The sequence below is a fragment of the Sorex araneus genome, chromosome X (genome assembly GCF_027595985.1).
Source record: "Sorex araneus isolate mSorAra2 chromosome X, mSorAra2.pri, whole genome shotgun sequence".
NCBI classification, from domain to species: domain Eukaryota; kingdom Metazoa; phylum Chordata; class Mammalia; order Eulipotyphla; family Soricidae; genus Sorex; species Sorex araneus.
This window is the reverse complement of record NC_073313.1, coordinates 35,135,903-35,207,991: the sequence shown is the minus strand read 5'-3', so window position 1 is coordinate 35,207,991 and position 72,089 is coordinate 35,135,903. Positions and strand designations below refer to the sequence as shown.

Genomic DNA, 72,089 nt, shown 5'->3' with positions numbered 1-72,089 from the left:
GAAAATTGTGTTCTAAAATAATGTATTTGTTTTTAATTTAATTTATTTTTGTTTGGGGATCCACATGTGGCAGTGCTCAGGGATCACTCCTGGCAGGGCTCAGGGGATCACATGGAATGCCATTTATTGAGCCTGTGTTGGCTATCTGTAAGGCAAACTCCTTGCTCATTGCATTTACTATCTCTCTGTGTCTGTTTCTGTTTCTTTCTCTGTATCTCTATCTGGCTCTCTTGCTCTTTCGCTCTCTCGCTCCTGAATTTTAGTTTTTAAATGTAAGCTTGTGAGTGTTTTCTGTTACTTAAGTTAGAAGCTGCAATAGGAAAGTGATATGGTCAGACCTCATAAGTTGTAAAAATAACTTGCAATAAAATTCTATACAATATTACTTGCTATTGCCCACTCAGTAAACACAACATGGTCATATAGTTAGTTTGTTTTTCCTTGGGTTTTATCTCAGAAAATATAAAAGAAGAATTTGTTCTGTTAACCCTTTGTTTATTTATAAGTATTAGGCACTGAAGTAGTATTACTTAGATAAAAAAACAAATAATCATTTTATTTGATTGTGAATTAAATGCTTTTGGCATATAATATTAATTATGTTAAATTAACTTCCTACTTCTCTGTACTATAGTATCTTTCAAAGTTTCCCTATTTTGTATCTGCTTCATAACTTATACAATGTATTCTTATACCATGATTAAATGCTCCTCAATTAATTCTCAGAGAAAATATCCTAAGGTACAACTGAATATTTGATTTCTATTAAAAGACACAATGGTTCTAGTGGGAATTTAAGTATATTTATTAATATCTTAATAAAGAGGGAGACAATGTTATATGACCAATTAGCTCCCAATTGGGACTTTCAGGATGCCTAAGTTTAGTAAAAGTTAATTAGTACAAGTAGGTATATGCTTTTGTGCATGCATGGTATATTGAAAAAGTTTATATATGTTTGATTAGATTAATAGCTAACAACTTAAGTGCAGTTTCTGGATATTAGTATTAGATATATTTTATTTAAATTTTGAAATTTCCTCTATGAGAATATACTTCATCTCATTAATTGAGTTTCTACAACCTTAGTAGTACTAGACATTACTACTTTAAAGTCTTATTTTTAATATCAGTTACCAAGCATCACAATTAATTTTCCCAAGCATTATTCCTATTTAATGTATTTGGAAGCATTATACTGATGCAATTAAAATATTGAGCTAATAATTTATACCCAGGTTGAAGCAAATTCATTAAAAGTTGTGAGATAGTGGATATGTGCAACTTTTAATTTTAGCTTGCTAAATTAAAATTTTTACACTGAATAACTGAAGATTAGCACTGAGTTGCCGTAATAATTTGTAAGATGTTTAAGATGGATAATCTCAGTGTCATTTTGTTTCACAAATTTATGAACATATAATCACAACATATTTTAATTTTATAACATTTTAAACCAGGAAAATATTTTAATTAAATTTCAGAAAGGGGTTGTAGAATATATTACCAATAAGCCAAAAGATAGAGCATGTTACTAGTAATTACGAAGTTACAAATCATTTTCTTAACGTCTGTTATATTTTAGTTTTTAAATGAAGATGATCAGATTTACCACTTTGAGGGTGAGAAGAAAAAAGGTGTATTTTTCATCTGCTGCATGTGCTCAGTGTACGGTTTGCAATATGTAAAGGAGGCCTGAGTAACTGTAAGTGTAACCGTCAGACTTTTATTTTTTATTTTTATTTTTTGCTTTTTGGGTCACACCTAGCGATGCTCAGGGGTTACTCCTGGCTCTGCACTCAGGAATTACTCCTGGCAGTGCTTGGGGTACCATATGGGATGCCGGGGATCGAACCCGGGTCGGCCGAGTGCAAGGCAAACGCCCTACCCACTGCGCTATTGCTCCGGCCCCTAATCGTCAGACTTTTAAAACAAATCAATTTGTTTTAAATAAATAGCTATTTATTTCAATGTTTGAAAGAAATAGCTATTTATTTCAATGCGGCACATTAGCCTCACATAAGAAAAATTTAGGCAAAAACATGAAATTACCAAGCGGTGTTTATACTTCCAAACACAATCCTAACAGCGTAACATTAGTCAACTGCCCTACAACTCTATCACATGACAAAAGATGCGTCAAGTAATAAGGGCTGGAGCTGTAGTATAGCCTGTAGGGTGCTTGCCTTGCACGTGGCCACCCCCAGCACTGCTAGGAATGATCTCTGAGCGCAGTGCCATCTCTCTCCTTGGAAAGTTCCTGGGGTTAGATACCAAGTGGTGATCTATAATGTGTGTCCCCGCACGCGGAACGTGCACTCAGCCACTTGAGCTGTCTCTTGCCCAGTATCTAACACTTTGGTTTGGGACCCCCCAAGCTCAGACGGCCCGGGTCTCCGAGAACTGCGATTCTCTGCCCAACAGGCCAGTGGTTCATGTGAGGGTGGAGGATGCGATGCTTCTCAAGCCCTACACTACCAGGGCCACCAGGGTGGCCTCCAGGGCTGCAACTTACTAGGCTTGGGGGACCAGATAGTGCCCGGAATAGATACCGCCCCAAACGCTCTATCCCGGGACCTGGAAGCTTACCCTTTCTGGGGGCGGAGGGATAGCACAGTAGAGAGGGCCTTTGCATTGCATGCAGCCAACCTGGTTTCCATCCCCGGCATACCATATGGTCCCCTGGGCACCACCAGGAGTCATTCCTGAGTGCAGAGCCAGGTGTGAACCCTGAGCATCGCTGGTGTGACTCAAAATGCAAAAAAAAAAAAATCATAAAATCACGTGATATGAAAGGGGCAGGCGAGGAGGGGGGAGGGAGGGAAGAGACGGGAAACCCTAGTCATTTATACTTCAACCTTTCCTCATTTTCCTGATTAGTCGTATTAGCATCCTTTTAGATGTATAAAAGCGTTTCAAATAAATATCATCAAAAGCATCTTCCTGGTCATTACGTGTTTCGAGGCCCTTCCAAACCGTAGAGGGCGGCGCGAGGGTGCGTAACCAATCCTCATGAGCTGTCAGAATATTGTCCGGAGGGAGGGCGGCTTTCGACTCACGTTTGTTCTCTTCAGCTAGTCACTTCCATCCAAAAATTTCCCCTTAGGACCCGCCATCCTCACTGCGAGGCCCTGCCGTCGCCGTCGTTAATGGCGCTGCCCCAAGGAGCAGGCACCACAGAATAAACTGCCACCCAAGTTCAAGGCTGTGCCACGGTTGAGCCGCGGCCACGTCAATCACCGCCCCGCATGCCAGTAGAATAGCAGCTACGGGCGCTCGGCGGGCGCCGCTGCACGGCGTCTCCCACCCGCCCCACCGTGCGCCAAGTCCCGGGGACCAAAGAACCGTCTAAGGGGGGGACAAGCAGCTTCCAGCTGCCGTTTCGGAATAACTGCAAGTTCCTGGCCCCCGCTATAATATAGAATCATCGGTCTGTTCTCACGGGCGGGGGTTTGGGGAGAAATCTTTGGGAAGAGGCGGGGACACGCTTTGCTCCAGGACGTCGGATTCCTCCGACTTCCGGAGGGTGGCGGGGCCGGGGGCGGGACTTGGAGCGGGGGATCTAGCCAGTAACGACCGCCGCCCCGGGCGGAAAGTTCGTTTTCTAGGTTTAAAGGGCTGAAGAAAGCCCCACTGTCGGACACACGTGACCCAAACGATAACGCTTAACGTTTTCAAAAGGAATTTGCTAAGGAGTTGGGATGGGGAGGTGGGAGGGCACCTGGGCACCGTGCTGGAGGTACAGTGACATGCACGGTGGCTGTGCAGGTGGAACATTGGACGGGTTAGAACAATGGATGAGGTGGAACCCCGGATGGGAAGGAGCCGTTGGATGGAACGGAGTTGGATGGGTAAAACGCTGTTATAAGCAGCTTGGAAAATCACAATGCCGGAACTGGCGCGATGGCACCGTGCATAGGGTGGTTGCCTTGCACGCGGCCGACCCGGGTTCGATACCCAGCATCCCATATGGTCCCCCAGCACTGCCAGGAGTGATTCCTGAGTGCAGAGCCAGGAGTAACCCCTGTGCATCGCTGGATGCGACCCAAAAGGCAAAAATAAAAAAAATCATAATCATAATGCCTAAATGAAAGTATTTCATAAAGGCACAAGAAAAACTTCAAACTAAAATAAAATTAAGAACTAAAGTGAATAAAAAGCCAAAATAAAAACGGAAAATCTTGCCGAAGACTGTGGAACATGTCGCCATAAATCTTTTTCCTTTCCAAAGTTTCAATTCATTTCACTATATTCTTGAATTACTTTCAGAATCCACTTCTCCCATCAACATTAAGAATAACGTGTGTGGCGGGAGGCGGGGGATGGGGAGGACCGGAGCGATAGAACAGCGGGTAGGTCGTTTGCCTTGCAAGCCTCCGACCCGGGTTCGATTCCCAGCATCCCATATGGTCCCCTGAGCACAGCCAGGGGTAATTCCTGCCTGAGCGCAGAGCCAGGAGTAACCCCTGTGCATCTCCAGGTGTGACCCAAAAAAAAAGCAAAAAAAAGAAGAAAAAAAAGAAGAACATATGGGGCTGGCGTGATGGCACAGTGGGTAGGGCGGTTGCCTTGCACAGGGCCTACCCGGGTTCGATTCCCAGCATCCCATATGGTCTCTCAGCACTGCCAGGAGTGATTCCTGAGTGCAGATCCAGGAGTAAACCCTGTGCATCTCTGGATGCGACCCAAAAAGCAAAAAAAAAAAAAATCATAATCACAATCATAATGCCTAAATGAAAGTATTTCATAAAGGCACAAGAAAAACTTCAAACTAACATAAAATTAAAAACTAAAGTGAATAAAAAACTAAAATAAAAATGGAAAATCTTGCCAAAGACTGTGGAACATGTCGCCATAAATCTTTTTCCTCTCCAAAGTTTCAATTCATTTCACTATATTCTTGAATTACTTTTAGAATCCACTTCTCCCATCAGCATTAAGAATAACATGGAGCGATAGCACAGCAGGTAGGGCGTTTGCCTTGCCAGCCTCCAGCCCGGGTTTGATTCCCAGCATCCCATATGATCCCCTGAGCACCTCCAGGGGTAATTCCTGCCTGAGCGCAGAGCCAGGAGTGACCCCTGTGCATCGCCAGGTGTGACCCCAAAAAAGAAAAAAATAATAAGAATAACATATGGGGCTGGAGCTGTAATACAGCGGGTAGGGCGTTTGCCTTGTACACGGCCTACAGGGGTTTGGTCCCCAGCATTCCATATGGTCTGCTGAGCCTGGCAGGAGTAATTCCTGAGTGCAGAGCCAGGACTAACCCAAAAAGCAAAGCAAAGAAAAAAGAGTAACATACTAGATGGCATTGAAAGACTCATGAGTTTGATCATTATTCAACTCATGGTTTTTCATTTCTCAACTCCCCACTCTTTCCCTGCCTCATTTTTTACCAGAGATGAATGAAAAATTAAGTAGTGTTGGAGGATCTTGAAGTCTGCTTTTCCTAAGGAAATAAACCTAGAAGGAAAAGAATAGGGCCATTTTAATTTCTCACTAATTTATTATTTTTTATTCATTTGGGGGCCTGCTAAACAGTGCTCAGGGGGGCCACTTCCGGTCATACTTGGCCCAGCAAGCTGGTGCTTTAGCCTAGGACCTGAGAATGCAGTGCTGCCAAGGCACCCCAGGGCCTTCTCAACAATATTCAGGGGCTTCCAGGGCCACAGCGGGTGATGCTCAGGAGACTAGGTGATTCCAGAATTTGAACTAGGTTGAATGCATGTGCCCTAATTCCTGTACTATCTCCCCAACCTGTTTCATTCTCTATTTTAAAATTTTTATTGCCACACCCAATAGTGCTTGGGTGTTTGGTGCTAGGTAGCCACTCCAATTTATGCTCAGAGGTCCATAGAGTCGCAGGGATAAAACCTAGCGCTGCTGCATGCAAAGCATGTACTCCAGCCATTGAGCTATCTCTCTGACCCCCTGTTAATTTTTTATCTTGTAATTTAAATTTCAATATTTTTGTTTGGGGGGTCTATACAGAGGAGTGCTGGTAGCTTACTACTGGATCTGCACTCAGGAATCACTTCTGGCAGGGCTCAGGGAACCATATGGATTGCCAACAATATTATCCAGGTCAGCCATGTGCGAGGCAACCGTCCTACTCACTGTACTATTTCTCCACCCCTTCATTATTTTTTTAATTGTAAAATATATTTTGTATTTGAGCACAGATCATCAACTCTAAGGCTAAGTTCCTAGGAAGTAAGGATTCCTTTTTTTTTTCTTTTTGGGTCACACCCGGCGATGCACAGGGGTTACTCCTGGCTCATGCACTCATGAATTACTCCTGGCAGTGCTCAGGGAACCATATGGGATGCTGGGAATCGAACCCGGGTTGGCCGCCTGCAAGGCAAAAGCCCTACCTGCTGTGCTATCGCTCCAGTCCAAAGGATTCCTTTTTATAATAAGTTACGTACGTAATAGCTCACAGAGTGTTATATAAATAAGAGCTCCCTGGATTTTTATTATTATGAATAATTGAAATATGCTAGTTATATGTTTCCAGAAGTTTCCAAGTCTTAACTAAATTTTAAAATAAATATGAGTAATATAATATTTCTGCCATTTAAAATCTCATGTTTGGGGACTTAAATTGATGTTTGAACTAATAGGCTATTGTTTTGAATTGCTAACCTTAATAATAAGGCATATCAGTGAGTTCTGTTAGAGAAAGAAAATTTAGACCTTTGTAACAGAACATCTTTTTTTTAAGTCAATAAGCCTTTCTCTTTATTTTTATCTTTTTATTTTTTAAAAAAATTATTTATTTTTTAATTAGTGAGTCACAGTGAGGGTACAGTTACAGATTCACACATTTTCGTGCTTGTTTTTCCCTCATGCAATATTTGAGAGCCCATCCCTCCACCAGTGTGTATGTGTATGTATATGGTGTGCCAGGCATCAAACCCAGGACTCATACACATGCAAAACAAGTACTCCCACTGAGCTATATTCCCAGACTTTCAAACTTAAATGTGCTTAAGAATCATCCAAGGGACTTATTAAAATATAGATTCTTATTCAGTACATTTTGAGTAAAGCCAGATGCCCTGTATTTTTAATATGCTTCCAGGCTAGATTGGTATGGATGCACATATAAGCATTCACTGTATCACTCTCATCCTGTTGTTCATCGAGTTGCTCGAGTGGGTGCCAGTAACATCTCCATTAATCCTTGTCATGTGCTAGTATGGCCCAATGGTGTATTGGGGGGCTCTTTCAGGGTCAGGGGAATGAGGACCGTCATTGTTACTGTTTTGGGCATATCAAGTAAGCCACCGGTAGCTTGTCATTTTTGCCATGCGGCGGGATACTCTTGGTAGCTTGCCAGGCTCTCTGAGAGAGACAGAAGCTTTTGGGGGCAGCCTCTAATCTCCTTTACAAGAAAGTATCCATGATTTGGACAAATCCTGTGATATGCCATTTGCTATAAAGTGAGGTTCTTATAAGCATGAATAATTTATCCTTTTTAGATTGTTCATCGATTTGTTCAAGCGGGGACCAGTAATGTCTCCATTATGAGACTTGCTACTAGTTTTGGCATATCGAATATGCCATGGCGAGCTTGCCAGGCTCTGCTGTGCAGGCGAGATACTCTCGGTAGCTTGCCGGGCTCTCCGAGAGGGACGGGAGAATCGAACCCGGGTCGGCCACGTGCAAGGTGAACGCCCTACCGGCTGTGCTATCGCTCCAGTCCATCCTTTTTAGATAATTAAAGCATTTATCAAATTTTCATGTATGTTCCAAACATTAAAAATAAAATAAAGTAAAAATCTTAAGCATGGGGAGTTATGAAAAAAAAAAAAGACCCACCCCTATCTCTGCTTCTCAACACACCAAGTTCTGCAGTATGAGGAGTTATGAAAAAAAAGACCCACCCCTATCTCTGCTTCTCAAAACACCAAGTTCTGCAGGGACACAGTATGTTTGCTGACTTTAAACATCTTCAGGTAGGATAATCCTATAAACATTAAGTATCAAAAATTTGTTACTTAGAGTTTGGAGTCAGGTGGAACAGGATTTCAATCAATGCTTATCTTTTTATTATTATTTATTTGTATAATTTTAAGGTTATATGTTTCAGTTTCCTAATCTATTAGACTGAAAAGTAGCTCTCACATAAGGATTTGTGACTATAGAGACCAGAGCGATAGTACAGCCTTGCACATGGCTGACCTGGGTTTGATACCTGACACCTCATCTGGTCCTCCAAGTCCCACCAGGAGTGATTTCTGAGCTCTGACCCAGGACTAAGCGCTGAGACCCACTGGCTGTGGCCCCAAAACTAACATAAAATTGCAACTATTAAATCAAATACTATTAAATATTGTGGACACTGAATGAAATATTTTGCACATGTATGTATGTCATTATTAAGACATATATAGAAATTAGTTTTAGGTGAGCTGACTTTTGGTTAACAGCTTTCTGTATCTTAAGGTACTAAATAGTTCGAAGGGTTAATTTTATTCCCTCTCAGATTCCATGCCTTAAAATTTATCCATTTTCATTCTGTTATCTAAAGTCAGGGAGATAGAGGTATGAGAAAGAGACGGAAATTCCTCACAATATGGATGAGTGCCCTTGAAGCACTTGACTCAGCTCAGCTCTCAGAAAATGGTCTGCTTTCATCCAATCAAATGACATGAAGCTTGTCAGATCAAAACAAGTGCAGGGACATAACAAAGAAAGGGGAAATGCTGATGCCAAGAAGGTACAATTGGGTTTAAAGAGCAGACAAAGAAAAAAACAAAAATAACAACAACAATGGAAAAAAAAAAACAGAACAAAGCAAAAACCTCCAGGCGAGGTTTAATTGTCAAAGAAAGAATTCTCTATCACTAGATGGAAAATGAAAGTGTTGATTATTTCTTAAAGCAGTGTGCCTGGCAGCCAAAATGTCACTTCTTCCCTCCTCTGTTATATCTTCAAATCGCATAGCTCCCTCCTGTGTTTATAGGGGACTAGTGTTTTCTCATCATTCTGTGTTATATCTCACCATCAGGTGCACCAATTCTACACCTAGCAGAACTTTATTTTATGCATTTCTTCCTTAGTTGTCAAGTTGAAATTAAAATATTTTATACTCCCTGACAGTTGGTACAGTGGCAGGAGAGTGCTGTAGAAGAATTTTTAGAAGGGCTGGAATTCTGTAAAATATATCTATTCATGCCTTTCTCTATGTCTCTTTTCTGGTGTTTTCAATGATAAAGCTACTTGTATCTATTAATACTATTTTTATTAAACTCTTTAGAAATGACTGACACATGGTATGTAGCTTATGTCCTTAGCTATGCTTTATCATATATTTCCCAATTGATTACACATAATTATGGAAAACACTGCAGTGGAAATGGGACAAAGACACACTTCCCCTCGTTGAGGTTTTATAATCCTAGATAAGAGGTATAGCAAGGAAAGAGTTGTTCTGTTGGGGCTGTTTTTGACTTGGCCCCTAAACTATGATGTCTGGGCGTGGTGCTTATCTTAGAACTACATAATGAGCAGGATAGACTGAACTAATGTTTTATAAATTTGAGTGCTTATAACTTTACCTGAGATTTTTTTCCCCTTAATGTAATGGGATATTATTGTAGGAAAATAAGGAGCAGAAGCAGGAAACTGGAGGCTGGATCACTGAGTGAACCGTTCTAGAAGCTGGACAAAGATGAATAAGCCATAAATCATACAGTTGTGAGCAGAACAGAGCAGAAGAGCCAGACCAGGTTGCTTGAGGAGTAATGGAAGGGGGCCACAGAGCAATGCCAATGTGGAACTTAGAATAGATGCATCACTCATTGTACTAAGCAGTATTATGTTAGCAACTATTGTGTGTGTTAGATGAGAAAAACTGCTCCCAAAGGATTGGTATATCCTGTATCTAAACTTATAAAAGCTTTGGGTAATTTTGGCATTAGCCAGGTTGAGTCTGCATATGTAAATAAAACTTGGTTTTCACTCTAATCTCTCAAGTGCCCGCATTTGATTCTTGGTCGGATTTCTTTGTTCTCTGACCAGAAAACGGACCGAACTGACCCCCTTTGTCTGCTTGTACTTGTGAGACCTTTGGAGATGGATTGGATGACAGATGACCAGGCATCACTCCACTGTTGAGGAGAGTCCTCCAGATAAGAAGGTCAGTACCACCTGGGTTCTGTTATTTCAGCCCAGACTTATAGAGGGAATTAGATGGGCATGTCTAAAACCAGGACTTCTGGATAAGGTAGGATGTTTCGGGGTCTAGCCCAGAGTAGGATGCTTTCCTGTAAGATGGGAGAGAGGTCTGATAACCGTTTGGGTAGATTTTAGTTTACATGATCTTAAGGGAAGATCATCTGTCATAGGAATCTATTGCTTAGTTTAGACCCATAGTCAGAAATTTCCTGAGGGGATCAGAAAAGTGGGAAGGAAAGTTTAAATGTGAGACAGAGAAAGAGAGGGGGAAGAAGAGGAGGAGAGAAAGGGAGAGAAAGAGAAAGAGAGAGAGAGAGGGAGAGAGGAGAGAGAGCTGAACTGCCTGCAAGTCAGGATTGAATTTGTGATTCCACAGCTAGACACTATTAATGTCTCCTAAAGGCTACAGAATCTGATTCAGTGCTCTGGTGCCATGACCAGACATAAGGTCTATTGTGGTATGAACTTAGAATTCAGTCATAAGTCACAGCACTAAGTCACATTGGCTAAGTCTTGCCATCAGCCTGAGTTGCAACTGAAGGGCCTCTGAAAAGGGGCCCTTGTCTGTTTTGAGACACTTGGGAGGGATTATAAAGTGGGTGTAACCTCCTTGAAGCCCACTGTCCTGTATGTTTGTTAGAGAACTTTCACAAAGGTTTCAGTGAGGATTATGTCTTTGTTTTGGTTTGGGGGCCACACTCAATAGTGCTCAGGACTCTGTGCTCAGGGATCACTCCTGGTGGTATCAGGGGTCCATATGGAATGTCAGAGATTGAACCTAGATCAGCTGCATGCAAGGCAAGTGCGCTACCCACTGTACTAGAGCTCTGCCCCCTCAATGAAGATTATGGATCAATATGACACCAGACACGCTCTGAACCCAAAGTAAACTTGAGTGGCCAACATTTAATGTTGGGTTGATACTAGAGGGGAAAACTAACATCAGAGTCAGTAGGGCAGTCTGATGAATATTGTCAGGGAGTAGCAGCCCCTAATCAGTTCCCCTACATTGATTTCTGTCTGACTGTCCTCCTGACCATTCCATGCGGATCTAACTGGCTACTGTCATACATTTGCACACTTGAAGGCAGGATGGCCCTGTAGCTTCACTGCCAGGTAATTCTCTGGGGAAGGAGTGGGCCTCATGACTGCCAAGAGGAGCAGTGAGAAGAGGCATAGCTCAATGAACGTCTGGAGTTGTAGCCTCTCACTGCTTTTGCCAGACTTATAATTACTTGGTTCCCAAGAGTCCATGGTGTCGGCAGATGCTGGCGTGGCAAAGGAAAAACAAGTTTCTCTATGTACCTGACTATCTAGCATCTCTATTGTGGTGAAATCTCCTAAGGAAGTTAAGAGCTAAAATAAATTTCTACTATGACACTTTGTCCCTCCCCAACCCAATCATGGTGCCCAGGGAGGAAGAAAACACGGGGAAATTCCAGAACATATTCCTTAAAGCCTGGACAGAATGAACCCTCCAATCATTTTTTTTTTTTTTGCTTTTTGGGTCACACCCGGCAATGCACAGGGGTTACTCCTGGCTCATGCACTCAGGAGTAATTATTCCTGGTGGTGCTCAGGGGACCATATGGGATGCTGGAAATCGAACCCGGGTTGGCCACGTGCAAGGCAAACGTCCCACCTGCTGTGCTATCACTCCAGCCCCGAACCCTCTGATCTTTGACACAATTATGTTCCTCTAGTGATTGAACTAAGGCCAGGAGCTAGCCTGTGAGCTAGCAAGAATACCTAATATCTCATAATGTTCAGCTAGTAATCACGGAGCATCTAGAGAAGTTCTGGGAAGCTGGAATATTGGTGGGATGTGCCTCGTGTTGGAAGACCCTGTTGTTTTCTATAGTAGAGAGTTACCCACATGTTTGGGACCTTTGCCCAATCATGGCAGCTATGATGGCTATTCACCTTGTTGTATACTCTCCTTCTACACAGTTGGGTGTGTCTCTTCTGTGATTTACCTCCATGGACCTCAAGGACAAGTTGTTATTGTGCTTGCAAATTGCACCAGTAATCCAACCCCTGTTGACCTTTAAGTAGGAAGATCGAAAGACAGGTAGGAAAATTTAATCTGAATCTGGTTGACCCAAAGGTTCAAGATATCTCTCACCTTGTCTGAGGAACAGCTGGTTATGGATATAGAAAAATTCCCTGGGGAAGCCCTGATATGTAGCATCCTGCAGTTTGGAGATGATTTGTTCCTGGCAGCAGAATCCCAAAAGGACTGCAAAAGGGGAACAAGGGCACTCCAGCTCTTGGCTAATGCTGAGACTCTGGAAGCAAGCCTGGTGTGAATGGAAAATAAAAAAGGTACTGAGTTCAGCCCCAGAACTAGGAATCCCAGAAATAGAAATTCAGCCTCTCTTTGTGCACGAAAAAGGCCACCAGGCTTTAGGAGCCTTGACCCAGACAGTTGGGTCCTTGGCAGAGGCTGAGGGCCTATTTCTCCCTTTAGCCTGTGGATGGCCACCACACATCAGATCTCTGGCTGCTGCCATTCTGCTGATAAGAAAGGTAGAAAAACAACACATCATAAGGTTCCCCATTAATTAGTGACTGATGAGTAACAAAGGGCATACATGGCTATCTAAGACCCAGATGGCTCAGTACCAAGGGATGTTGTGTGAAAACACATGCCTGACTTTTTTTTTCTTTTTTGGGTCACACCTGGCCATGCACAGGGGTTACTCCTGGCTCTGCACTCAGGATTACTCCTGGCAGTGCTCAGGGGACCATATGGGATGCTGGGATTTGAACCTGGGTCAGCCGGGTGCAAGGCAAATCCCCTACCCACTGTGCTATCGCTTCAGCACCCCCATGCCTGACTTTTGAAGCTGTGCAAGCCCTTAGCCCCAGTCTCTTTTTTCCCAAAGAGTAAGAGCCCCTAACCTGTAACTGTCAGGAAGTGGTGAATGAAATATATTGTACAAATTCACCAAAATGTTTAACAAGAATCCTCAATGACCCTGAAGTCACAGGCATAAAATTTCCAATCAGAGGTTGCATCTGGGTAAGGACTGGGAGAAAGAAGTACTCTAGCCCACCTGAAAAGGACTGTACCCCTATGATTCTTGTCAACCCCCTGGGTCTTTTAATGCAAGACAAATGTCCTATGTTCACCACACATGTGTTAAGAAGGCAGAGGAGCTCCAATGGAAAGTATCAGCTGACTCTGGAGACCTGCTTTGCCCCTAGCTGAAATGAAAGCTCTGCTCTAGCCACATTCTGAGAGCTGGTCAGTCAACTCATGGCAGGAGCTTTAGAAGCACATGCTGAAATTTTGCTAGCTGCGGACTTATTCTCAACACAGGTGCACTGCAAAATTGACTTTGGTATGGATCTTCATACATGTGGTTAGGGGTACAATTAATGTATGATGTTGAACTCAAAATTACCAAATACTATATGTTTCCTTTGGACATTACATGTGGCCCAGTGAGGACATGGGGAATTTTAGGTTGTGAAATCATGGGGTAACAAGAATGTCATTAATTGGACCATATCTCTCGGTGAAATAATTTTTTCCTCTCTCCTTTATGCTCCTTGTATCTTGCTTGTTTCATGCAATGTCTTGTTTGCATGAACACAGGAAAACAGACTAGGTTTTGCCTTTGTAATGATGCTAGTGTTATAGTGGATCCTGATAAAAAAAATAACCCAGAAATTAATTATATTAACTTAAGCTTCAGTTGCCCCAAGATTGCCCTTAATTTCTAACACCCAAAAAGGTGGATCCCACTGAGGACCTTGGGTGGATCTAGGACAGGTATCTTACTGCCCAGGCTGCAACGTAGGAAGATCTAAGGACCCACAAAATATGTAATTGGTCAAGAGCGCGGTAATGGAACAGGTTCGACCCAAAGAAAAATAAGAAACTTACAAGGATTTTAGTATTGGGAAAAACTAAAACAGACTGACCTGAGACCTGTATTTCAGGGAGTATGATGTTCCCCAGAAATGTTTCCAGGAAATGTCACCCTGCTCTGAAACTATTCAAGCTCAATTTAAAGTTACAGACAAAAGGACTCTGTATTTTTTTTACTGTGCTTATGCAATATGACTGAAACATAACTCATTGGTGTAATATAAAGGAGGAGACAAAACAGAAATCTGTGTTTCAGTAATTGTATGTGTTTTCTATACCTATATTAGCACGGTCTACTTTCTGCATAATAATAATAATAGTTAATTATAAAAGAGGTAAGGTTCTGGGAGACCTCCAGAACCCTTCTCTATGGCCGCTGAGCCTGCATTACTGTGCAGTGGATTGCAAGAAGCTGCCAGATTCTGGATGTGCAGGTAGAAAGGCTCCAGCCAAGCACTGCAATGAAACAAAGCAGTGAATGAGGGAGTGTTGGAATTTGGCAAATCCTTATCAGCAAGTAAAGACCTGGTTAGTAGTTAAAGCTTGGTTTATATTAGATCCTTTACTCTAAAACGGGGTGAAATTGAGAACGCACCCTGTATAGTTGGACACAGATGAAGAAGTAATGTGACTGCTGGCTGTAGTCTAATCATTTCTGTGAGCAGTCTGGACCAATACATCACCCCACCCGAAGCTGTCCATCAGATTTACTGCTCTGGAATCTATGAGACCAATGCAGTTGCCAATTTGTCTTTTTGTTCATGCACTGCCCTGATCCCTGATCTTTTGACCTTGGCCAGGCATGATGATAGTGCTCTTATATACAAGCAGGTATGCAGAGCCCCTAAATTTATACCATTCTTAGCTACTCTGAGGATCACTGGGGCTGGTCTGGGGGCTGCTACAATGGGAACAGGCAGAGTATCACTGACTCTGCTGGCTACTCCAGTAGATGAAGATCTAATAGATGTTCTGAATTCTGTGGATGATATTGGCAAAAATTGACTCCTTGGCCACAATCTCAGTCCAAAACCACGGGCCCTGAACCTGCTGATTGCGCAGCAGTGAGGATACTGTGTGCTTTTAAATGAGGAATGCTGCTCTTAAACCAAAGTCACGCTGGTGAGGGACATTTTGAATCAGCTGAAAGAAATACTTAGAGCTATAGCTAGGAAGCTCTAGCCTAGTAAGGCCTGGATGTGGAACCAGATCCTGTCATGGTCCCCATTGCTAACCTCAGGGGATTAGTATAGGTCTAGTGCTCCTCATAGTAGGGCCATGCTTAATTAATGGTGCAGAGAAATTCATTGTTGCTTGACTGCAACAGACTAAGCTGCAGTTCCTTATTCATTAGTCCCACCTACTTCAGGACAGGTTAAGTCTGACTTGCTAATGATATGTATGCAATGCATCAAGAGGAGGGGATACGGTGCGAAATAAGGAGCAGCAGTGGGAAACTAAAGTAGCGGGACCTCTGAGTGATCCATTCTAGGTGCTGGGGGAAGATGAATAGGCCATAAATCATAAAGTTATGACCAGAACAGAGCAGAAGAGCCAAACAGAGCCAAACCAAGCAGGTTGCTTGAGCAGGAATGACATGGGGCCATGGAAGTAATGTCAATGTGAAACTTCAAACAGGATGGATTTGTGAGGGAGCCGCATGCCTGCCCCCGCGCCCCCAGCCCCCGCTGCTTGTGGGCTGCCAGCTGAGGGGAGCCATGTAGCCGTGGTCCAGATGCCTGCCTCCTGCGCCCTGATCCACTGCGCGGGGCTGCTCCAGGGGATGTCGTTGCCCGCCAAGGTGTGGGAGGGCTTGGCAGAGCTGGTGCTGGAGCTGTAGGAAGGGATCACTTCTGACAGTGCTCTGGGGATCACATGGAATGCTGCAGATCACACCCGGGTCAGCCATATGCAAGTGAGCTCCATACTATTCTCCATAGAAGCTGAACCAGAAGATTTTCCCCCAACAGTAGATGAGTTTCTTTCTTACAACAACCCACCAAAGCCAGGAGTTTCCAGACTTTATGATATGTGCTATTCTTACTGGTGTGAGGTAAGATTGTTGCTTTTATTTGCAAGGGAAATTAAGATGTAAACAATGACATACCATTACATATCCAGACTGGGGAGATTTGGAACTTGGGGTGGGGGCAGGGATGACCCAGTGATTAGGTTTGAGCACCATAAAATAACTGATCTGTCAAGCCATCAAAAGATGGGGACGAAACTTAAACACACATTTACTATGTGAAAAAGTCACTTTGATGAGTGTGTAGTGTCACCAATAGGTCATCCTGTACCTACGGGGCAAGTAGATGAGCATCCTGATGGTGCAATCAAACTTCCTGATACCCGAAGATTGCTACTGTGCTCTGGCTGGACCCTAATATCTCGGGATCAAGTTTTCTGAGAAATTAAATTGCCAAAAGTTAGGTATGTGGGCCCATGCCTACAAACCACCTCCATCTCAGCTATACAAACTCATTTATTGGCCTTGCTTCAGAGACCCATAAATAAATCACAAAAGCTGTAGTTAATCTTGGGCCTGCACAAGGCTGGTCATTGGAACTATGTAGTCATCCTGGTGCTCACCAATGCAGAGCCCCCCGTAGCCACTTACTTCCACAATCCAAAATTGCCTTCATGCTCCCAGCTGGACTCCACTGTCTCAGGACAGACCTCACCTAGATATAATCTGCTGAAAATTTGGATATGTGGGCTTTGTGACTGAAAACTTCAGGCTTTCTTGGGGTTGGAATGGGCTACCTTCACCCACTTCCCTGTACTTCTGGAAACCTTGGCAGTCATATCCACACCCCAAAGCTGCCACCCAGTTATAAAAGCTACTCCAGTCTTACCTTCCAGATAAAAATACTGAATGGCCTGAACAAACACAAGGAAGGACCTCTTAGTACCTGTATTGAAAATCATAATGCACCAAAGGAGAAAAGAAAGAAGAAAAGTGACTGCCATAGAGGCAAGCTTAATGTGTGTGTGTGTGTGTGTGTGTGTGCGTGTGTGTGTGTGGTGGTATTGGAGGATAGTGGGAGGAAAATGGGGGACACTGGTGGTTGAAAATGTACACTGATGGAGGGATGGGTATTGGATCATTGTATGACTGAAACCGAACTATGAGCAGCTTTGTAATAGTGTATTTAATGAATATTCAATAATTTTTTTAAAAAAACAGAATGGATTCATTACTGATGGTACTAAGCAATATTATGTTAGCAATCATTGTGTATGTTAGATGAGAAAATTGTTCCCATAGAATCGGGGTACCCTGTATCTCACCTACATAATATCTGTGAAACACTAAGCACTCTCAGGCTCCCTTCTAAATTCTTGACTATGTAGATATATAGATGGAACATCCCCCTACTCTCTGATTATTCTTGTGCTGGTTGAGTAACTGAATTAATATCAGTTGCATTAGTAGGGGAAAAGTCAAATTCAGTTATATACAGATAACAAATATACATGAATGTGGTTTCTAAAGCCAGTGAGGCAAAGTGAGGGTATTTATCCTCATTTGGACAGAAGTTCAAAGAGTGAGAATGGAGACTCACATGATGAGGGGGTGACTCTCCAGTTATATCTTTTCCCTGTCCTATGATAGGTTTATCTGACAGCAAAAATATTTTTGGTAAAAATTCTAATTCTGTGTAATACCCCTAATTTTTATTCCTAAATATAGTTAGGGAATGGGGCTCATCCAAACATGTGGAAAGGGGCCTTGAGCATTGCTGTGGCTAGGTTCCGGAGGTCTTCACATTCAGACGAGCCTCATGCATGAAGGTACCGGCGGAGGCGTCCAGGTATGTGGGACCCGGGGCTGAGACCTCCAAGGCTGCCCGGATTGGTACTGGGCCTGCTCTGCCTAGATTTTCCATTTCCCAATAGCTAGGCGGTCACACCTAGGGACAGCCCCCAGCAGTGCCGTGTAATCCTATCCACGGCCAGCATCCAGAGACTTAAAAGCAAGCTCCTGGAAGCATGCAGCTTCTTTGCGGCTGTGCAATATCTTATGGCCTACTTCTCCTCTGGGAGAGCCTGGCAAACTACCGGGAGTTTCCTGCCCACATGGGAGAGCCTCGCAACGTCCCCATGGTGTATTATTATGTCAAAACCAGTAACAAGCTGGGTCTCATTCTCCTGACCCCTGAAAGAGCATCCAATGCAGCATCGTTGGGAAGGACGAGTAAAGAGAGGCTTCTAATATCTCAGAGCCTGGACAAATGGAGATGTTACTGAGACCTCTCAAGAAATTCGACAATCAATGGGATGATGATGATGATGATGATGATGATGATGATGATGATGATGATGATGATGATGATGATAGGGAATAGTATAAACTTCTTATGAGCCTGAAGGGCCTTAGTTGACCTTAGCTAAAAATAATCCACATACCAAAATGACACTTTTTAGAAAGGCCTGTTTTAAGCATGTGGGCAAGTCTTTTTCTAAACATGCTGAAGAGAGATACCCTTACATTTTCTTCTCTGAAAATTCGCTGGAAGTTTTCCTTTTCCTTTTTTTTCCTGTGGAAGGTGGAGGGGGGGTGGTGGGGGAAGATCAGGCCACATCTTGTGGTCCTTTAGTGCTACTCCTGGCTCACAGTGGGGGATAGGGATGGGGGGTAGGATGCCATTGTAAGGTAAAGACAAAAATGTTGGGCTATGGGTATGGTGAACCAATTATGGGAAACAGGTTACTAGGATATTTGGGGGTGGTATTGAATCCCCCTTCAAGTAAATTGTACAAATAGGAGAAATTAATATAAAGCAGGATTCCACTAAAAGGGGGTTTGATAATTAAATTAAGAGATATGTCATCTACTTTTATACTAATCTAGAGAAAATTATTGTGGCCAAGTGTGAGAAAACTGTTTTGGGCGGAAGAATTTAGAGCTGAGAAAACTTTAATGTACTTAGAATATTCTTTTCCCTCTTAAAAGTCCAATTGGCAGTTTATTTTATAAAATTGTTTTTTTCAGGCTTCTGAAACTCTAATTTGGAAAGTTAGGCTTATATATTTAAGGGAATGAGAAAATGAATGATGGAGTTCAGTCATTCTTTAATCCTTTCATTTGATCTAATACAAATAACTATTAAAAATAAATAAATAAATAAAATTGTTGTTTGCATATATACTTCAAATATTAAAATATATTCATAAAATATCAATAATATTACTGTTATTCTCTCAGTTTGTTAATATTTATGATATTGTACGGTTATTTTAATATACTTCTATTAAGTTTTGAATGGACAAGTTTTGTTTAGAAGGCCTAATATCAAAAGACTGGGAAATGAGGCCAAGATTAATTATTTACTTCTTTCTGACTTAATCAACAAAACCAACAAATTAAGTTTAGTAAAAGTCTTTCACACATAGTTCTATTTTCACTTCTCCATCCTTGTTCCGACCAGGAATGTTCCCTCTGTGTTTGCCTCCTCCCTCATAATATTGTTCTGTTACATCTTTTAGTAGACTACAATCACTGACAGTCCTTCCTATAATGATTGGTTCTCATTTTAGTTCTGAACAGTCTCTGGCAGGCATGAATAGAACCATTTATGAACTGTCATTAAGTAGCACCAGGCATGAGTCACCTTGAGCCTTGCAATCCCAAAGCAACAGTAATGATAGAAGGGGAAATAATGAAAGGAAGTATAAAAGGAATTTGTGGTATAACCTTGGAAGACTTTTTTTAAATTAAGAGTAATATTTTCTCCCTTTGCTTGTAAGTTTTATGATTTTCTAAAATTTGTTGAATCTACTTTTTATTTTGCTACTGAGTTTTGAGAGGAATTATAAAGTAAAATAGCTCTTCGTATTAATTTTCTAGAACTAGTATAACAAATGGACTGGAGCGATAGCACAGTGGTTAGGGCATTTTTGCCTTGCACATGGCTGACCCGGGTTCGATTCCTCTTTCCTGCTCAGATAGCCCGGCAAGCTACCAAGAGTATTCCATCCGTATGGCAGAGCCTAGCAAGGTCAGCGTGGTATATTGGCTATGCCAAAAACAGTAACAAGTCTCATAGTGCAGACGTTACTGGTGCCCACTCAAGCAAATGGACCAACAACAGGACTGAAGTGCTACTCACAGTATTACAGTATAACAAATTATCACAAACTTGTCTTGAAACAATAGCAACGTAGTTTCTCATATTTTAGGTAACCAGAAGCCCAGAATCAACATATTAGTGAGACTAGTTCCTCCCGTAAGCGACAAGAAGCCTTCTGCGTGACTTTCAGAGCCTTTGGTTGTTGCCTGAAATCCTAGGCATTCCTTGGTTTCTTGGCAGCAAAGGTGAATTTCTTCTTTTGTCTCTGCATGGCCTTCTCTATATCTGTTTCTTCTGTCTCTGTGTCACAATTTACCTCTTCTTTGTCTCCCTTTGTCTTTGTCATATTTACCACACTTAGTTATTAATATTATAACCACCCTATTATAGGATTATTTAATCCCATGATCTTAGACTGATTGCATCTAGAAAAAAAACCCTATTTCCAAATAAAGTCAAATTATGGGGTTCTGGGTGAACACAAATTTTGGAGATACACTATTCCATATGCTATAAGTATCTATAACTGTTGTTGTAAGTAACATTTTCAATTTATTGATGAAAATTTATTAAAAATTAGCCTTTTAGAATTTACAGAGAAAGAATTGAAATTAGTCCTGCAAAACTCAAATGCTGAAACTTAGCCCAACTTTCCATATAATTTTTGAGATACTGTGAACAGTTGACAGAAATTAAACAACTTTTAAAATTTGCCTGGCAGCCACTACAGAGAAACTGTATACTATACTCCCTGTTTTGTTTGAGCTGGACTGACAAAAAAGAAACTGTTTTATGAAGCTATCAAAAAAGATATTTGTTATAGTCCTTCTGATCACAAAAAACTAATAATTATGGACTTTTGGTCAGAGTTTAATTTATAAATATGAATATGAGAAGGTAGGAATAGTTCATTGACAGTGTTACAGCAGGTTGTAATATGCTCTAGGTTCTTGTGGACTACCAGTAAGATTATCATGCTAACCACTAGAGGTTTTCAGTATTAGAGTTCTTTTATTTAACAACTCAAGTTGCTATATCTACAGTACGGCAGCAGCATGATCAGATGTAAGTGGGAAAAGGGGTCTCTCTCAAGTATGTGGGATATACAGAAACATAGAAACAACAATGGCCAAATTCATCAGAACTGGAGATTTTATCTATAGAACTGAGCTTACATGGGAGGGGTCCTTGGGACATTAGTGCAGGAAGCTGGCACTCTGGTGATGGGTGTGGTATTGGGATGATATATGCATGAAAAATATGATTAACAGTATTATAAAAACCAATACCTCAATAAATCCCACATTTATGGTGGGAAATGTACACTGGTATTGGAAACGTGTATGATTTAAACCAAATCACAAACAACTCTGCAACTGTGTATTTCACAGTGATTCAATTAAAAAATAAAAATTAATAAAAATTTTTTAAAAATTGAGATGGAAAAATAACAATGAAAAAAATTTAACCAGCAAAAATAGGAGGGAGCTCATTTCTTTACAGTGATATAGGTTTACCTACATTTCTTTGCCCCTTAGTAGTTTGTGCTCTCTGATTGGTTATTCCCAGAAGATCATCAGATTGGAGCAACCAATCTGGTTCTATATGAAGCTGAGGATGCGTATGATTGGGGAATGATCAATTTTACCTGCCCTAATATGGTGAACACTTCTAGGGGTTTATATGCCCTTATCACTCATATTCTATTATGAAAATTGGGTCTGACAAACAACCAATCAAGCAGCACATGCAAATTAGAGTGTAATTTTATTCATCAGAAGTCGGCCCCCTCCCTCCTTTTAGTAAAGATGCCGCTCTGTGCATACTTCTCCATTACACTTGTACTAAGGAAGTTTGATTTTTTTATTTGTTTATTTGACCACACCCTACCATGCTCAGGGCTTACTCCTGGCTTAGTCTCAAGGATCACTCCTCATAGGCCTCATGAGGACCATATAGGGTGCCAGGGATTGAATTCACATTGGTAATAAGGCAAGTGCCTTATACTTATCCAATCTCCTTGGCTCCCTAATAAACTTTTTTGAGATCGCTTAACTCGTCTTTCTCTTTGATTCCCTTAAATAGCCCCCAACATTTCTGTTCATCCTTGGGACACTATTTGAATTTTTACTGTAGCCTATACTCCACAGTTACAATTCTTTGATATTCAAAAATGCACTTCATGCTCCACATGCCTTTTGAATATTTAGATTAACATACCAATATAAAAACTTGAGGACAGCACAGAGATAATTTTGGAAATAAATGAATAATAACAACATGTAGAACTAGTAATTTTAAAAACAACTAAATCTACATTTTGAAATTGAAATTGCAAAAAGGAACTATAAATAGAAATATGATTCCAAATGGATTCAAAGTGGAAATTTCTTACTAAGAGAGATAAATGTATGATGGCACAGAGTAAGACATCAGTATATTTGAAAATAATACATTTTAGAATTTTGTGGGTCAACTTTATCTGGAGACCTCCATAGCTATATGAGTGCCATGAGGAGGGAGGATAAATATAGGACAAATATAGAAAAATACCAACATCTCTAAATCATTAATACCTTATTATGATTTAAAAGTTGGTCCTAGATACCTTGTTAGGTGGTTCAGTGGTTCACCTAAGGCCACACATTAGTTAGATGTGTGGTACCTCTTAGGTAGTTCAGTCCTTAAAAAATCTTTTCCCCAGATCTTGTGTACAACTCGCTCTTCAAAGTTTCTATACTCATAGCTCTGGTGTGTACAGTTTCTTTAATACATCTTTCTTCTCATCTATATAAAGGATTCTTTAAAAATTTCCACTTGTAACCTCTTTTCTCCAGAGAAATGCGTCACAGGTGAGTGCTGCCAGAAACACCTTGGACTTTTTTTACACAGTTAATTTATTTTCGGCGGGGAGGGGGGCTAGCACACCTAGCCATTCTCAGGACTTACTCCTGATTCTGTGTTCTGGGATCCCTCCTGGTGGTACTCAGCAGAACATATGTGGTGGTGCGTTTGAAAACCAGGTTGGCTGCATGCAAGGCAAGCATCATACTCGCTGGACTATTTCTTCTGCTCTCAAAGAGCACTGGAGTGGAGGTTTTATGAGGCCATATGCAGTGGTTTTCAGGGGCTACTGTGGGAGTAGTGCTAGGGATTGCTCCCAGTGGGGCTCAAGGGATTGTGTGGTGTTGGGGATTCAACCTGAGTCTGCCATATGCAAAGCATGTGTTCCGCCCTTTAAGCTATGTCTCCAGCCTTTACTCAGTAAATTTTTAATTTGTTTTTGGTCATTACATTCAGAAACCTTTTACTACTGCCAATATTTTTCATCACACCCATATTCAGTTTTTGTGACCTCATGAGGAGTTCTGACACCCCCAGTTTAAGAAGCTGGAATTTGTAGTTTCTTGGAATTCAATTCTTTTTTTGGGTGCACAGCTGCCAATTTTCAGGAATTACTCCTGACTCTTCACTCAGCAATTACTCCTGCTGGTTCTCGGGGGACCATATGGGATGCTGGGGATCGAACCTAGTTGGCCATGTGCAAGGCAAGCACCTACCCTCTGTACTATCTCTCCAGCTGCAGTGCCATTGAATTCTGTTCTCAGACTGAAAGTGAGGACCAGCAGCCCTCTCCTCTTTGTTTCTGGTAGCATAAGTGTGTGAGGATGAGCAAAGTAACTTTAGTGATTGAGGAAAAAGAATTTTACCTCTTCCTTAATTCTTGACTGACATATGCTCTGTAATAAAGATAGACCTATAGGGGTAAAGCAGTTATTTGATTATATATACCTCCTGCATTCATGGAGAGATGCAGGGATTGATAATTATAAATGAATTAAGGAAAAGAGAAAGTCTGAATGGTGAATGAAGATATCAAATTCTATTTCCTCGGCATTAGGAGTGGGAATAACATTGGCACAGAGGAGATGAATTTGGAGAGATATATCATTTTAGTCAGTCATAAAAAGAAAACAAGTCCTGTTGGACTTTTAGGAGGTTGGGGCACACCCAGGAGTGCTCAGGACTTGCTCTTGGCTTTACACTCAAGAAACTTTCCTACTCAGACTCGGGGAACCACAAGAGTCACAGGGATCCAACCAGGTCTGCCGTATGCAAGGCAAGTGCTGTACCAAGTACTATAGCTCCATCCCCTGAAAAAAACCTTCAGTTTTCAGACACAAAAATCTCTGTGACTGTAGTATATATTGCAGTCCCATCCTAAGAATACCCATAAAGATCAGGACCAAGCATCTACCTTACAATGAATTGTATCTTGGTTTGTATTCCCTCATACCTAGAATGGTTCCCGACACAGTGGTAAGTATCTCAAACTCAAATGTGCATTTTCTTGGTCAGCTAAGATGACAGTAATTGCCATATGGCTGGAAAAGACAAATTATTATTTTTTTACTATTCACCTTAATGTAAATTTTTTTCTATTGAGAATAACCCATATATCACAATAGTATAGCACCCTGAGTTTTCATTGTGGAAATGGAGAAGCAACTAATCAGAACTATCTCTGCTATTCTTTTACTCCAGGCAATCGTAAAATTTAAATTTTTTTAAAAATGAAGTTTTTTTCCTTTCTTCTATGTAGCAGTGATATTTTAGTTAATGGATCACTTCACTTGTATTACTACTCATCCCCTTATTCATTGATTTGCTCGAGCAGGCACCAGTAATGTCTCCATTTGTCCCTGTCGCATGCTAGTGCAGCCTAATGGCATCTGCTCACTCCAGGAACACGAAGAGCCTCAAACCGTTCATTCAGGGTCTTAATAAAGAAGTCTGACCATCTTGTAGATGGTGGATGGCCATTCAGTCTTTTGACGTCCCGTGGAATCCAGTCAGTAACAGCTCTAGTTTAGTGGTCGTCTCTAAATCGCATTAAGTGTCTGGCCTATCTGATTTTCAACGCCTTGGCAAATGAGACAGCGTCCCAGATTCTTGATCGTGGATGGAGATCAGAACTCCAGATTCATTCTCTCTTGAGTGAAATGTGATACTCAAGCATAGCTCTTTTCATTCCTCTTTGGGATACCCGAATAGCGTTCTCATCCTGTTTGCCTAGGGCCTAGGTCTCTGCGGTGTATGTTAATGCAGGAAGAACGGTGGAGTTGAAAAGATGTGCCCAGAGCCGGAGGTTCTTCATCCTCTTAACCACTTCTTCGTTGGTCTTGAAGATGTTCCATGCTGCTCTCTTCCTCCTGTGCAATTCAGGTGCTAGGTCATTTGTCATGTTCTCGACCTAGGTATACAAAACTGCTGCATTCCGAGATGTTTGTTCCGTCGAGGACAAATGGAACATCCGGAACTAGCCCATTTCTCATGAACATTGTCTTCATGAGGTTCAGCTGCAGTGTGACCTTTCCACACTCACAGTCAAAGTCAGCCAGCATTCATGCCACTTGGCTGATATTTGGTGTTATTAGAACAATGTCATCAGTGAAGCGGAGGTGGTATAGTTGCCAACCTTCTATCTTCACTTCCATTCCTTCCCATTCCAGTCATTGCTTGATGTTTTTGAGGGTGGCACTGAAGAGTTTGGGTGAAATGGTGTCGCCCTGCCAAACCCCTCTCTTTACACTGATGAACACTTCTTTGTAGAATGGTGAGATACTGCTGGTGAATCTGTAATACAGCTCACGGAGGATCTTGATGTACTGAGTTTGAACTCCCTGTTTGGCTAGGGCTTCGATGACCACTACAGTCTTAACAGAATCAAAGGCCTTCTCTAAATCAATGAACATTAGACGGAGTGGCATCTTGAACTCTCGCAAAACCTCAATGAGCTTGGTCACTGTGTGGATATGGTCGATCGTGCTGAATCCTTTTCAAACCCAGCTTGTCCGCATGGTTGTCCTTCATCTAGTGTTTTGCCAATCCTATTCAGGATGACTCAAGTGAATAACTTGTAGATGACGGATAACAGGCAGATCAAGTGATAGTTGCCAATGTCGTGGATGTCTCCCTTCGTGTACAACATGATGGTCCTGCTGGTTAATGTAAGTTTGTAAAAATGCCTTAAAATTTTCTTATCCTGACATAGAGTATTATTTTATAATTAAGCATATGTCCTGCTGGCTATAATGTTCTTATATGTATTATACTTGGTCTTGCTCCCACATTCTCTCTTTGGGGATTAGTTTTCTTGAGATTAATGGAAGAAAAATCTTCAGTCTTTTAAAATTTACTTTTAATTGCTTAAAATTCAGACACTAGGCATTAAAATAATGCTGGCGTTTTATTTCTCCAGCAAACTCTACAATTTACTTTAGATGTCTAGGTCTGCTATCATTGACATCACTCAGTTCTGCCCCTTTCTTTTTTTGCTTTTGGTTTTTTTTTTGAGGCCACACCTGGAAGTGCTCAGGGCTTACCCTCGCTCTGGGCTCAGGGATTACTCCTGGTGGTCTTGGGGGACCATAGAGATACCAGAGGTAGAAAAGCAGGTCAGTCACATGCAAGGCAAATGTACTAGTTGTACTATAGTACCCACTGTACTATAGTGCTGGCTTTTCTACCCCTTTCTTAATCATCATATTTTCTTTCCTGATATTGTGACGTTTTAGAAAACCCAGTCTTTGACCTCAGGGGTTTAGCCATTGGGCTGGAGTACATACTTTGCCTGCAGTAAGACCAGGTTCCATGTTTGGTACCAAATGGTCCCTGGAGCACTATGGGAGCAGCCCCCAAGCACAAGGCCAGAATAGCCTCTTGAGTACTCCCAGGTTTGGTCCATCCCCACTCCGAAGAACAAAGAAAAGAAACATAGTCTTTTGAATATACAAATTCAATTTTTGCTTATTCTTATTCACTTGTTTTGTGGAGGGAGTCTCCCCAGCCGGCTCAGGTATCAGGATAACTCATGGCAGCATAGTAAGACAAGGTCTGGCAATGCAGACCTGAAAGTTGGGTGCTTGGACCAGTGATATAGTGCTGTACCGTCTGGAGGTACTAGGGGCTACCAGGCTCCAGTACTCAGGGGACCTCAAGGCCACACAGTGGTTTATAAGAAACTATGTGGCACTAGGGATCAGACTCGGGGCCTTCAGCACACAAAATGCATTCATTAGCGCTATTTCCTCAGCCCCACTAATTCCGTTTTTGAATCTGGACTAAAAATGCATCACAGATCCATTTTCTATATGGGCTCTTTATAACATTACTGGACTTTCTGGGTTTGGTTTTGGTTTTGATTTCTGGCTCCCCTCCAAGTATTCTCAAAACGTGTTCCTAGAATGCTGGCAGTGTTCCTCTGGGGATCTATCCTGGGCTAGCTGCTTGCAAGACCAGTGTTCTATCTGTCATACTATCCCTCTGCCTCCTCTGCCTCCCATTTCATAGCATTACGAGCCACATGATCTGCCAGTAGTTTAACTTAGGGATTTTTTTTTTAAAAAATCACAGTTTTACTCTCAGGTAAACACCTCTGAGACAGAACTTTTAGGCACATTTTTATTACATCAAAGAGATACAGTTTGGGGAGGACAGCTTTAGACAATATTACCACTATTCCTGAAGTTATTGTGATGTAGGCATTGTGTGTCAGTCCTTTCCTCTTGTCTCCTGAGAGGAAAGAATTCACTCAGGAGACCTAAAGCAGGATGGAGAGATAGAAATTTTATTGAAAATAGATGGGAAAGAAAAATACAGGATAGAGGCATTTGGAGGAGGCTAACCCTAGTGAGGGAAGTAGCATCCTGAGTCATGCTGTGTGTGGGGAGGGGGGCGGGGGGAGGTGTTAACTGATTATCCCTTTACTCCCCATTTGGAGCATTTTCTTCTGAAAGGGGAAGTCTTGTGCCAGGTAGTCTGCTGCTCCCTTCAGGGTACCCTAATCCATAGGCATCCTGATTTGAGGCACTGTTAGACTTAAGAATACCATACCTGGTTCTAGGCAATTTATCATAATTAATGGTTAGGATCCTGGCAGGCCCTGGGAGAATCCCTCTGAGTAATGAGTCTCTTTCTTCCTCCCTAAAGCATGTCTGACTAAAACTGCTAGCACTCACAATGGAACCTAAAATGTGTTCCAGGAGACACAAAACTTAGAAGTTTTTATGGGAAGGGAAGATGAGGCAAGTCATTAAAAAGTAGAGTAGAGTTAACAAGCTTAAATGATTCTTGGGAAGACAAAATCGGTCACTGATGTAGAATCAGTAGGCCAACTGTGCATTATAAATAGTCCTTGTGTACAGGACTTCTCAAACATTGTTTGCTTGATGGTTTCTTTAAAGCTTTTTCATGTCCAAGTGTGTTTCCAAGTTCAAGGTGGGTTTCTCTGTAATGGCTTCCCATGGATCAATCTAATAATTACTTCCACAGGGGCTGGAGATAAATACAGTGGGTAGGGCACTTGCTTTGCATACAATTGGTTTGGAGTTGATCTTGAGCATCTCATATGGTCCCCTGAGTTCTGCCAGGAGTCATGTTTTAACACAGAGCCCTTAGTAAAGCTGGGTGTGGTTCAAAACAACAAACAAAAAGTGAAAATAAAAACTAGAAATGGCTCCACAAATGCCAACCTTTTATACCAACAACCCGATTTTTTTTTTTTTAGAATTTGGAAATCGGTGCACTCATCTGTGGAATATAAAATAACAGAGTAGGAGACTAATACCCAAGAATAGTAGTATATAATACCAGGAGGTTGGCTCCACAGCTTGGAAGCTGGCCTCACATGCTGGGGGAAAGTCATCCCAGATAGAGAAGGGAACACCAAGTAAAATGTGATTGGAGGTCCCGCGTGGGAAGGGATATGCGTGCTGAAAGTAGACTAGAGACTGAACATGATGACCACTCAATACCCCTATTGCAAATCACAACACCCAAAAAGAGAGAGAGAGAACAAATTGGAATGCCCTGCCACAGAGGCGGGGTAGGGTGGGGGATGGGATTGGGGGGGTGGGAGGAATACTGGGTTCATTGGTAGTGGAGAATGGACACTGGTGGAGGGATGGGCTCTCAAACATTGCATGAGGAAAAAACAAGCACGAAAATGTGTGAATCTGTAACTGTACCCTCACTGTGACTCACTAATTAAAAAATAAATAAATTTAAAAAAAATAAGAAAATGGCTAATAAGTGGGAAAAAAAAGAATTTGGAAATCGGGACCCTTATCTCTTTCGCATGTGTGTTAACCTCAAACACCATAACTAATATTATAACTAGGTATCCTTTTTATCATGTTAATAGTCTTTCCTACTAGCCCCACAGTCCCTTCTGAAAAGTTCTTTAAAGCTCAATCATTTCTAGCTAAATTTTGGTCTTTGCAGGATGAAGTTACTTAAGCATGTAATATCTAATGTGTACCCTGAGTACCACCTAGTGGCAAAAGTATATATTGGAAATCTATGTGCTATGCATGTATTATTTGCCAGCGTGTATTGTGAAGAGTATGTACTAAGGCAGACAGTATTGGCAGGTATTACATTTTATGTGTCATGCCTCCTCTGAACATTCTTAAGTTTATCACACTTTTGTGTATTATTTGCTAATATTAAGAGAGTATAATTTCCTAATATTCGCGGCTGTGCAACACATTATAAGACAATTTCTACCCATTTTCCATAATTACCACACCATATTTGATGGAGTTCAGACAGTAGGCAACAAATCATAGAAAGTAATATATATATGTATATATATATATATATATATATATATAGAGAGAGAGAGAGAGAGAGAGAGAGAGAGAGAGAGAGAGAGTCTCCTCTTGCCCGCATGCCTGGCTGTCTTGCCCGGGGCCCCTCAGAGGGGATGGGCTCCAGCTTCCTTCCCCACACCGAGCAGAGCTCCCGGCAGCTGAGGACCACTGGAACCTAGCTGCAGCCATGCTGGAGGCCCCTCTCCACACGTTCGGACAGGCCTCATGCATGAAGGTACCGGCAGAGGAACCCAGGTGTGTGTAATCCCATCAACGGCCAACATCCAGAGAGACTTAAAAGCAAGCTCTCAGAAGCGCACGGCCGCGAGATATCTTTAGCCTGCTTCTCTCTCTCTGGGAGAAACTGGCAGTCTTCTGAGAGATTCCTGCCCCCATGGGACAGCCTTGCAAGCTTCCCATGGTGTATTTATATGCAAAATCCAGTAACAAGCTGGATCTCATTCCCCTGACCCTGAAGAGCCCCCAGTGCAACATCCTTGGGAGGGCCAAGTCCAGATGGACTTCTAAGATCTCAGGGAATGGACAAATGAGATGTTACTGGGCCCGCCCGAGAAATCGGTGATTAACGGGCTATCGTGAGCGTGATATATATGTATATATTTCTTAGAGAGCCCAGCAAGCTACCGAGATTATCCTGCCCGCACGGGCAGAGCCTGGCAAGCTACCCGTGGTGTATTCGATATGCCAAAAACAGTAATGATAGGTCTCATTCCCCTGACCCTGAAAGAGCCTCCAATCTTTGGGAAAGATAGGTAAGAAGAGGCTGCTAAAATTTCAGGGCTGGGAGAAATAGAGACATTACTGGTGTCCACTCAAGTAAATCGATGAACAATGGGATGACAGTGATACAGTGATTGCTAATATTATGATGTGGTATTTTGGAATACAAGAATATTTCTTGTGTCATTGTGCTGTAAAGTCTCAAACCCTATAAGCGTCAGAGATAGTACAGGGGTTAAGTCACTTTTCTTGTATGCAACCAGCCCTGGTTTGGTTCCCACAACAGCCTAATACATGTGACTCAATCCTTCCACCAGAACTTGGGACTTTATGAAATGGAGGGATTTTTTTTTTAGTCCCAGAGTAAAACATTTTAGCTATTTGAAAGCAAGAATCATAGAAGAAAGTTACTGCAGTAACAACTTCATATATCTTATCAATAACTTCTTGCTAATATCATTTCCCCTCTTGTTTGATTTAATTGTGCTGTTTTATTCATCATGACTCCATTCATACGAAATCCGCTAGAAATATTCCCACTATGAGAACACCATGAATAGTCAACAAATAAAATTAAAAGTAATTAAACACTACGAAATTAGAAAATCATGATAATACAGGGGTCAAGGCACTAAGCTTTTTCATACAGGTGATCCTAGTTTGGTAGTTGGAATTGCATATTGTCCTCTGAGTTCTGCCAGGAGTAATCCCCAAGAAAAGACGCAAGAGTAAGCCCTAAGGACAGTCAAGTGTGACCCCAAATAAATAATATAAGCAAATTAGTGATAGTTACTACTTGTCAGCAAGGCCCATGCCTTGCAGAACAAAGTGACAGGAACTATTACATGATCTGCTCCATCAAAATCAGCAAGATAAACAAAACTTCAAAAAGGGAGTATAGGGGCTGGAGCAATAGTACAGCAGGTAGGGCGTTTGCCTTGCACGCGGCCAACCCGGGTTCAATTCCTAGCATCCCATATGTCCCCCACACACCGCCAGGAGTGATTCCTGAGTGCATGAGCCAGGAGTAACCCCTGTGCTTTGCCGGATGTGACCCAAAAATCAAAAAAAAAAGGGAGTATAACATGAAGGGAAACTAAAATCTTCAATTTCAAACTAAGTTTTGGGTAAAAGATTAATTTTGAGTTGGGCAGTGAAGGCAGGACAAATGTCACTTTAAAAAACACATTTAAAAATAATCATCTTCCTTCAGGGTTTTTTCCCCTGGAAGACCTTATCTCTTTATCTCTTTTCAATGGAAAAGGCTGAAATTAAATCCATATCCGTTTGTTTTATTCTGACATCTCTGGATACTTTCCCAAGTATCTTCCCCCACCTCCCAGTGTCTGCTGTGTTAAAAAAATTTATTTAACAATGGCTTCTGTAGTCTCATGTTTTTTTCTATTTTCCTTTATGTATCGGAGGTGTGAGTAGTGTTGATAAAGGTATCTCTACTTTTTCTCAACTGATACTTATTTACTTCTCCAGTCTGTGACGACCTCAGAGTATACCATTCCTGTTCCTTGCTCATACAATCAGATGTGAAGACATTTCCAAATGATCTGGATTGCAGACCAGATCTTAATCAATCCTTCTTAGCACTATGTTGATTCTGACCAAAATCTGTGGTTTTGAAGGAAATTGTTGCATATGGCTATAATTCTGATTTTACTGCTAGTCTGGGGTTATGCAAAGGATTACTTATTCATTGCCGAATATGAAATTGCATGATCCATCTGTGAATAGTGATATAAAGGCAACTGAGACATTTTGAAAACTCTAGATTAACTGATTATGGAGAAAAATTACTTGCTAGAGCAAATTTCAGTATGGATGGAATCTCCCTATTCTGGAAATGAAAAAACTTTCTATCATATGGAAGCCGAGTCGAATGCCAGGTTTCAAGGCCTTTAAGTACAACATAACAAGCTTTGCTTGAGGGCAATGTTTCAAACTGCAAATTAAAGGCCTTTGTAATCCCTTACAGTACTTGTCTAATTACATAAATTAGTACACAGTGTCAGTACACTATAACAGCAAATAAATCATAGGTGAGACACTCGAGGCCCATCATTAAGGGGCACAGGAGGAGACGGGAATGAGGGGCAGTGTGAGACTAGAATGGGAAGCTCAGAGAGACTGGAACAGGCGCGTGGAGAGAATGGAATAAACTGCAACTGATCAATCAACCGGTTAGGCCCTTGTTTCTTCTTCTGTCTGCCCCATGGCCTGGGCCTCCCTAGCTGGGTGAGCGGCTCGGAACCACCCCCAAACCTGGGCGCTGATGGGGACAGCCGCCGGGGCTCTCCCCCTGCTGTCCTGGGAGATTCTTAAACGTTACCACTTTTCAGCACCACCCTCCTCCTCCGGGTTTAATGCTTCCCTCAGCCATAGATGTTGCCTTTTCTCTTCCCTAATCCCTAGGCCCCTCAAGTAGCATGTTTTCTACAGAATACCACTTCTCATCTTCTTTGTTCCATTATCTTTGGGTATTCTTTAGTCTACCAATTTGTTTTTATATATCCCTCATATGAGAAAGACCATTCTGTGTCAGTTCCGCTCCCTCTGACTCACTTCACTCAGTACATCACTCTCCAGGTCTCCCCATGTAGCAGCAAATTTCATGACTTTATATTTTCTTGTGGCTGATTAACATTCCATTATGTATATGTGGGCTGGAGCGATAGCACAGTGGTAGGGCGTTTGCGTTGCACGCAGCCAACCCAGGTTTGATTCCTCCACCCCTCTCGGAGAGCCCGGCAAGATACCGAGAGTATCCTGCCTGCACGGCAGAGCCTGGCAAGCTATCCGTGGCATATTCGATATGCCAAAAACAGTAACAACGAGTCTCACAATGGAGACGTTACTGGAGAAGGCAGATGGAATAGAGAAGGGATCACTAAGAAAATGATGGCTGGAGGAACCAGTTGGGATGGGAGATGCATGCCGAAAGTAGATAATGGACCAAGCATGATGACCTCTCAGTGTCTGTGTTGCAAGCTATAATGCCCCAAAGTAGAGAGAGAGTATGGGGAATATTGTCTACTTTTGAGGCAGGGGGAGGGTGGAAAAGGGGGGTATACCCGGGATATTGGTGGTGGGGAATGTGCACGGGTGGAGGGATGGGTGTTTGATCATTGTGAAATTGAAATCCAAACGTGAAAGCTTGTAACTATCTCATGGTGATTCAATAAAATTTAAAATTTAAAAAAAATTAAATAAATATAATCTAAGCTTCATCTTTCCATGCTATAGAGTAAGGGCCGGTTTGGGGGGATTGGATGTGGCAGTGCGGGTGGGCAGAGAAGACATACCTGACTGTGCTCAGAGATCACAGGCTGTACCATGGACTGAACTGAGGTTGGTGGTATGGCAAGTACCATAACCTCTGAACTATCCCAGGTTAAGGGCCTTTAAAGTGTATTTTTATTTGGGGGCCACACCAGTGATACTTGGGGGCTACTCTTGGCTTGGTACTTGGGGTGTTAGGTATCGAGGGACCAAGTATAGGTCTCCTGAATACAAAATGTGAGCAGCAGCTTTCTGAGCTACCTCCCTGCCCCCTGCCCTAATCGTCTCCAACTTAAATAGTAACAGGGCAAAATATTTTCTTTGTTCTTGTCACGTCACTTCACTTGTATCACTTGTCTTCCCGTTGATCTTCGATTTGCTCGAGCAGGTACCAGTAAAGTCTCCATTTGTCCCTGTCGCGTGCTAGTGTAGCCCAATGATATCTGCCCACACAGGAACAGGGAAAGCCTCAAACCACTCATTCGGGGTTTTAACGAAGTCTGACCATCTCGTAGGTGGGCGGCCTTGTGGTCTTTTGACGTCGTGTGGAATCCAGTTGGTAACAGCTCTAATCCAGCAGTCGTCTCTGAATCGCATTACATGTCCGGCCTGATTTTTGATGTCTTGGCGAATGAGACAGCATCCCTGATTCTTGACCGTCAATGGAGGTTGGAACTCCAGATTCCTTCTCTCACTTGAGTGAGACTGATACTCCTAGCATAGCTCCTTTGATTCCTCTTTGGGATACTCGAATAGCGTTCTCATCCTGTTTGCATAGGGCCCAGGTCTCTGAGGCGTACATAAGCGCAGGAAGAATGGTGGAATCGAAAAGACGTGCCCGGAGTCGGAGGTCTTTATCCTCTTAATCACTTCTTCGACGCTCTTGAAGGCATTCCACGCTGCTCTCTTCCTCCTGGGCAGTTCTGGCGCCAAGTCATTCCTCATGTTAGATTTTAGACCCAGGTACATAAAGCTGGTATATTTGAAGATGTTTGTTCCATTGAGAGCAAATGGAACATCAGGGACTAGTTCGTTTTTCATGAGCATTGTCTTGTTGAGGTTCAGCTGCAGTCCAACCTTTCCACACTCGCGGTCGAAGTTGGCCAGCATTTGTGCCACTTGGCTAATGTTTGGCGTTATGAGAACGATGTCATCAGCGCAGGGGAGCAGGTGTAGTTGCCGACAGTCTATCTTCACTCCCATTCCTTCCCATTCCAGTCGTCGCATGACGCTCTTGAGAGTGGCACTGAAGAGTTTCAGAGAAATGGTATTGCCCTCCTGAACCCCTCTCTTTATGTCAATGATCACTTCCTTGTAGAATGGTGAGATCCTGGTCAAAAGAGGAAAAAATGGAGCTACCACGAAAATTCTGTACCAATTTATACATGTCCTCCCACTAACGTTATCTATTAAAGAGTTACTTACATAATTTTAATTTATTTTTAAATTTTTACTTTTAGTATAATACTGTGATTTACAAAATTGTTCATAATACAGTTGTTTCCGGCATGCAATTTTCCAACACCAAATCCACTACGTGTGTGGACTTATCTCCAGCAATTTCCCTGGTTTCCCTCCAATCTTGCCCACTTAACAGGCACATAACAAATTTACTTCATATTGCTTGCTCCAACAAAACAGCAAATGAAATTAACAGAATATAAACTAATAAAAGTCAATTCCTGATGATTGCTATGATTTTATCCTATGTAAACAAACAAATTCAAGTCATGTAATACAATTTAATCTAATGCTCATTCTTGTTTATTTACATAAGTTTATAACTCCGGTATCTAAAGTATATTGCATTCATTAATTTTGTTCTTGTGTCTCATTGTGGTAATCATCATGCCTTGACTGTAATAGTATTTATTTTTAGTTTTTTTTAACATGTTTTGGAATTTTCATTGAATAAGTAAAGCCCTCAAATAGAGGAAATTTAGGCAGAATATAAAGAATTCAGAAAATATAAAAAGGAAAATATAAATAGGCCTATAAAAGTATAATACTTTATCTTTTTTTATTTTTTTAAATTTTTAATTAGTGAATCACCGTGAGGGTACAGTTACAGATTTACACATTTTTGTGCTCATGTTTCCCCCATACAAAGTTCGATAACCCATCCCTTCACCAGTGCACATTCTCCACCACCAGTAAACCCAGCATCCCTCCTACCCTCCCCAGTCCCGTCTCCCCCCACCCCACACTGCCACTATGGCAGGGTATTCCCTTTTGTTCTCTCTCTCTGATTAAGTGTTGTGGTTTGCAATAAAGGTGTTGAACGGCCATTGTGTTCAGTCTCTAGTCTACATTCGGCACACGTTGCCCCTCCCCCGCATGACCTCCAACCACATTTTACTTGGTGTTCCCTTCTCTGAGTTGCCCAGAATGAGAGACCAGCCTCCAAGCCATGGAGTCAACCTCCTAGTACTTATTTCTACTATTCTTGGGTGTTAGACTCCTAGTCTATTATTCTATATTCCACAGATGAGTGCAATCTTTCTATGTCTGTCTCTCTCTTTCTGACTCATTTCACTTAGCATGATACTTTCCGTGCTGATCCACTTATATGCAAACTTCATGACCTCATTTTTTTCTAACAGCTGCATAGTATTCCATTGTATAGATGTACGAAAGTTTCTTCAACCAGTCATCTGTTCTAGGGCACTCGGGTTTTTTCCAGATTCTGGCTATTGTAAACAGTGCTGCAATGAACATATAAGTGCAGATGTCATTTCGACTATACTTTTTTGCTCCTCTGGGATATAAATATAATACTTTATCTTTAAAAAGATATATATTGATCATATATCAGAAACTTATCATACATATTTTTTGTGTTTAGTAAGTTATAGATTGTAATAAAATGTATATAAAACTGATAAAACCTAGAATGTTCAATATAAATGATATATTAATTTATTATTAAAATATGTAAAATCCTCTTTCAAGCTTTGAGTAAACATTCCTTTCTTAATCTATTAGAGGGCTACCACAAGCACCATGAGTGAGTGCCCTCTTCAGTGCTAGTACTGGGATGTTTCTCCTGTTCTTTAAAGAAGCTCCTTTAATGCTTCTTGTAAACCTGGTTTTACAGCTATGAATTCCATAAGTTGTAGCCTGGCGCTGAAGCTCTATATCATTCCTTTAAATCTGAATGATAATCTAGCTGGATAAGGCATTCTAAGTTATGTCTTTATTTCATTGAACTTTTGTACTAAAACCCTCTATTCTCTTCTGGCTTATAGAAACTCATCTTATATATCTGCCACGGGTCTTACCAGTTTTCCTTTGTATGTGCGTTCAACTTTTTTGTCATTGTTTTTTCAATATTCTGTCCATCACTATGGAATTTGTCATTTTGAGTACAAAATGTCTTGGAGTTTTCCTAGTTAAACCTATTTTTGTTGGGACCCTTCAGGTCTCTTGGAACATAGTGTGCGTATTCTTCAACTCCTGGAAATTCTGATTATTGATTTCATTAACGATTGTGTCTTAATCAAATTTCCATTCCTGTTCTTCAGGGACTCTCATGAGTCTTATATGATTTCTCTTTAATTCACACTTCTCTGATAGGCTTTTCATTACTTTGTCAATTATTTTTAATTTTCCGTTTTTTGTTTTCTAGAAGTTTCCTTCATGTTAATTTGGAGCTCTTTGATCATTTGCTCAGCTGCTGTTAATCTGCTGTTCAGAGCTTCTATTGAGTTTTTTATATCACCATACTCTTCATTCATTTCTCCTTGTAGCTTTCTCATTTCATGGCTCATACTCTCTTGTGCTTTGCTGATTTTGCTGACTAACTTTGACATTGTTTCTTTGACTTCATTGAACATCCTCACAATGGAATTACTAAAGTTATTGAGGATTTACTGAGCTGTTGGGTGCTGAGCCCTCTGTGTTATATTTTTTGCTCATTGAGGTTAGTGGAATTCTATGTGTCTTCCCCATCAGGTTTGCTGTGCTCATACTCTGTTAATAGTGTAAAATTTGGAGGAGCTTTTGTGGCTGTGTACTTCAGAAGCTATGAAGTTGGGCCATTGATATGACAGAGGAGGTTGATTGAAGTGATTGTTGGGCTTTGTCAGAAGGGAGGGGATCTGCATGCCAGTTCCAAAAAGGTCTCAGAGTTTTTAGCCCAGAGATCAATCTACCTTGAATGGTTTGATTAATAATTTTAGCATATATTAATTGAAAAATAGAGTAATCTCAATAAAAACTTTTAATGAGTTTGAATATATTAGCATATCTAGTAGGAATTAATATCCCCCAGGAAATTATTAAATGAAAGAATTTGAAGAATTTTGTAGAGGGTATGTTAGATCTTCTTAATATGAGTAGTAGAATTCTTTCAAGGAAAGATCTGAGATTCCCAAACCCTTATTTATCCCAAGAGTTAAAACTTGTGTAGAAAGTAGAACCATCCCTACCCAAGATCTTGAAATCTTGAAAGTAAAATCTCCACAGGTTTGTATATATTTAAATAGAAGTAGAGGCATAACAGATGATTGCTAAAATCTCAGAAGTTTTAAATAATAGTGTCTATTTTTTCATTAATATAACAAGAGATATGTTTCTGATCAGATAGTTTCCTGTAATTGGTGATTCAAATCCAGTCTCCTTCAGACATGGCTTTCTTATCTTAGCCCAGAGGAATAGCTCACTGAACCCCCTTGCGAACCTAAGGTCATGAATTCCATCCTGGGGACAGTTACACACACTAAGCATGATCCTGGTAGCTTTTCTCCTGGCAATGGCTACTGTTCGCACTTTCTGGTAGTACAAGTCCTTTCAAGCAACCCTATGGTCAGAGGTTCCTGACCATTGCAAGAAAAGGTCTTAATGTCTCTAAAGCCCCACAACTCAAAAGATGTACAAACATGAAAGCCAGAAAGTGGGACTCATGTGGAGCATCTGCAAGAGCATCACAGCAACCCTTGGTGAGCTCTGCAGCCAAAATTTTCAGGGGAGCCACAGCTAAAGGAATACAACCTTCTGTAAGCATAAAAGTTGAGTGTGCAAGCATGACAACATGATCATGATCACCGTTATTACAATAATAAAAGTAGGAAGGGGGAAAGGATATATAAAACCTTTAAAAAATACAATATGAATGACTGGAGCAATTGTACAGTAGGTAGGGTGTTTGCCATGTCATTTAGGTCTGCCCTGCCCTTGTCGCCCAACTATATAATTCAAATGCTAGGAGGCACATGAATCTCACACAAACCAGTTCCCTGAACACGTCTGAACAGCAAACTCATTTGGTCCAGTCTCCAATTTTGCAGAAAGCTTGTGTCAGGTCACAATAAAAAACAAAGATATCTTCATCCACGTGGCAGAAACTCAAGAGTTTATATAGAGGCTTTAACTAGGTTGAATGGCTAAGTGATTTTCTGAAGTTCCTTTGGCACAATAGATTCTAGGAGAAGTAACATTTAGGTATATTTGGAAGATTTTACACTTCTGTAATTGTACCAGTTTATTTTAATTTATGCTTTACAGTTTTCAAGAACTTCTTTGGTTTCTGTGCTATCCTACACTTAATGGTCTTGTGTCTGAAGCCTAAGATGATTGTGCAGCTTACCTCTAACTCAGTACACTTCTGCAAAAAATTTGTGCTATTAATAACTGCACAGGATAGTATGAATATACTAGATGTATTCTGTATAAATTGGAATATAAGTTTTTTTTTGCTCAAGAAAAAGTTTCTCAAACTATGTGGGAAATATTGCATCCAAATTTCCCATATTGCCTATAAAATGCAGATTACTGGTTCCTAGACTATATAAAATAATTAATGATATCTGGAAATAGGGGCCAGAAATATAAAGATTCCTGTCAATTTTCAATATATTACTCATGCATGCTAACTTTTTATGAGGTCTTAGGTAACAAAACCAATTGGAACAATTTTGAATCAGTATTTTTGATTGAGTTATAATACATTATTATTTGCACATGAGTTTCAACAAGAATAATATAAATCTTGTACTAGTTAAAAGTTCTGTCATTTCATTGATTTCCTATTTCAACATTAAACTCTTTACAATTAAAGGTTACAAATGTTACAGTAACAGAAATAACATATGATCTCACTTATTTGTGGACTCTAAAATAGTCAACGTCATAGAGGAAGAGTACAATGGTGTTTTCTAGGAACTAAGTGAGTGTTGGAGAGAAGGAAAAGGGGAGCTTATAGTCATAGAGTACAAAAGTTCAGTTATATAAATAAACAAGTTAGATGTGTATGTTTACTCTGTAGGGTAGATTGCTTAAAAGGCTCTGCTGTGTACTTAAAATTTACTAAGGTAGATCTTACTAGATACACAAAAATTATAATAAAGATGGCTGGAAGAAATTTTGTAAGAGATTGGTAAGTATAGTGCCTTGATGATGGTACCTTTTCTCCCCAAACTGAAAAGAGTTGCATACATTAAATATATTGGGACAGAACCTTGCATTCGGACAGGTAGCGTGTGAAGAGCTAAGCCAGTGTGTTGACGAGTACTGGCGGCAGAGTCTTCAGGTGTTCGGGTCTGACCTTGTCTGGACCGGGTGCTGTACACATCTTTATGGACAAAATGGCGTGTCAGATTTCAGAAGGGAGGATGTTGAGAACAACATATCCATCCTGCGAAATTTGGTGTGTGGGCAGGTGGACGTGGCTGTTGAAGACATCCAAGTAGAAGTCATGAATAATCCCCGCCATTGCCCTTCTGGAAGATGTGATGATCCATCAGGACGTCAGAGGGCAGTCATCTTGGTCTTGTAGTTGGTGAAGGACAGGCGAGCATTTCCTCTGATATCTAGTGTTTAACTTTACAAAAAGAGTTACCTTATCATTAAAATTTTTAGGCTATCCAGTTTAATATCAGCATTAATAAAGAAATGTTCCTTCCACTCAATTTTTTATATATAAGACTTTACATCTAATTATAGAGTGAGGAAATAATTATTTTGAAATATAAAACTACAAACTTTAGGGGAAAATCCCTCTGTAGACATCTGTTTAATGGCAGGGCAAAAATTCAATCTCAGTATACAAGTTAGTAGTTTAAGAAGCTTTGTAAATTCATGGTCACTGCTTGGTTCAGGTTCCACAGCAGGCTTTCTTGCATTTGTTCCAAAAGAGATGGAAGGATAGTAACTTTATTCGTGTTACCATGAAGTATATAAGTCTATGCCATCCTTTTGACATTTGTTCAATGCTTTGTTTAACTTTAGCTTTGAAATTCAATCTTACCCCTCCAAATTGAATCTCAGCAAGTATGAGAACAGAATCACTAGATCACCACATCTTCTTTTCAGACTTCTGGGTATGATATTTTGTACTGCAGATATTTTCTTCATAGGAAAAATACATTGTGAACTTGATGACTGTCATTCCTAGGCTGAACTACTAGTATTACAAAGTAAGTGTGAATGTTTACTCTTATCCAGGAAACCCTAGTAGTTATTAATGTCCTTCATAATAGTTGGTTTAATTGAAGTGTCCAGTTACTCATAGACTGAATATCATCACAAAGAAAAAGAAATAATGTAAATAATTCAGTTAAAGTTAAAGGGGTGAATAGTGTCCTTTGCTTAAAGATATAAATTTCTTACTAAAGAAAAAATTCCCTTTGCAGTACTTAATTGTACTGTATTAGTGATTAGTTCTTTAATCCCAATTTAGTTGTAATAATCAGGCATGCAATAAACTATATGTGTATTTGCTGTAGTAAACAAACAAAAATGATTACTATCTAGGTATTGAGTAGGTTAAACATAAAGAAAATGTTATTTGTAATTTGTATGTGTATGTGTGCCTCTGACACTAACACAATCTCTGTCACTCAGAGACAATAGTTTGATAATACTTTTGAAAAAACTGCTTGATAACTGATAGGAAGTTCTCATATTGATTATATATAAAAATGCCTAGGTGGAAATGGGGTAGGAAGCAACCATCAGTAAATTTCAAAACTCAAGTAAGAATCTTACAGCAGGGTATTCATTACAGAAAATAGCTCTAGCACAAGTCACTGTTTTCTAAGGTTCAGTGTAAATTTGTAATCAAATACCTATTTGGGACATTATAGTGTGGTAGAATTAGAAGAAACTTGTAATCAGAACATGAGAATTATATTCCAGCTGAGTATCAATATCACCAGTATTGTTTTGAGAATTACAGTTCTGGAGATATCATCTTGTCCTTAACGTATCACTAACAATCCTTGAGACTTAAAATTTTTTTCATACCTTGATCTTATTTTATAACTGTAAAAATATTTATATAAGAAGATGTCTGGAGATATTAATGGATATTTGTGTGGGTGATGGAAAGAAGATTGAACATATGCACATACATATGTATATGCGGTCTAACCATATGTATATTCTGGCAGGTGGAAAGATGAGTGAAGCCCCACATAGATTTATATGTACAATGAATAGTAATGTAAATATATATATATGTGTATGTGTTTATACATATGCGCACAATTATTTCTGAAAAACATATAGAGAGTAGGTGAAATCATACAATTTTTCCTTCGGAAAAAAATGAAACTTGACTTTCTCTTTTAATTGAATCACAGTGAGATACACAATTACAAAGTTGTTCATGTTTGGATTTCAGTCAAATCATTTTGCATCACCTGTCCCTTCATCAGTGTACATTTCCCACCACCAATGTCCCCAGTTTTCCTCCCACCCCTCCTGCCTGCCTCGATGGCAGGTATTTTTTCACTCTCTTTCAGATATGAAACTTGTTTGGCTAATAAAAAGATATGAAATCAGCTTACATATATTATTAAAGAGGTAAGACTTTTTAACAGCAAATGGGACTTGAAACAGACTTTTTTAGGTTATGAAGGAATCTTACCTCTTTAATTGTGCACTATTAAAATAATCTATTCTTAGCAGCTGAACAAGATAGGTCAAAGCCAAAGTTGAGGACATGGTCTGGGAGTTAGCAAGAAAGATGGCAAGGACAAGAAAAGGAAATATGAACCTCCTGTACCAATTCAAGTGGGGGGCGAAAAAAAGAGGAAAACCAGATGCTGCCGGCAAACTGCCACTGGTGACCCCTCACACACATTGCTGATTAAAATTACTGAAGTTGGAGAGAATCAAAGACTAACTTCTCAAGGACAAAAGGTTCATTCGAAATCAGGAACAAATGAAACTTCTAGAAGAAAAACAAAAGGAGGAGAAATCAAAGGTGGATGATCGAAGTACCTGTTGGGACCTTGCAGGAGATCATAGATGATCATAGATGACAACAACGCCATCGTGTCCACATATGTGAGCTTGGAACACTACATTAGCATTCTGTCCTTCGTGGACAAGGGCCTGTTGGATCCAGGCTGTTTCATCTTGCTTAACTATAAGGGGTATGCCTTGATAGGGGTGGTGATGGATGACGCAGACACCCTGGTCACCGTGATGATGGTGGGGTGTAAAAAACTAAGGAACGCCGAGGGGCGCGCGCACTCGCGGGCTCTCCAGGCGGCTCTGTCTCACCGCCCAAGTTCGGTGCTCTGGAACCGCTGTGTGTGGACTGGGTCGGGACGGCCATTGGCCAAGGACAGGTGAAAGAAGAATGAGGACCAAGCTGGTTGCTGATTAGTTACCGTTTATTCAATCTTCCATCTTTCTCATCTCCCGCACTCCCAGCTCCATCCTCTCTCTGGACCAACTGCTGCTTCTTTCTGGCTTCTCTCTCTCCTCCTCCTTCTCTCTCCCACCTTGCCTTCTAGGCTACACCCAGCCAGGTAGCAAAATCAACATAAGAAAGCCTTTCCTGAGGACAGGGCATTCCAAAGCCCTTCCTGACTCTTAAGGTTTTTTTCTTTTCCTTAGTCCAAGAACTTATTCACATATGACTGCTAGTTAATTTTGTATGGACATAACAAGGGATACATTGAGGCTTGCAAGGCAGCTCTCCTGGGAACATCTTGCCACAGGCTCAGACCACAACACTCAGGCCAGATTAATCATTCCTCACCCTAGCAGGGTCCAAATCTAGTTATCACTGTTTGGATCATGGCAGCATTTTTCCATGATCAAGCTCTTAACTTATAGTTAAGCATTAGGCACTTTGGCCAGGCCCATCTCGATGCCAGGGTAGCACACAACTCACTGCTTGCCCTGGGTCCTTCTCGTCCCACGTCGGGACCCTGCTTTGGGGATGCTAGGAAGTAAGGGCAGCTGAGGCTTAGGTCAAGAGAACAGATGACGTGGAGGAAAATATCATGTAGAGTCAAATGACTCCTGGGTTACAAAAGCATAACATTTGTTAAGTCTTCCTGTGACCATACAAAAGGGACTTGCTCTGAATAAACTATGCGAAGGACTCAAGGAGAAGAGAAAAACATTATTTACAAGTCAACAGAACACTAAGAAAGAAGCTACAAATAAACACAGAGGAATGGGAGCACTGTGACGGGAGTAACCCAATAAACCTAAACTACCTGAAGCTATGTTATCCTACAGTGGGGAAGGCACCTCAAGAGACCTATGCCTATACTGGGGGCTTAGACAACCAAATCCAGGAAATTAAGGAATCCGTGGAGCTTCCTCTCACACACCCTAATACTATGAAGAAATGGGCACCAAGATCCCTAAGGGGGTTATTCTCTATGGCCCCCCTGGCACAGGAAATACCTAACTAGCCAAAGGAGTAGCAAACTAGACCTTGGTCACTTTCCTGAGTAGTTTGCTCTGAGCTTATTCAGAAGTACCTTGGGGACTGACCCAACCTTGTATGGGAGTTGTTTCATGTTACAGAAGAACACGAACCATGTTTATTGATGAAATTGATGTCATTGGGGCAAAAGGATATGACTTCAACTCTGGAGGGGAGCGAGAAATCCAGAGATACATGTTGGAACTGCTGAACCAGTTAGACAGCTGTGATTATCCCGAAGATGTGAAAATCATCATGGCCACCAACCGGATAGAGACTTGACCCCGCACTGATCAGACCAGACCGCATTGACAGGAAGATCGATTTCTCCCTGCCTAACAGAGAAGACCAAAAAGCACATCTTCCAGAGCCACAAAAACAGGATGACACTGGCTGACAATGTCTCCCTGGATGACTTAATCGTGACTAAAGATGACCTCTCTAGGACTGACATCAAGGCAATCTGTACAGGAGCCAGTCTGATGGCCTTGAGGGAATGGAGGATGGAAGTGACAAATGAAGATTTCAAAAAGTTGAAAGGAGATGTTCTGTATAAAAAGCAGGAAGAAGACTCACAAATGAATCTTGAAAGAGAGCAACACACTGCAGAGATGCCTCTGAACCCCCCAATCACCGTCCAACATGTTAGTGACCTCTAATATAGGGGTTTAATGGCTCCAAGATGAAATACAATTTTCACACACTGTCCACTAAGGAAACCTTTTTGGATCATTTTTAGTCAATTATTCATAACAAACAATACAAAATAAATTATTTAGCATCTGCCTTTGGGGCAGACTTGGGTGGTGGTGGAAAAATTAAAATCAATGTTGGTGGGAAGATGTCATGGTGGTGGGATTGGTGTTGAAATATTGAATGTAATTAATTACTATGAACAACTTATAAAAATAAAATTTAAAACATTAAAATTAAAAAATTAAAAGAAGGAAGGCGCACCTGAGGATGTGTATCTCTTGTGAACTGGAGTGGCCTTGAACAGACAGACTGATTGTCCTAGGCCTGGGCGGGGGAGAAAGAGGTGGATTGGGGAGGTTGTCCAGGGGACTCTGATCTTAAAAAAGATCAGGGGGACTCTTACCACTTGATGTTTATTAGTAAGAATGTCTGCGAACCTTCTGAATATGATTGTGGAGCCCCGTGGGTCCAACTTTGCCCACCGAGCATGCATAGTATTCTCATAACAAAGTGTCTTTCCCAAAAATTAAATCCATAAATATTCATATATAAAGTGAAATTGCTTTTTAATGGACTCAAAATGTAATAGGTTTATAACAAATAAAAGAATAGTAATTCTGAAAATGTACTGGGAAGTTCTGACTCTCAGGAATCTGACCTTGCCCTAATAATTCCCTTTACTTTTGATATATTGCCCACGTACTATTCGTAGAAACATATTTTCTAGGAATAACCTTATTAAGAATAAAACTTTTGTAAAACTAGGTAAAACTCTTTTCTAAACAGGGCATAAAGCTGTTATAAACAACAAGCTGGAGAAAGGGCTTTATTAGCAATAAGCTAGTAAGCTGGAAGATGGCAGACTCACATCCTAGAGAATCATCTTGCTTGTATACTCACAAGACAGAATTTGCACAGTAAAATAAAAGAGAAGTCTACTTATAGAAAGGACAGGATGCAGACAAGTGGTGGCCAGGGTGGTCAGGAAATTCCTGTGTGGACTGGTCCTCTGTAACACACTCCAATGTATTTACTAATCTAAAGCAGTATTTCTGGTTCAGGGTTCATCCTACATGTTGTCTTCCTTTTATAGGCTTCTGGGGGAAGGACATGACATAGAAACAGTCGTTGCATTCTCAATGGCCTAAACCCAGGGGGTTTATCTGATTTTAGGTCTGAATTCACTTAAGTCATTGAGGCAGGTTTTACTAGTTCATCAGTTAAAATATCCCCAGAGCTACCCATCTTTCAAAACTTTTATTAAAAGTCAAATTATTGAGAATGTTTCTGAGACTAACATTTTATATTTTAATAATTGAAATTAAGTATTGTGACTTACATAAAATGACTTCAAAACATGTTATTTTATTTAGGCAGTGGTAATATATTTGGGAGGGATTGTAGCTCAGCATTTTCATAGAGCTACGTTTTTATTTTTTTATTTTTTTTTACTGTCAATATTTTTATTTAGAATGTAAATTTTTTTTCCGGGTTCAATAATGCCTTTATTTATTTATTTTTTAATTTAAATTTTATTGAATCACCACGTGGAGGGTTACATAGTTCTCAGGATTATGTCAGTTATACAATACTCAAACACCCTTCCCTTCACCAGTGCCCATATTCCATCACCAACCACCCCATTATACCTCCCGCCCCCCCAGCCCCCCCAGTCCCCACCCTTGTAAGTGATAAGTTTCACTTCGTTTACGCTTTATCTTGGTTACATTCCATGTTTCAACACATAACTCACTATTGTTGCTAGGGTTTCCCCCCAAAAAAGAAAAGACAGTCCTACTGTCAGGGAAGCATTTGATGGCTCTCCATTGCTGAGAATGTAGAGATATTAAGTCCCGCTGTTTGTTACATAACTTTTCTATTTTTTTCCCCCTCGTCCCGTGCCACCGAGTTCACGCCTGTTTAGTAATCACCACGCTGCCTGACAAAGGGAAAAAAAAAACGAAAAAGATGGTTATTTCCCGTCATCAGCCGGCGTGGGGCTCTAGCTTAGTTGGTAGTCTGGTAGAATGTCTGCCAGCAGTTTCTGGAACCAAAAGTAATACGCTGGTATCGGCCCCGGCTCGAGATTCCACCGGCGTCCCACTGTTCCAAGTACATAATAATTTATTCCCTTGTATCCCATTCCCACGCCACCAGGTCCATGTCAGCTTAATGGACATCATACTATGGTTAACGCCACGCCGCGTTTCTTCCCGAGAAAGAAGGATATTTCTTCTCAGCCGGCGTGGGTATATGGCTTAGTTCAGTCTATAGAGATGGCTACCACTTTGATTGCCTTCAATATTTCAGCAAAAGACTTACTATTCTTGTTAGGATTTCCCACCAAAGTCCGACCCGTTAAAAAGGAACCATTTCATATTGGTGATGATTAAATGATATTAGGTCGTGCGGCCATGGCAGCGGCCTCACGGCTTTGAATTTCTGTATAAAGTCCAGGGAAAGTACAGCCAGAAATTACACGTCACTACAAACTTTAACCCTATTATGGTCCCCCCAAAGTCCAACCCGTTACAAAGGAACCATTTCATATTGCTGATGATTAGATGACATTAGGTCGCGCGCCGCACGGTTTTGGGTTTCTATATAAAGTCCAGGGAAAATTCTGCCTAAAATTCTATCGCTACAATCTTTTACCCTTCAACAAAAAACTCAGTACTATTGTTTGGAGTTTCCCCCCACGGTAAGCCCTGCTAAAATGGAACATTTACACGTTGCTGACAATCGCCAGCCGCGCAGTTTTGGATTTATATATGAAGTCCAGGGAAAATTCTTTTGGTAATTGCATCACTCGTTGGTGGTGCCTGGGCCAGTAGCTCCGAGCACACAGTTTGGAGGCATTTTGGGGGTGCTGCTCATGTCCAAAGTGGTTCAGTTGCCTCCAGGGTCGATCTCGCGTGGCGGCAGAAAGGAGCGTACCCACATGGCTCTGTGCTTAAATATTGGCACAGGGCGGACCCTGCCCCATCGGATTTCCCGGGCTTCCTGCATAGTCTAAAAACCGGCTGTTGCCTCGCTGCGTTCAAAAAGAAAGAGTTGAGAGAGAAAAGACCATACCCCGCTGGTGGCGCCTGGGCCAGTAGCTCCGAGCACACAGTTTGGAGGCATTTTGGGGGCGCCGCTCATGTCCAAAGTGGTTCAGTTTCCTCCGGGGTCGATCTCACGTGGCGGCAGAAAACAGAGCTACGTTTTTAAAGCAGTTAGTTCAAAATTAATTTGAAAGGAATCAAGCATTTAACCATTTTCATGAAAAAATAACATTCAATGAATTTATGTTTGTAAAAATCTGAACATTCTCCAAATATGTGTCCCCCCAACCCATATAATTTTCTTATACTTCAAAACAAAACTGACTTTTAAAATGTTGGGGGGTCACACCCGCCAATGCACAGGGGTTACTCCTGGCTCTGCAGTCAGGAATCACCCCTGGCGGTGCTCAGGGGACCATATGGGATGTGGGGATTCGAACCTGGGTCGGCCACGTGGAAGGCAAACGCCCTACCCGCTGTGCTATTCCTCTTCAATCACTGTGAGATAGAGCAATACAAATCTGTTCATGATTGGGTTTCAGTCATACAATATTCTAACACCCATCACTTCACCAGTGTACATTTCTCACCACCATTGTCCCCAGTTTCCCTTCCACCACCTCAACTCCCCACCACACCACAGCCTGCCTCTATGGCAGGCATCTCTCTTCTCTCTTCTCTCTCTCCCTTTCTCTCCCTCTCTTTCTCATCCTTTCTCTCCCTCTCTCCCCCCCATCTCTCTCCTCTTCTCTCCCCCTCTCTCCTCAATTCTCTCCCCTTTTTCCCTTTTGGACATTATGGTTTGCAATTCAGATACTGAAAGTATGAGACTAACACCCAAGGACAGTAGATGCAAAGGTCAGAAGGACTGGTTCATGGTCGGAATCCTGCCTCAAGTGCTGGGGACGAGGGCAGTTGGTGTAGAAAAGGGACCACTCTGTCAATGATATTTGGAAGGATTGCTCTGGAAGAGAGATGTGTGCTGAAAGAGGATAAAGGACCAAACATGATGGCCTCTCAGAATCTGCACTGCAAACCATACTGCCCCAAAGTAGAGAGAGTAAGAAGAAAAGTGTCCACCATAGAGGCAGGTAGTGTGGGAGTGTAGTGGGGGTGGGAGGGACATTGGGGACATCGGTGGTGGGAAGCATACAGTGGTGAAGGAATGAGTGTTGGAACATTGTATTACTGAAACCCAAAAATGAAAGCTTTGTAACTGTGCATCTCACCGTGATTCGATAAAAAATAATTAATTAAATAAAGACCTTCCCAGCCTTGGCAAATTAAGAGCAGTAATTGTCATATACTTGGTAAATAATGTCTTACGGGAACATAATCATGGACCGCTGTTTTAAAGAATTTATTCAGTGCCACTGATATTAAGTTACTAGCCCCAAATATTTACTACCTGGATTTTTCAGAACTTTCTATACCCTACATTACAATACAAGATTCAAAACCATTAGCTTGTTTGAAATTACATTTGTCATGCTTGGCTGTACAATATCTTATTCCTTTTTTAAAAGTTTTGAATAATTTCTTTAAGTGTTTTTTTCCAGTAAGAAGAGCTTATCAGTTCAGTCTTAATCAAAATTTCTCACTTAGAAGACTGAATATGGAACAAAATTTTACAAGAATGAGAGATGGTTAGAATAATTTTACAGTGATTACATAGGTAATATCCTCCATTTTTTTCAGAACTTTCTGGCCAAATTGTTCCTATTAGAGGAGGGCCTTCTAGTTTTCTATTCTGTGATCTGTCAAAATGTTCTGGTTCTCTTCCAGCTTCATAGACTAAGTCACCTATGATTTTTTCAAATCCTCTTGAAGCTAACAGTAAATCATTTTTCTTTCCATTATTTGCTACCCAAAGAATTCTAACATAGACTTGGCATAAAAATCCTATCCTTAGTAAGGACTATGCAAAATCCCAAAAGTGTCATTCATATTGACCTCATTATGAATGATAATTCTTGGAGTTTTTGTGATACCCAGCTCATAGTTTTAAAACGATACCCTGTATTTATTCATCTTCCAGCTCCCATTTGATTTTCTTCCATTCATAGTCTAGGAATTTGTCAATGACTTTACTATGCAGATAAACCATGATATCACTTGTTCTTTTTGTGCTGTATTTGTTTTCACTGTCAAATACAAACGCTATAGTTGTTTCATCTAAAAACTTTCATGCTTTAGTGCTTTTCTCAGATGCCACTTCTACTATAAAACTTTTCCTGACATGCCATTTTCCCATCACCCATCATGTGCTTGTGGTATATGATGCTATCAAATGTGCACATAACACTTTGTGCACATTTCTATCTACTAATCTCATGATGGTTTTGTGCTAGTCTTCTGTCCTAAGTTGTATGTATTTTAAGCAATCAGATATGCCCGTGGCCTAATAGAGGATACTGTGGCATGCTGAAGATTATTAAGTGACTGCTTCTCTAACATACATATTCTTTAATAAGCAAAAAAAGAAAACAATATGGATCCTCCTTTAACAATTGTTTGCTAGTTCTGATTATGTCATTTTTGCATATTTTTAATTAAAAAATTAAAAATAAAAAACATGCATATTCTTTAGTACTCATTACTTCCTGAATGGATCAGATCACTTAATGCAGAATTCTCAATTCCACATTCACACATGTGCCTATACTACATTTACTCCTTTCCACTAGTTTCCAATGTCAAGTAAAAACAAATCCCAATTTAGTAAATAGAGACATTATTCAAAAGTATAATCGCTAGGAAGAAAGACTATTGAACAAGGGAGAATACTGTGGCCATAAGATCTTTGAATATCTTAAAGGCTAAGCAAAAAAGGATTTTGCTTCTATTGGGAAGAGTACAAAAAATCTGATAGGGTAGGGTATAGGAAGCGGGATGAAGAGTGGTTTGACTGGAGAGTAAATCGTAGACCAAGCTTGGGGACTGCCTATTGTCAGGAGAGAAAATCTGTTGGCCCAGGCTGAAGCTAAGTCAGAGTTCTGTAGCCTGGGGAAAGAGTAAGCTTTAACTTTTAACTAACAAGGGTTTTTTTCCAATTGACTAGCAGGAATATTCATTTTAGCTAGTAATTAGTGAGACAAATAAAATAGAATTGAGATCTTTACCTGACCTTACCATAGAGTAAAAACAGGGGAGTCTTATTTACATTGCCTAGGGTGGTTTGGTTCTTTACAATGAGCTATTTTCCACAACACGAAAGGATTGTCATAGTTAAAAAGTTAAAAGGCATATCTTAATTTTTGCTGTTTTTTAAGATTTTAAGATTTTCACTTTAAAGGAGAAAATTAGATCTGTGTAAACTTTTTTCTTTTTTTAACGGTCATAACACAACCGGTATTGTGTCTACTTGTTCAATTTACTCTTTCTTTTAGTGAGTTCCCCAAGGTAAGTAGGTTAAGGACATTTTTGTAAAGAACCAATTATTGCTTCCTTGTCTAAATCAGAGTGTGGACTGAGTACCAAACTTAACAGATTTCTTTCAGCTAAAGTCACCTTCATTCACTTGATAAAACAGCAGAGGGCACAATTACACTGAACAAAGCCTGTTCAGTATAAGAAAGTTATTAAATAAAATACACCTTACTAATATCAGAATGCTTGCTGTTAGTGATTTGTATCTACCTTTCAAAACAAAGGGCTTTCAGAAATATGGTCTTGTTACGGGTTAATTTTTAATTAGTCGTAACTGCATTGCACGTGGGAAAATATTTGAAGAGATGGAATTATAAATGAGTCTATCATTATTGTTATATTCCCCTGCACTAAAATGTTATTTGTAAGGTTCAATGAAGGAAGCAAAAGGCAGGTGACAAAAAGAAAACTATTGGGGAAGTAAGTAAGTAGTGTTCAAAATAAGAGACAGGTTTTAGTTATGCTCCTGGAAAAAGCATATAGTGGTGTACATTTAGGCATTATATATAAACTATTTGGAGCACAAATTTTATTTTCCTTTTGGTTGACTTAAACTTTTACATTTTTTTCAACTTTATTTAGGAACATGATTTATAGTACTATTAGTAATAGCATTTCAGGCACCCAATGTTCTAATTCCACAGCCACTACCAGTATCAGAGTTCCATCACTAATGTCTCAAGATCCCTCCATCCCCTAGCAAAGTTTAAAAGATTATTATAGTTTGAGTCACAGGATGGTACTAGTGTTAATATTTATGGTTCGTTTGTATACCTCAGCTAACTCCCACACAAGTGTATAAGACCCTTTACCCAACATCCTGTCCACCTCATCATTCCTTCCACTGACTCCCCTCTCACTTGACATTCTCAGATCTGTAATACAGGGCCAAGGGTTTGCCACCATTTCATACCTCCCATTCACTTGTCTTGTTTCTTCATATATCACAAATAAGAAGTATTTGTTCTCCCTCTGATTTGCTTCACTCAAGAAGCACGTTTCTAATTTATTTTTATTTATTTTACTGAATCGCCAAAGTTAGAGTTATTCATGATTGAGATTCAAGCATACAATGTTCCAACACCAGTCCCTTCACCAGTGTCCACTTCCTCCACCAATGTCCCCAGTTTCCTTCCTGCCACCAAGCCTGCCTCTATGGCAGGCACTTTAGATCTCCTTTCAGCATTCTATTCTCCTCCAGAGTGACCACTTCCCTGCACCAATGTCATATTGTATCCTCTTGAACCTGTTTCCACCCCCCACCCCTGCCCAGTGTCATGTTGTATACTGGAAACCAGTTCTCAAGCACACATTTTTAAAGGCTAAGTAAAGTTTTCTTCAAATATGAACTCATTTGTAGTTTGGAAATCTTTAATGTTCTTGATATTCTCATTAATCAACAGAAAGTTCCACTTCTTCCTAGTAGTCTAGCTCAGTGAATATTTGTTTGGATTGTTTCTTTTTGCCTGCTGAGATGGAGCAAGTGGGGTTCAGGAGCTCTCTCTCTCTCTGTCTCTGTCTCTCTCTCTCTCTGTACAGGTGTTTGGTTCAGTGCAAGGGTCCAAGGTCTCCATAGCTGCACCCAGTGACGCCAGGGGACCATTTAGTGCTGGAATCAAATGCTGGTCTGTTGCAAACGAGGCATGCACTCTAAACACTGTATTATTCCACAGCCCTGTTTTATGTTTGACATGGTCAGTAATTTTTTTGCAAAGGGAGAGGAAGCCAAGCTCCCCACCCCAGCAGCCCCAGAAGGAGAATGGGCAGTGAACAGAGGAGGGGATCTCCGAGTCTAGGCAGATTATTAGGGTCTGGGTTTCACAAGGGAGAGTAGGAGGTCAGCAGAGTCCCAGATCACTCTGGGTGTTATATCTCATCCAGACACAAAGAAACAGGAGAGAGGGTGATTTGAGGTGGTGAAATATTCCCCTTTGTGAAGGTAGGGTGTGGGCGTGGTACTAAGGATTAAACCCAGGCTTCAAACTGAAAGGCAAGTGCTGTACCACTGAAGCACATCCCTGGTCCTTGAAGAACATTTGTTAAGTGAAGTGAATAAATGAGCCCAAACATCTAAATTTGGACTTTGATATTATTTTTTCTACATTCATTGCTAAATTAATTATTGTTTGCTTTTTGTTCATGTTTGGCCTATATCTGGTGGTGCTCAGGGCTTACTCCTGTCTCTGTGCTCACAGACCACTCTTGGCGGGCTCAAGGAACCAAACGGGATGCTGGGGATCGAGCCTGGGTTGGCCATGTTCCAAGCAAACATCCTATTCAATGTGCTAAAACCCCTAGATGAATTTTTTAATGTCACTTTTATATTCCTGCTTTTCTATTTAAAATTCCATTTAGTCTATGGTGACTCTCGTGTTAGGCTTTTAAGGTTGCCTGAATTTGAATATGATTTCTTCACTAATGGAGGCAGTCATTTCATTGTTCTGTGTATTAATTTTTACATTGGTAAAATAGAGCAAACGATAATTGGAATGATGTTAGGCTGAAACAAATTAATTTTAAAGCACTCATGTAGCATCTGGTATTAAATAAATGTTAATTTTGAATTATCTATTATTTTCATTAATCAATTTCATTATTTTTCATTGTATAGATATGGCTATCTATATTTTAAAATATCCTTTATGCATATGTTAGTGATATTAGAATAAATTGAACAATATACTCCATCATTCAAACAATATTTTGTGTGTTTCCCCCAAATTTGAAGAAATATGAAATCAGTGCTGCTTTATTTATATCCTCTCCCTTTTTACAAAATCCTATATGTCTCTCTCACAAAATCTCCAAATTCTAAGGACTACAATTTAAAAACCACTGACCTAACTTTTGGTGTATTTACATATTAATTAAATCATTTCTAAAATTTTTATATTATAGCAGTAACAGACATTTTGCTAATTAATGCATCTTCTCAGTTTGCTTGTCTCAAATTAATGTGCTTTTATCTTCAGGAACTTGTATTTCCTAAGATTATCTGTGCAGACATTTATGGTAATTTATATAAGTGAATTTGAACCTAAAGTATAAACAATATATTTTTTTCAGAATAAAGTTTGTATTATAAATCTTATTTGATTCATATAAGCATTGGATTATTATAGCATTCATATGAAGAATAACTTGTCTTTTGTGCATCTTTAGATGATTTTTGTTTGTTGGTTGGTCATACCCAGTGGTTCTCAGTGCATACTCCTTCTCTGCACTCAGGGATCACTCTTACCTGGACACAGGGGACCATACAGTGGGGATTGAATCTGGTTTGGTCACGTAGAAGGCAAGTGCCACATCTATTGTGCTTTATCTCTAGCCCTTGTGGATGATTTTAGACAATACTGGTTTCTGGCTTTTTTCCCCAAGCCTGTGTTCTCTCTTGAACATGTGTTTCTCTATATCACTCCTCTGCTTTTTTTCACCCTGAAGTATCTGTATTCCCTGTCAGAAACATATCTGTTTCTCTCTCTTTCTCTACCCACACATCTCTCTAAATTTCTCTTTGTAGTGCTGCTACAGTACCCCACCCTCAAGTTTAATAACCCCCATAACTGTCTCAAAATCCCTTTTTCTCGTGGTGTTACAGCTTCAGATATGTGTTGTGTTGGCCCTCACTATGGGATTTGTTTCTGTTTTCTTCTTCTTTTTGTTTTTTTTTCTCCTTTATTTAAACATCCTGGTTTACAAAGTTGTTCATAATAGAATTGTTACAACCATTTAATATTCCAACACCAATCTTACCACCATTTTCCACATTTGGTCAGCCACCTTGCAAGCCTACTCCCTTAGCAGGCAAAAATTAATTTATTTTATATTGGTTGTTGCAACTAAATGGCTAATGGAATTAAAAATACTTCAGGAAAAGAAAATTTTGTGAAAATTGTTATATCTCACCATGGGGTCATTAACTCCTTCTCTGAGACTTTACTAAGCTGTTTGTTGCTTGTTGGACCATCTGTGTTGCTTTTGTTTGTTGAGTTTAATTATATGTGTGTATACACACACCATGCACAGACACACACACACATATATATATTATATATATGTATATATATATATATATATGTAGAGAGAGAGAGAGAGAGCATATGTGCCTGTGTGGTCCAGAACTTTCAGATCTGTAGAATTGGGCCCAATGAGTTGAGTTAGCCTCAGTTGTGGAATGTGGGGGTGCTGCAGGGGATTTCTAAACCAGGGGTTAGGGGGTGAGGGGAAGTTTCCATCCCTCACTCCAAGAAGATCCCAGAGTTCCCAGCCTGAAAACCAGTGTACCTGGAACTTTTGTGCTTTGCTCTCTCTGCAGAGATTAGTTCTGGAGCAGTGGAGTTGGGCTATTGGCATGGCAGCAGCTCTGGAATATGGCTTCTGGGGCTTTGAAATGGGGGGACTTTGTCTGGCCCCCTCCTAGAAGAACCCCAGATTTTAGATGGTATAATGGTGTACTCATGGATTTTAGAAGCTTGCTTTGCATTCCTTCCAAGATTTATAGATTTGTGAAAATCGATAGAGTAGTACTGGTGGGTGTGTTGACATGGTCACGGCTGTGGGTTGTAGGCACGGCTGCTAGAGCATCCAGAAGTCTGGGATGTGGAGGGGGGGCACTGTCTGATCCTAATACAAGAAGATTGCAGTTATTAGCCTGAAAACTCGTGTGCCTGAAATTTTTGTGGGTGTCTCTATAGAGATGAGTCGTGAAGTGGTGGAGTTGGACCATTCTCATGGTAGAAATTGTGAGGTATGAGTGTGGCTGCCAGCTCTTTGGAAGGGTGAAGACTTGGCTCAGAGTTTTCAGCTGGAATACTTTTATACCCAAGAATTTTAGTGGCTTGGTTTGCATCTCTTCCAAGTCATGAATCTGTAGAGTAGGGCTGGTGGGTGTGTTGACATGGTGGCAGATGACTGTTTTGTTCATCTTCCCAATTCTTCTAGGAGTCATAATTCAAATTCATGCCCACTAAGCCATAAGTGCTTCACAAATTTCAAGATGCTGCCTCTCCCAGAGAAATGTGAGGAGTAAGACTGAGGAGATGAACAGAAGTTACAGCAAAATTCTTTAAATGTGGAATTTTAGGTATCAGTGATGAAAGAGCATATATTTTAAGTTGTGGACAGAGAGAATTCTTATTGTCTCTAAAACCATTGTAATTTTCCCCAAAAGATGTAAATAGAAGCTAATAAATACGTAAGAAATAACAGTCAAACACAAAAGCAATCACGAACTAGTCAGACTTGATTACATTGAAAATGATATTAACATGTGAAATATTTACTTCTTTAAAAATTGTGCCCAGTTCATGAACACAAATGAAGACACTTTCCTTAAGATATTTAACTATTGTTTATTTTTAATAATGTATCACTTCCATATATATAGATATTCATATATCTAATTAGATTTATTTCAATATATTATTTTTTCATATATTCTCAGGAACATAGTTCTCTAAATTTTTTGTTGTTGTTTTACACCACATTTGGAGGTGCTTAGGGCTTAGCTCAGGGATCTGTGCTCAGGGATTACTCCTGGTACTCAGGGGACTATGTGATATGCCAGGAAAAAGCATTGATGTACAACGCAAGCACCCTGCCTGTTGTACCATCACTATGGTTCTGAGTTTCACTTTCTATTCCTGTTGGTCTACATAAAAGCAAATAATCATTAAATTGATATTATCTTATTAATTTGTATAGATCTTCTGTCGAATTTGTTTCACAGTCCAGAAATATGAAAACATTCTCCAAAAAGAATATAATAAATCTTGTTTTATTTAAATAATGAATCCCATTCATATATCAAAAATCACAGAAAAATTAATATTTAAATTCAAAATTAGGTGGGTAATTTTTGTAGATTTTTACTAGTATGTTGGAAAATCAGCTAAATGCATGAGGAGAATTTTTAACACAAATATTGAATTTGATCAAATTGAGATATATAAAGCACTGATCAACAATGACAGAAATAAGCACATATAGATTATATTACAACATTCATCATGTGTTGGTACTTAAAGCAAGTCTAAGCAAGTCTAAGTACATCAAAATTTAGAGGGCAACAAAATGTTTTTTCCCCTTTGAAAGGTTTTATTAAACATCAGGTAAGATAACACAGCAGATAGGGTGCTTGCCTTGCATGTAACTAAACCAAGTTTCCATTCCTGGCACCCATTTTAAATATATATAAATTAATATATATCTATATACATATATACGTGTATACATGCATATGTATATACATCAGGTCTGGGAAGATAGTACAGCATTTAAAGCAATTACTTTGGGTTTATATGACCCCAGTTCAATCTCCAGCACCTGATATAATCCCCTGAGCACTACCAGGGGTGATCTTTCAGCACTACAACGTATGGCCCTAATACCAAAAAAAAAATCAGTAACAAAAATTACTTAAATATAAACAAACATGCAGAAATAAAGAATTTTGCTTAAATAAACTACAGATTAAAGATCAATCACTATGAAAGCAAAATACCTAAGAATTTAGCAGTACTTTTATATATAATACTCAAAATATTGTGCCTCATCTGGCAGTGCTCAGTGTACCATATGTAGTGCTGGGAATCTAACTGGTATCTGAACTGGAGTCAGCCACATTCAAGGCAAATGCTTTACTTCCTATACTATCCAGACCCTTATAATTTCCTATATATGTTTGTACTGTGTCAGACAATCACATTTTCTCTCACAAGCATATGCACTAACAGGAGTCTTTATTTATTTAACTTCATGTAGGTATGATGTGGCCACATAAAGATGCTCACTAAATATTAAGTATTTCAGTTTTCAGTATTAGTTTTAAATCACACAATTTGAATTGAATAAACTTAGAATAAAATAAATATATTATGATAATGAAGACTATATCACAGGATTGCTTGAAAAGTCAGAGAACTATGGGACTAAATGTCTAAACTCATTTCTTAGTCTAATCTGGTTGAAGATATGATTGCCACTGCTATTAGATTATTTGATTGTGATGCTGAGCTCACAAGCAGAAAACATTAGATGTTGCTGTTTCTGGAAAGTGGATGTGAAATCCACTACTCTGTGTGTGTGTGTGTGTGTGTGTGTGTGTCCAGAATAGATGCTGCTGTGACCAAAATAGATTTCAAGTTTTTACTCACTGGCATATTTTCATTTTAAATCTGGGACATATGTGTCTAATTGATAGGCTACACTTCTTGTACTACTGCCCTAATCTCAAAGGAAGCTGAGAAAAATACTTGGGATCTCTGGCTTCTATAATGAAAGGTGGATTTGTCTCCTAAAGTTGGAGACTCGCCAGACATTGGGAATGGTTATATTTGGATTTCTGGTACACGTGGCTTTCATGAAGATATTCATTTATTCATAAATTTAAAGTTCATATAATGTTCACTGAGTGTGAGCCGTACAAATAAGAGAATTATTGTGTTATCAGAAGGTCAGGGTTCCCATGAGCTAAGCTGTGCCAGTCAAAAAGTTGAGACAAGACAGTGAAGTAATAATATCACCTTTTGAGTTGCATGCACGTTTTTCTGATGCTTTTAGCATTTTAGAGTAAATGAATAAAAGCATGTGGCTAATCAATAGCTATTGACTCCTTCAAATGCAAAGTATGTTCCTTAGAACCCTATTGATTTGTTCTAGTGAGTAGATTACATATGGAATAATAGCCTCAGTTTGCTGGCTTTAGTGAATCAAATATGTTTATTGCAGTGCTGGAGATCAAATCCATTGTGCTCTACCAGTAAGTCACAGTCCCAACCTTGAAACTCTGCTTTTAACATATTATTATAGTAGGCAGAATAAAGTCTAGAAGCTTTTAGCAGGCTCTTGTGGAAAATTAGCCTTATTACCTAAGACATGTGGCTAAAATGCTGCTTCTCATTACGAATGAGTGTATCTCTTTAATGATACACTAAAAACTAATGCGATATCTACGGACTTGGGGGATCCTACTAGTACTACTGAGAAAAAGACCCAAATCAAAATGTAACCTTCATGTCTCCATCCTTACCATTGGATAATGATGGCATTGGAAATACCAAGAATCGATATAATGAATGATGAAGTTAGGGTGGGACAGACTAACTCATTTTCTAGGTAACTTCTTGGTGAAATAATTACATGGGCTGGAACATGTACTGTGGTAGGATGCAACCCCTGATCATTGTCTAATGTTGCCCCCAAAACAACAAAATAATTGTACGTATACTATTGTAGCGAACAGTCATCGCAATATATATTGTAAAATGGACTGATTCTCTGTAGAAAAGTGACTAAGTACTCTATGAAATTATAATATGTAGTTCTATAAGTTTTATTTATAAGTTTTATCACCCTATATATGTCAAATAGATATACAGTGTTTATTTTTACTTGCTAATTTAACACAGAATAGTATCTTCTAGTTACATCTATGTTATTGCATACAGCATATTTCATTTTTTGTAAGATTGATAATATATTGCATCTGTTTACTCATAGGCACTTGGGTCATTTTCAGATCTGAGTATAGTACACAATGGACATACATATGCAAATAACTTGTTGAATTCATGTTTTGGTTTTCTTGGGATAGATGCATAGGAGTAGAATTATTGTATTGTGGTAGTTGTATTTTTAAAATAACAAATGGTTAGAGATAAGGTACTTTCCTTGCACAAATTGACCCCACTCTGATCTGTAGCACTGCATATGATACCCCAAGTGTCACAATGCATGACTCTTGAGCACAAAGTCCTTAGTATTTCAAGGTGTAACCCTAATCACCTCAAATAAATAAAAATAATATTAAATTGAGAGATCTTTATGCTGTTTTGTGTAGAAAATGAATCAGTATATCATCCCACCAAAATTAAGGTTATGTTTTTTAAATTGTTTTCTTGTCAGCGCTGTTTTTGTCCCCAGAATTTTAAGTATAGGTTATTCTCACCTACATGTGGTGATATCTGTCATCTTGATTTTTATTTTCCTGGTAACCAGTGACAATGAACAATTCCTCATAAGCTTATTGACATGTCTTCTTTGAGAAAGCTTTTATTTCAGCTCTTTTTCCCAATTATTTATGTGATTATTTTCTTAGTGTTAAATTTTGTGGGAGCCTTATATATCTTGGGTGTTAGTCCTATGCCATACATATGGTGTGCAAATTTTTCTCCCATTGAATAGGGTGCTTTTATTTTAGCCATCATTTCTTTCATAGTGCAGAAGCTTTTCAGATTGATGCAATCCCATTTGGTAGGTTTTTTACCTCTTATTTTCTTTAGATCATGGAGATTTCGAATTATGCGATCCTTAATATATTTCATGGGTTTAGGTTTAACTTTAAAGTCTTTTAATATGTTTTGAATTAATTTTGTATATGACATGAAATAATAGCTCATTTGTTTGCATGAAGGTAACCAACTTCTTAGCACTATTGCTAAAGAGGCTTTCCTTCTTTCACTTTATGTTCTTAGCTCCTTTGTCATAAATTAACTTCCCATGTATCTGAAGGTTTACTTTTGAGCTCTCATCTCTATTACATTGATTTGAAGAGTATATTTTCTTCAGTGCAACACTGTGATTTCTATAGCTTTGTGGTATAGTTTAGAGTCAGGGAATAAAATGTCTCCCTTGCTTTTATCTCTGGATTGCTTTGGCTACATGTAAAGTTTTATGGTTTAATACAGATTTTAGTCATATTTTCTATGTATCTGAAGATGGCAGCTGTATCTTGATAGGCATTGTTTGGGAAGGATTATCATTTAAAAAATTTTAGCTCTTCCAATCCATAAGCATGGAATATTTTTTTCCATTTCTCTTGTGACTTTCTTTTAATGTAACTTAAATTTTTTCTGGTATGTATTCTATCTCCTTTGCTAGGCACTTTCTCCTCACCATATATCTTTTAACCATTTGTTTTTGTCTATCTTCTCTTATATATTTAGATAAATGTATGAGCAAATCTCCTCACTTAAAAATACTTTTTTTTACTAAGCCATACAATTTCTTCTATAATTTTACAATTTGGTAGCTGTTTTCTATACTGCACATTTATTTCTTAGTTTGATATGGTCCTTTGTTTTCCTTCGTTGCCTAAACATTTGGTGTCCTGAGAAACCATTGCCAAGAGTAAAATCAAAAGTTTTTTTTCGTATGATTTATTTTATGAATTTTAACTCTTATGTTTAAGCCTGTAATCCAGCTTGGTTCCTTTTACTATACAAAACAAATATTTACACAATGCTCAAAAAAGTGTGTGTCGGGGGAGAGAGAAAGCGAGAGAGAGAGAGAGAGAGAGAGAGAGAGAGAGAGAGAGAGAGAGACTATTACAGAGACAAACGGGGTGGTGATGGGATAGAAACTGGGGACATTGGTACATTGGTGGTGGGGAATGTACACTGGTGGAGGAATAGGTTTTGGAACACTGTATAACTGAAACCTTACCACAAACAACTTTGTAACTCTATTTCATGGTGATTCAATAAATAAATAAATAAATAAATGTTTAGTTAAACAGTTTTCCAAACAACTTCTTTTTCAGTTTTAAGAGAAAACAAAGCTAGAAACTTTTCACTTTATAATTTCAAAATATATTCCGGCAAGCTACTGAGAGTATCTCACCCGCACGGCATAGCCTGGCTAGCTACCCTGGTGTATTTGATATGCGAAAAACAGTAAAAACAAGTCTCACAATGGAGACGTTACTGGTGCCTGCTTGAGCAAATCAATGAGCAACGGGATGACAGTGATACAGTGATAGTACTTTAAATGGTATACTACTGGCAAAAAGAAAGATACAGCCTAGTGGCACAGTATAGATCCTAAAAATAAATGCCACAAGTATAGTCAATTGGACTTTGAGACGGGAGCTTTAAAAAGTCCAAAATGTGGAATGATTAATCAACCATGTCACCCTAAATGTTTGGAATTCTCATAAATTTCATACCTCTATATGTGAATTGCTACCTGATTTCTCTCAGTTGAGTTTTAAGTGGTCATTGTATCCGAGGAGATTGCAGGGATATTTTTTAAATTACTTTCTCATATTTTTGCTACCAGAGTCTGCTTTATCTTTGTTTTTGGTTTGGGGTCACACCAGGCAATACAGGGCTTACTGCTGGCTCTGTGCTCAGGGATCACTCCTGGTGGTAGTCAGGGGACCAAATGGGGTGCCAGGGATTGAAATCAGGCCAACTCTATGCAAGTCAAGTGCCCGAAAAGCTGTACTATGGCCCTGGGCCCTGTTACCAGGGTCTTGATCCTTCTTGTCAGTTGGAGGTTTGTTGCCTTCATCATTTAGATAAATAATGGCAGTTTTCTGTATTTCTTCAATGATTTGTTTGTCTCTGGTTGCTTCTGATAAATTTAATGTTAGAGAAACCATGACTTAATTGAGTTTAATTAAGTAAAAAAATGAACTACTAAAACAATATAGGTGTGCTTATGGAGACTCTGAAAGGCTTAAGGGCCAATATTGGAGTTTGAAATTTTAAAATTATGTGTATAATTGTAGTGTAGGATTGGTGAACAAACTACTGCTAAAGTCATCATCAGGTGGAGACATACTAGTTGGAACTGCAAATATTAATGATATGAAAAGCTTAATGTTATGTGAATCACTAATCCTCTTCTGTACTGAAAGTAGTTTCTGCTTTGCATTTCTAATATCTATTCTAAGCAATATTTTCTTCTTATCAGTTGCTTCCAGTTTAACCTTCTGAGCACATATCAGTGGAGCCAAGATCATATTTTAACCCATAGTTTTGAGTGATTTTTAGATTCTTAGAGATTCAATTTCTGACCTTCTCACTTTTCATATGAAGAAATAAGATTTTCCTTATAACATGGATATTTTTACTGAGTTACTGACAAGGAACTATAAACTAGAGCTTAGTTACGAAGATATATCTCATAAGTTATAACTACCTCCATAATAAAATTTGGTAAAGTAGTAAATAATTCATTTATATTATGTATAGATACATATAAAAAATTCAAATGTATATAGATACATATTTTTATCTTATAATTACATGTCTTGATCAGTGATTCAGCTTCTAATTTTGTTAATGATTGATAGAATATATTCAACACATATATAAAGAATAAATACTTTACATTGTGTATGCTATTCCTGGGACAATGGAAACAAATTTATGTTCTAAACTACAATAATTAAAAAATGTTTACCATGACTCTTAGATGTATGTTCACACATTTTAAAATCACATATAGTTGATGTTAAGTGTATAGCTGGGGGGAGTACAAGAGTAAATTTTTACAGAGTTGCTTATAGTAAAATTATACATCTATATATCATGGTTTTCAAAGTTTTTATAAAAAATACTTTGGAGGAAATTTTTATCTAACCAGATAAGTGAGTTAATGAAAAGCAGTGGGGAATGGTGCCATGGTGATTTTAGAAGCAAAGAGAATTCAAATTATTTCATTATAATGTTTAGAACCACAGCCAGATAATTGATTTTCATATTTCTAGAAATTTTATTATCATTAATAATAAAATTGATATAATAATGTTTAATTGTTAAATTTTGACAGCAAAACATATATTAAAGTTAAGACCCCAAAATATAAAAATATAAAAACCTCTCCATGGATCTTGTCTTTCAAAAAAAATCCAGCAATATTTATAAAAATAAAAAAGATTTACCACAAGACACAAGGAACAATATGTGGGCTTTGAACAATAGATTACTAGGCATGAAAATGTCTAGAGCCCAAAATACTCACACATAACCCCTGTGCAGCAGGGTCAATTGCAGAGAATGATAGAGATAAACACATAAGGAGACAGAAGAACACATACAGACTGTCAGGGCTTTAGGTAGCCTGGGTAGCCATTAGTGGTCTCACTGTCTGGCCACTTATTAAATACAACATCAACCCCCATCACTTCCCATGGCTCCCAACATGTGAGCCATTTTTAACGGAGACACTAACGACAGTTAGTAAATACAAAAATATTCAATATGTACAAAAAAATCAGAGGCTGGGGTGTTTTATATAGCTATAAGAAGGCACCCCTTAAATATAAAATCGATGACAATTTCACATTCCATTTTTGCACGTGCTGTCCCTACATCTAAAAGACGTCTGTTCTATACTTGCCTGGTGCATTTTTCAGCTGGCAGATATTTGTTATCTATTCTATTCTTTCCTACTGTATTATTCTTTCTTTGGTCTACCTTTGCAGACCCTTTGCATTCTAATTCCTAAACTACCTTGTGTAGGGACCTCTTCCATTTGGGGTCTTTTTGTTAGGGAGACAAATTCCTACATGCAAAGAGGCAGGAAAAGATGAACTGCAATCATAACAAATATTACTCAAGTGTTCCAGAATTGACACAGATGTTAGAAGAACAAGGAATCAAAGTAACTATTTTAATTGTACCCCATATGTTTTTAAAAAAGAATAGAAATATGAAATATATAAAAAGGACAAATTCTCACTTTTAGAAATGAATATTATGGAATTTGAGATTAAAATGAACACATTACTGGATGAGATTAAGAGCAGATTGGATCTGGCAGAACAAACTGTTTTTGTGTAAGAAGTGATAGTCTGCCAACCCTCTAGTTCACTGTCACTCTCAGAGAGCTTAAAGGAGGATTCAGTCGGATAAAACTATAACCTGGAGAATGAATTGAAGGGGATTATTGATAGCAGTCGCAAAGAGAGGACATGGTTACTACTTTGCAGGGGTGGGGGTGTCCCTTGTATTTAGAAGAGACAAGATTGAATTGAAGCACAAACTCTTTTCATGATGAATTCACACAGTGAGTGCACAGCAACTTGATGGAAGCCACCGACTTCAGACAGACAAGAGCAAACTGATACTCTGACTGCCACAGAGCAGCCACTTATGCCTATTGTCAAAAGAGTCTGAACACTTCTTTTTCTGCTTATTTAAAAATAAAAACTCAAGTTTGTAATTAAACAGAGCAAGAGAGATCATAGAAAACTTTTGGCTTTGTGAAGTTGTTATTTTGGAAAAACTATTTTCATAACAATAGCATTAACAATAATATAGAAATAGATGAGTAGCAACAATAACATCTGAAGTATGTGAATATTTGCTTTATTTTGTTATTTTTAGCCATGGTTAGTTGTGCTCAGGGCTCACTCCTGGCTATGTGCTCAGAGCTCATTCCTGGCAGTGCTTGAGGTATCGATGCGATGTTGGGATTGCCATTCATCTATTTGCTAGATTGTTCGTGGGGGAAGAGATTGCTGAAAGCTTCTGCAAATTGAATTATCAATATTCTTTTAGCTGGAGAGTAACTTGAGCACTGGAGTAATCTTGGCATAGAAGCACTCCATGTTCTATTTGATAATGCAAGTTTTAATATGAATGCCCAGGTTAATGTTTTTGCTTGAGTTATTCATTTCCCATAGGATATTTTTACCTGGTGTTACTGAGCAAAGTATGACGAGAGAGGAAAGAAATTTAGGCATTTTTTTGTTTAACTGTATTATCCAATGTGGATGATAAAAAGGAATATAATTGTTCAGGAAGAAAGACAAAAGTCCCTGAAGATACAGCACAACTGGTAGGGACACTACAGTTAATTTTGTATTTGGTTCTAACTACATTTGAAACCTGGGGCTTAAAACTACTGAAAAGACAGCTATTACATTTCAGAGAGAATGCATTGTTTAGGAATTAATGAGTCTTTGCTATTCTTAAAAAGCAAATGAAGAATATATGGACAAGGGAAACTGACTAAAAAAGCTTTAGAGAAACTGAAAGTAATTATTTAGTGGATGCTGCACATAAAGATTGATTAAATAGCTTTCAGGGGTAATGCTGATGTGATGCCACTTTCAAAAAAAGATTCTTTCTATTAATGTTAGCATTTACTCAAACATCATGTTTGTACTTTATTCCACTTTATTAACTGCTTTGAATTTTCAAAATTTCAAGAAACCTAGGAATGGAATGGACATTTAAACAGAATTTATAAATGATGAGTAAAATATTTTCTTTTCCATGAACAAGGTGATAGCTGTGCAAAAGAACAGCAACTGTGACCTAAAATGGCACTCAGGTGATCAGACAGGCACATGAAAAAAAATACATTCCATTCAATATTAGTGAAGTGGAAACCAAACAGCAATGAGGAGGGACCAGGAAGAATGGCACAGGGTCATCCATAGAGCACCTCCCTTGCAAAGGTTTGAACACAAGTTCAAATCCCCAGTGTCACCTGGGTGCCATAGTCAACACAGGCAATTCTGCTGTTTGAGCTTGCTGCCTGTGATCCCTGGCGCTACCCACTGTTTCCAACTACATCGTAGCCAAGCATTTGTGAGCACCACAACTAAAAAGCTGTATGAGGACTATATTCAGGAAGTGTGGCCTCTGGCAAACTCACGAGTGATTACTGCACAGGGCTCCCAGCCATAGCTTGAATCTCAAACCATGCAAGGCCCAGTGAGCATGTACATGCACAAACATACAGGAATTCAAACTCTGGGTGAACGGCATGACTAAGTGAGAAATATTATTTTTTTTCAAAATAATTACAAAAAGTTTTATCATCTGACCTAATAATTCCACTCCTAAGATTTTATCCAAGAACACTGATTAGAAAAGATTCATACACAGCACTGTTCACTGAGGAACTATTTACAATATCCAAGGCATGTACATGGCACATGACTGGATAAAGAAATTATGGTGTACAAACACACATATACGTATATGCGCCACAATTTTTATATACATATATGGTCATATGCATATGTAATGAAATACTATTTAACTACAAGAAAAGAGAAAAATCCTGCCTTTTTCAAGACTATGGATGAAACTGAAGGGGTAGGCTAAGTGGAATAAGTCAGAAGGAGAAAGGTAAGTATTTCCTGATCTCACTCATATGTGGTATATAGAGAAACAGAGAAGCAATTCAAGTTTCTTTTTACCTTGGAATTCTTTTAACCTTGGAGTTCAGGTTACCATATGGGGAGGGGGAGAGGCATTGATGGGGAAAGGTCCTCTAATGGACTATGACAGGGGGAATGTGGATACACTGGTGGAGGGTGTGGTGTGGTAACACATTTAGAAGAGGGGTGAAATTGTAGCCTGAGAAAGTATTTGTTATTCTTTTACAGAAAAAAAGGTTACTCAGTGGCCTCCTGGGAATCTACCTTCTTTAAGCTGACAAAGAGAAGCTACAGCCCTAGAGGCCCCTACCCCCTGGATCTTCCATTACCTGTCTCCGGGGTTATAGTGCCCATCTTTGGAACCGTTATTAACCTGTATGGCCTTGTAAGTGAGCATACCTTTTTGAGAAATACAACCACAAAAGAAAGGAAATTCAGAAAAGAAACAAGATGTTGTGTTCCTCACCAAAACATGTGGGAAAGAAAGGAAGTTTGAAAAAAATGTAACTGACAAGGAAGGAGTTTTGACACCTTTCAGATATTATTATATTTGATTCATCCAACATTATTTCCAGAACAGATTGGCATTCAACCTCTACTTGACCACTTTCAAGTGTGCTTCCTGAAACTGTGGGGGCGGCTAAAATGTTTTAAAAAATTTAGAAACTTGTTCAGCTTATGGTCTTGAAGTGGAAGAAATTGTACAAACTGCATTCAAGTAAGATTTAGACGTTGAAGGTTATGGAGGGCAGTCGTAATGGGGTTTTAGCTATTGCATCTAGCAAGCATTGCTGAGCAGACAGTAAGTGTTCTTCTGTAGCAGCATAAGCAAGAAAGCACTTGACAATTAATCTTGCTCCTCATGTAGGTACCTTTGACAACCTTTCATTCCCAGTTAGCCTCTGCCTTTTGTCCCAATCCTAAAAGACATTCTCCAGTATGCTGTGTTTGATGTTAAACTGGGTCCAGTTATAGATGGGAAGTGAAAAGAGCAATTACTTGACTCTCTGAAAAGGTTATGCAGAGCCCAGAGATGGATGCTGTTTAACAGAGATATCTCAACATTTTACAAGAGAGGAACAGACCATCATCCATTGAGAACTGATTAACCAATGATGCCAAGTCAGACTGTCTTGAGACAGGATTCCCTTCTTCCCTCCCCACCACTAAAATTTTATTCTAATTTTCATAACCAGCCTTATATAAACCATTGAGCCCTAACTTGTGAGTAAACGGATTTGAAGTAATAAAAAGTCTGCCTTCTTCTCGGGTTGTTGAAGCCTCAACTGTTGTCTCTCAAGCAATTGACCTTTGAGTTATAAGCACCTAAACTTAGGGTCAGTAACATGATTTGATGAAGCTAACCAGTGAAACTCAAGGTTACCTGGCCTTTTTCCTGATCCTCTAGGATCAAAGTGACTGCCTGAGGCAACCCACCAGTGTTTAACAGATCAAGTTCAGTTTGCTGGCAGCTGAGATGGCCACAGCTGTCCTCTGTGTGCTGGCTGCTCACGGTGAGCTAACCCTGTGTGTGTTTTGCGGGGGAGGGGAGTAGGGTGCTTAGTTTTAGGAATCTCAGCAGCTGCTGAGATCTTTTTCACCCTTCTCTTCCTCTGTACCACCCTGTTCCCTGAGGAATCTATTAATGTAGAAACAATTAGTTGCCTTTGAAGAAAGTTGAACTACTCAAAGATGAGATAAATCTGAGGTGTGCCTCACTGGAAGTCTGACGTTCTCACCTATTGAGCTTATTAGCTATTTAGGGACAGTGTTGCAATTAGAATTACTCACCAAAGATCTGGTAAATCGGATGAAATATCTTCTGATCAGGTTTTACATTATTTTGTAACATGAACTCCCTCCAGAGGGGAGGTCCTCTTAGCGATGTGGAGAGAAGCAAAAGGTGCTATTCCTCTCAATGGTGGCAAAACCTCAGGGAAGAGGAAGACCAAAATCCTATGGAAAGTTTGAATCAGTTCCTCCCTCCTACACAGGTGCTGTGCCCAAGCCAATCCTGCTGCCATAGCTAGGGCTGCCTCCCCAGCCAATCTCCGGGCAACAGTCTCCCAAAAGCTGAGGAAAAAGTTGACCGACTCTCGCCTCAGTGAAAGAGAGTGTGAGGGATGGGAACCAGCATGGTACTAATTCCTTCCAGCCCCTGACAGTAGTTCCACCGTGGCCCTCTCACTGCTCCCACTTGTGGAGGTGCCATGGCTCTAGCCTACAGTACTCAAGTCACAGGCCCTGGCAGTTGTCTCACACCTGGTATAAGAAGCATTAAGAAACTCCCTCCCACTCTAACAGGTTAGAGTTCTTGAAATTCTCTCCCCATCTCTGAGACAGGACACTGAATTTGGGTCATGGAACCCAGATCCCCCCTCTCCCCACCCCCAGCAGCAGTCCTCACTGAGGCAGTTCCCTGTGTGGGGACTGAAAGAGCAAGGACAACCAGACTGGTATGATTGGTCATATAGCATCTTTTATATTTCTGACATAGGAATTTGGGAAAGTTTAAGTGCATCAATTCAGGAGGATCCCCAGTGAATGAATTATTAACTTTTATGGTTCCATCCCTGTAGGATAACACTGAGTTTGTCCTTTCAGCCTTCCACAGGGAACTTAGGTTTATAGTGTTACACCCATCACAGTGCTCCTGAGTTACTCTCATTCCTTTGTTTATCTGTAAACTTTTCTCTGCACCCTCCTTTCCAACCAGTTAATCACCTTTTTCCTAATCAGATTATGTTAGCTTGTAAGATCAGATCCTTCTAAGGACCCTGAACTTGTATTATAAGTTATGTCTTTGGCATAGTTTACCTTAAAGCAATGTCCTTTGTGTATGGACATAGGAAGACAGTTAATATTATGCTTTATAACTTGGGAGTTGATTGACTCCGAATAATATTTACTCCTGGGCATCTGCTTTCTTGACTTAGTTGTCCTTAGTTCCTACCATCCCAAAAGTTAGAGTCCTGACGAGGGACTGAATGGACCCAGGGCAAGCTGTGAGCTACCCTGGCATTGAAATGGGCCAGACCAAAAAGCACCAAAATACTCAACTATAAGTTGAGAGCATAGTCATGGACAAATGCTGTCATGATCCAAAAGTAATGATGACATTAGGACTCTGCTGGGGTAAAAAGACTAACCTAGCCTGAGGACTATGGTCTGGAACATATAGTGAGATGTCCTCAGGAAGAACCAAACTTTAAGTTTGATATATCTCTTACTGTGCTCATACAGAATGTCATTGCTAGAAATGTTAGAAAATATTAGAAGTTAATTTACTATAACTATTTAGGTGGATTAATAGCTGAGGAAAGAAGAAAGTGACACACTCTGGATGGAATCCTGCCCTTCAGTGGATCTCCTAGTAATCTGGAGTAATCTCCTTAGATGAGATTTTATCCTTTAGTTAATCTTCCAAAGGAGTGGCCTTATGTCTCTTTATTGATTTGTTAATGTTCAACCACACTTTTGTTTTACCACCCTATGTGATTTATATATAGGGTGAGTGAGATCGGGAGTAGAGAGATCAGTAGAGAGATCAAAAGAGACCAGAGGAGAGACGACAGAGATTGGAAGAGAGATAGGGAGAGAGATCAGAAGAGACCAGAGGAGAAACTACAGATGCAGAGTCAGGAATAGAGAGACAGGCAGAAGAGAGCACAGCGGCACGCACAGAAGCAGAACACAAAGGAGGAGGTAGGGAGAGAAGGAGAGCCAGCCAGAGGAGGCAGAAAAAGAGAGTCAGTGAGTCAGAGCAAGAAGCAGTCAGAGTCAGAATCCAAGGGGTCAGAATCAGGATCCAGGGAAGAGAAGCAGAGAATGGGAAGAAGAAGAGTCAGAATCAAGACTCAGAATCCAGAAAGTCAGAGAGAGTCAGAGTCAGAATCCGATGATATGGGGATCTAGGATTGAGGGGCTAAGAAAGCAGAGTGTGTGAGATGGGAGAGATAAGAGATTGACTAAAGGACAACTAATTAGCGATCAGCTTGGTCTTTGTTCTTCCTTCGCCTGCCCACCTGGAGAACTATCCCAATCTGGTCATTACACAGTGGCTTGAGAGCACCGAAAGATAGTGGTGAGAGAGAGAGAGCTGCCCCAAGAGTCCGCGAACACACATCACCTCTCCGCGCGTGCGTGTTAATTTTTTACATCCCCTTACTTGTGGAGGTGTAAATGTGCAAGCTATACTAAACATTTTACTCACTGTCAAGGAGTGTAGGATAACATTGGTTTGCCCTTCCTCCCTGGCTGCAGGGAGCTTGGGTTTGTTGATTGCTCCCCAAACCTGTCAATTATCTTTGACTCCTGATCCGACTATGCTGATTTGTAAATATTGTCTTTCTCTTCTCCTTAATGTACTTTGCAAGGTCAGTTACTTCAAAGCAATTACCTTTTTTTAAAATGTACACAGTAAGACAGTTAAAAAGACAAGCCTGTAACTTGGGAGTTCATTGACTCCAGATAATATTACCTCCTGGGCATCTGCTCTCTCGATT

The 72,089-nt window shown here is 39.8% G+C and overlaps 1 pseudogene; it reads left to right on the top strand.

Moving 5' to 3' along the window:
• Positions 1–15,725: 15,725 nt before the first annotated feature.
• On the top strand, positions 15,726–45,485 carry LOC101543320 (26S proteasome regulatory subunit 4-like; annotated as a pseudogene).
• The last annotated feature ends 26,604 nt before the right edge of the window (positions 45,486–72,089 follow it).